Source organism: Carcharodon carcharias, chromosome 13 (genome assembly GCF_017639515.1).
Source record: "Carcharodon carcharias isolate sCarCar2 chromosome 13, sCarCar2.pri, whole genome shotgun sequence".
Taxonomy (NCBI): Eukaryota; Metazoa; Chordata; class Chondrichthyes; order Lamniformes; family Lamnidae; genus Carcharodon; species Carcharodon carcharias.
In genome coordinates, this window is record NC_054479.1 from 39,836,477 (window position 1) to 39,908,565 (window position 72,089).

The following is a 72,089-nucleotide window of genomic DNA, read 5'->3' on the forward strand; positions in this document are numbered from 1 at the left end:
TATTAATTCCCTAGATTCACTCTCTAGAGGACCAATGCTCACTTTACTTATTCTTTTTCTACCCGTAGAAACTCTTAATATCTATTTTTGTTGTTCTAGCTAGCTTTTTCTCATACTCTAATTTCTGTTTTTTTTTTAGTAATTCTTTGCTGATTTTTATATTCTGTCCAATCCTCTGACCTGCCATTCATCTTCTTACAGCACTAATCTGTGGTAATCTCCTGCCTAAATCAGTCCTGTTGTGTGCATCCTGTCTCTTTTCGGGGGGCGGGGGGGGTCACAATTTAGAAGTGAAGAAATGACAACCATAAGGTTATTCGCTGTCAGTAGGAGGGGGAAATGAGTTGCTCTGTAGGGTTTGCAAGACATTTGCGATTGCTTAGAAACCAAAACAGTCCACTGCCTGAAGAAGTCACCCAGGCTCCATTGCTGCAGGTACAGACAGGAAACCTTCATTCCGTCAGTCTCAGAGACGAAAATATCGGAGCCAGTTACGTGATAAAAATATGCTGTAGAAAAGTTTAAGTTTGATAATTATTTACAATTAGTAGTTTAGTTATGTATCGTAATCAAGCAATTGAGGTATATTAACCCAATATGATATCATATTGAATTGTGGGACACTAGCACATCACATGACTTGGTCTTCATCAGCATCCCATTCACATTTGACAAGCCAGTGATACAAGATGTGAAGGTTGAACAGTTCTAGTCTGGCACCATCAACCTCCCTAGCCATTAAAACTTATCAATTGCATTCCCTTAAGATTCAAGATCCTATTGTGTAAAAAAAAAATCAGGTGTTAAAACATTCAGCCTTGTGCCTTAAATTAGTTTAGTTTAACTTGTGATATTTTATCAGAAGAAGCAATTACTTTTCTTCACAATATTTAACCATCTTTGATTCTGCAAGTTTAGAATTATGGTCTGTAATTAGCTTTGTAGCTATGTAGTTCTTTTGACTTTTATTAATTAGGAATATGTATTAGTTGAATGTGTTGTTATATTTTTAAGTGAATTTTGCTGCCTTAACTTTAGTACACCAATCACTTTTACACACTGATTTTATATGTATTTTATATAGACTTTGTGCAATTTCTGTAGCTTTGTAATTTTTGTGAGGCTATGCACCACTCTGTTTTTAATTGACTTATATCAAACAATGGCAGATACAACAAAAACATACAATAGCAAAGTAGTCTTCTCATCCAAAATACATTGATAAACACCTGTTTTAATGAGCGTTATACAGGGCATGCAATATTGATACCTATAGATCAGTTAGACATCTATACTGATGAGTCTGGTGTCACTAAACATCACATGCTCTCTTATCTCAAATAAGCAGACATCGAAACCATCCTTAAGCCCCCAATATATCAGAAGAAAGTTGTAAAATTTAATGAAATGACAGAAAAGTCATAATGAGAGGGACGGTTCCGTGAGTAATTGACACTTCAGAGGGCCACTCAGGGGACAAAGGAAAATGACATAAATAGATGACCATCACTCTCGAGAAACAATCAGAAACTGATCATGCAGCCCTTAAACCAATCAGGGCCTGATCACACACTGCACGAGCCAGTCGGCAATCAGTAATATCACTGATCATGCTCATGGGTTGTGGTTTGGAAAGAGTTAAAAAGCACTAACTTTGAGCTGCCGTGTGCACTGAATTTGAAACTGAAGACTGCTTGTCAGCTGAAAGCAGAAGACCAAAGGACTCCAGAGAGAGAGAAGATGCCATGTCACCTCACACTGTAGGCTGAATCAAGAAGCAAGAACCCCATGGAGCTAGTAAAGTCGCTTGCCTAGCTTTGTTCAGTATCACTTTTATTGCTTAATAAATGTTTCCTGAGTTATATCACTAAATTGTCTCCTGTTGCCTGAATAGTTGAAGTCTCAAAAGGACAAATTAATATTGAATAAATGGATTTGGAGGTTAAATGCCCCCCCTAAAAAACTAACAATGCAGCAAGCTGCACTCACAAGAAATGCATCTTGAGCCAGTGGAGTGGGTGAGCGGCCCATGATTCTTCTTGGATAGAAAATCCAAGTGTATAATTTTCCACAATACACTCCCTGTGAGTTCAGCTTCCTGCTGGGAATACAAAGGAATTGTATACCGTGGAATTCAGCCTTACTGGGTCTTCATGAAGTATCCCTGGGATAACAGATTTTGTTCAAAGCTGACAGGCGAGTTCATTTAAAGCACTGTATATTATAAATCAGAGATGGCGAATTTGAAATTGAATTTGGAAGGGCAGGACAAAGCCAGATTTACATCTAGTCTAAGCAAGGTTTGAACTAGAAGTATTATGTTAACCAGGCAAGTTCCTTAAGCTAGGAGTTATTTGGTCTTATAATACATTTGTTTCATTGTCAAGCTAATCATTTATGGCAGACAGAATTGAAAGTGGAAGTATGCCAGAAGCAGCTATTCATTTGGAAATTTAATGGTATGACAAATCAGCCAAGAGATTATCGTTGGGTCACTATTTAAGAGTTCACTGAGCATTGCTTAAGAATTTTGGGATTTACAAGGCAAGCCCATTAACCGCTGAGATTGCTGGTTTTGGGTTTTAATAGTCAAACAAAAGACTGACCAATGGAGAAGCATAACCAATAACAAGGGCCAGGAGCTGTCAGCAGTGTTAATCTAAATTCCCACAATAGTGCGGGGTTGTTGTCGGGTGGCTGAGTTATACTATTAGGAATAGAGTAAACTTTCTAAGTAGAAACATTAAGTTTATTTACAATATACTCAGCGGCAACAACATGTATGCTTTCAACTCCACCTCTATCTCTATACTAAGGTAGCCCGCACTAATCCTATTGGTTACTACAGATCATATAATCTTTCCTCAAATATTATTCTTAAAGGTACATTACATACTAAATAAAACCATTATTACTACAAGGGTCCATTGTTATTGCAAAATATTCCGATGCAACGGAGGCTGAAAAGCAGAGAAAATGTAATGTTGATGATCAGGCACTGGAAGTTCTTCTACAGGGAGTGAGGGAAAGGGGCAAGTATATTTTTGGTAGAATTAGCCACTGTTCCTGTAAACACTGGATGTAATAGGAATGAGAAGAAATGGCATACAGGAGTGAATGCTACCTCGAGAATCCAGTAGATATAAAATTGTCCAATCCCTCTACACCTCCACTCCCCACCGGGATGGTCTGAGGGCTCTTCGCTTCTTCCTCGAACAGAGGCCTGAACAATCCCCATCCACCACTGCTCTCCTCCGACTGGCTGAACTTGTTCTCTCACTGAACAATTTCTCCTTAAACTCCTCTCGCTTCCTCCAAATAGAAGGTGTGGCTATGGGTACCCACATGGGCCCCAGTTATGCCTGTCACTTTATGGGGTATGTGGAACATTCCTTGTTCCTGTCCTACTCCGGCCCCCTCCCACAACTCTTTCTCCGGTACATCGATGACTGCTTCGGTGCTGCTTCGTGCTCTCATCTGGACCTGGTTAAATTTATTAATTTTGCTTCCGATTTCCACCCCTCCATCATTTTCACATGGTTCATCTCTGACATTTCCCTTCCCTTCCTTGACCTCTCAGTCTCAATTTCTGGTGATAGACTGTCCACCAATATTCATTACAAGCCTACCAACTCCCACAGTTACTTTGTTTACAGGTCCTCACACCCCGCTTCCTGTAAGGAATCCATCCCATTCTCTCAGTTCCTTCACTTCCATTGCATCTGTTCTGATGATGCCTCTTTCAAAAACAGTTGCTCTGACATGTCTTCCTTCTTCCTTAACCGAGGTTTTCCACCCACAGTGGTTGACAGGCCCCTCAACCGTGTCTGGCGCATCTCCTGCGCATCCACCCTCACACCTTCCTCTCCCTCCCAGAAACATGATAGGGTCCCCCTTGTCCTCACTTATCATCCCACCAGCCTCCGCATTGAAAGGATCATTCTCCGCCATTTCCGCCTACTCCAGCATGATGCCACCACCAAACACAACTTCCCTTCACCCACCCGGCAGCATTCCGCAGGGATAGTTCCCTCTGGGACAACCTGGTCCACTCCTCCATCACCCCCTACACCTCAACCCCCTCCCACAGCACCTTCCCATGCAACCGCAGAAGGTGCAACACCTGCCCCTTTACTTCCCCCCTCCTCACCGTCTAAGGGCCCAAACATTCCTTTAAAGTGAAGCAGCATTTCACTTGCACTTCCCTCAATTTAGTCTACTCCATTCGCTGCTCCCAATGCGGTTTCCTCTACATTGAAGAGACAAAACACAGACTGGGTGACCGCTTTGCAGTACACCTTCGGTCTGTCCGCAAGCATGACCCAGACCTCTCTGTCGCTTGCCATTTCAATACACGACCCTGCTCTCATGCCCACATGTCCGTCCTTGACCTGCTGCAATGTTCCAGTGAAGCTCAACACAAACTGGAGGAACAGCACCTCATCTTCTGACTAGGCACTTTACAGCCTTCTGGACTGAATATTGAGTTCAACAACTTTAGATCATGAACTCTCTCCTCCATTCCCACCCCCTTTCTGATCCCCCTTTTTCCAATAATTTATATAGATTTTTCTTTTCCCACCTATTCCATTATTTTTAAATGTATTTCCATCCATTGTTTTATCTCTACCTTTTAGCCTATTTCGATCCCTTCCCCCCACCCCACCCCCACTAGGGCTATCTGTTCTTTGCGCATCCTGCTTTCTACCCTTAATGTCACCATTAGCACATTTCTTAGATAATATCACCACTGTCAACACCTCTTTGTCCTTTTGTCTATGACATATTTTGGCTATCTCCACCTATCACTGGCCCTCTATCCGGCTCTACCTGTCCCACCCCTCCCAAAGCAACATATATTTCAACTCTTTTCTATATTTCCTTAGTTCTAGTGAAGAGTCATACGGACTTGAAACTTTATTCCTCTCCGCAGATGCTGTCAGACCTGCTGAGTTTTTCCAGGTATTTTTGTTTTTGTTTCGAATTTCCAGCCTCTGCAGTTTTTTGCTTTTGTCTAGATATAAAAGGATATCAGGGTGATGTCTGATCTGAAGAAATCAGCTAAGGTAAGTCGAAAGTACTGTTGTGAGTGTCAAAGACTTGCTACCAGTTGGCATGTTGAGAACATTAAATCTTTTTTCTGATAAACCATGCAATCAGGACACAAGAGTTTGACTGTATATTACCAGGAGCAAGGCACCAAATCCTTATCATAAAAACAATGACAGATGGGAAAAGATGCTCTGCTCCTTCCAAGATATATACTTTCCAACCCCACCCAAAAAAGATGTTACCGCCTGGGAGAGGCAAGAAACCTGATAAAAACTCGGACCAATTTGAAGAAAAAAATCAGCGACATTCCTCTCCTAACCATCTGGGTGATCGAAACTAGTCCTGGAGATTACGCTGTTCCTGAATTCCTTGCCGTGCCAACCTTTTTGTAAGATGTGATCTCTGCCCTAGCCAGAAACAGGTTCCACTCTCACATGAAGGAATTCAATAAATTCAATGTCCGCTGCACAAGCTGCCAGCCTGTTCCAGAGGTCCATGATTCTCTGGGAAAAGAACCTTCTCCTGATATCTAACCTGGTCCTGGCCTTACACAAATAATACTTGTGATATCTAGTCCTCCCTAACCTATTTAATTGGAACAAAGTATCATCTTGAAAAAAATCAATTCCCTTCATTATCCGATATTCCTCAATAAGATCATCCCTAAGTCTGTGTTTCTCTAAAGTGTAGAGTCCCAGCTCTTTTAGCCTACCTTTATATCCAAGATACATGAGCAAACACCTGCATGAATGAAATGTGATGAGCAAGTGCATATGTCATAAAGACATAAGCAATTCTGTTCTCATTATGCATTTTCATTCGATATCATACAGGCTGAGCTTGAATAAAAACAGAAAATGCTGGAAAAACTCAGCAGGCTTGGCAGCATCTGTTGAGAGAGGAACAGAGTTAATGTTTCGAGTCCATATGACTCTTCTTCAGAGCTCTGAAGAAGAGTCACACGGACTTGAAACATTAAATCTGTTTCTTGCTTCACAGATGGTGCTAGACCTGTTGGGTTTTTCCAGCATTATCTGTTTTTATTTCAGATTTCCAGCATCCGCAGTATTTTGCTTTTATCTAGGATAAGCTTGAAGATGGACAGCTATGTGACACTTATAATCCCTATCTCTGGACTACCTTGAGGCTATTTGCTGTCAAGATAGCATATAATGGACATAAGCAGATATGAACTGGAGGTGAACTGAAGCAGTGCGAGTCCTTGAGCTACTTGAGGGGGTTTAACCAGACATGATTGGGGTTGTGTTCATCAGATATTGGGAGAAGGTGAAGCTTGAAGCCAGAGGCTTCCCCAAATTCAGAGTTAGTAGCATATTGTTCATGTTGTGTACTCAGTCAGGAATATGTACTTCACTTAAGTGACACCACAAATAGCATATTTCATTATCTGAAGAGGAAAAATTTGTAGGGCTACGGAGAGAAGCGGGGGAGTAGCACTTGATGAGTTGCTCTTGCAGAGCCAGCACAGACCCCCCAGGCCAAATGATTTTTTTCTGTGCTGTAAACCATTCTATGATTCTATGAAAGGACTGCTTCCCTCTGCTGATTTGATGCCATTTGTTCCTCTCTTTAGGACAGGAATAATAGTGACACACTAGGTATTTTGATTTTAAAGTTATTTCCTTTAGGTGAGCATTGTTAGAGATTGTGGCATTGTTAGAGATGGGCAGTGAGGCACATGAACAGGAAGATGGAAAAACACAGCAGAATGAGCTGAAGAAAACATGCGAAAGATAGGTGGCACACTGCTACAGCCAAAGATAGGATAAAAGAGAGAGAAAGAAACATGCACACACAGGTATGCGCACACACACACATGCACACACACACAAGCACACATATGCACACACTAGCTGGAGGAGAGAAAGCCAGGGATGGGGCACAGAGACATTTGCCTGGATTTTGATTTGCAGACACACTGGGAGTGGAGACCAGCAACTTTTTAACTCAGGCACCTCATTATCGTTTTACTTCCGAGTTTCCTATTCAATTATTGTCAATGTGTGTCAGAATGACTTGCATGATGCAATCTCGGTTCAAGTATTTAAAGGGACATTCCAACATGCAAGTTGAAGCACTTTGTAGCTGGGAAGGAGAAATAAAAGTGTTGCTATGAAAAGTAGCCAGACAAAGGCTGTGCCCCATTTCACCAATGCCTCCCTTGACATGTTTCCTGGGGCTATAGGAACACAAAGGGAGATACTGTTCCCTAGGTACAGGAGAAAGAAGCCAGCTGGGGAAACCAAGAAGGCATGATTGAACGTGGCACAAGAGACCAGCAACAGGAGTGTGATGCCATGCTCCTGGATCCAGTGCAGGAAGTGATTCAGTGATCTCAGTATAGCAGGAATGGTGAGAGCAAAGGCATAATCACTTACATCTTGACATGTGTATCACCCCAACTCCCTCACTCTGCCTTCTCATCACATCCAGCACATCACTCCTCATGCGAATTTACCTTGCAGGCGAACCCATCCATCTCTGTCCATGCACTTCCTCACATCTTCATCTATCCATCCACCACTGACACTCACTCTCATTCTTATACAATGCCATGCCTCTCCCTCACAGTCACCATCAACAAATGCTCATCACTGAACAGGTGAACACATGACATTAGTCACTCATAGGTGTTTTCTTTCCCTTTGCAGCAGAGAGCACAGAATATCAGGGAACAGCAGAGAGCCAGAAGTGGCCCTCCAGCTGCAGAAGAGGAGGTGCTGGTGATCAGTGGAGAGTCCACGTGCTTGGTTGTTGGAAATGGGGGCGTCCAGCTAGCTGGTGACAGAATTTAAATATCATACAGCCGCATGACGTGCAACACTCAGTTATGTTGACTTAATGTCAATAGTGACTGAAATATGACCATGTGCATAACAATGACTCATTCACATCTTTTATCCATTCATGGGATATAGGTGTCACTGGAAAGACGAGGATTTATTGCCCATCACTATATAACTGAATGGTTTGCTAAGTTAAGAGTGCATCACATTGTTGAGGGACTGGAGTTGCATACAGGCCAGACTGGGTAATGAAGGGACATTAATGAACCAAATGATTATTTTTATGATGAAACCATAGTTTCATAGTCAGTTTTACTGATAACAGCTTTTCATTCCAGATTTTTGAACTAAGTTTAAATTCCATATTTCCCCTAGTGAGATTTGAACTCATGTCTTCAGCCTTAAGATTATTAGTCCAGTATCATAACCACTACACTACCATACCCAACAGGCTTACAACTTTTAATCCCCCCATTTGCACCCAAACACATTCTCCCTATTAAAATCTAGCCCACTGGCTTTGATACAGAGGAAGACAAGGATACACATACTGGAGGAAACATAGGACAATTATATGGAAAGAAACTAGAAACAGAGGGATGATGGAGGACATTGCTACAGACATAGGGAAAAGAAAGTAAAAGAGAGGAAGAGACACTGGAGAGCAGGTAAATCTACAGAAGAGATTAGGAGAGAAATATATTTGTGTTTGAGGTATTTGTTCAAGGCCTTTCAGTCACATTTCTTGGGGTCAAACAAAGAAATGGGGGAGTGTTGAGAGATGTCAAACAGAGAAGAAAGAGACACAGCGATCAAAAGTAACAGACAGCAAGATAGGAGAGGGTATTACTAAAGAAACAAAGAAATTTGTGATGATATGACTAAAAAGTCAGATACGGACAATGAAATGTGATCCAAACAAAGAATGAAGGGCATTGGAGTGATAAAGAGTCATTCCCCATGACTACCCTAATATTAAAAGATGGCCTCCTGTGTGTTTTCTAGTCTGAGCCAACCCCTTTCTTTTTCTCACTTGTCTTTTTTTATAATTGTCAGCTTATCAGGGCTAATGGTTATAGTAAGGCTTCTGAGTGCAGACAGGACAACTTGTAAAGAGGACAATGTCAGTACAAGAGGCTTGATACAGCAGACTAAAGCCTTGGTTTAGGTGCCTTGATAAATTTGCTGGAACTCTGCAATACAGACCAGTAAGAATCTCCAAAATCATTATAGCTTGAAACATGTTCCATCAAATTATGATCAAGGAAGGCTTGCTACTGCCAGAAGAGGGTAGTGCTTAGGATTGGAGACCAATAAAAGGCCCAGAATCCCCACAATAATGACAGGGAGGATATAGAACGGGACAGTCAGCAACCAGAAAACAATCTATAACCCAGTGCTTTATTGAATAAGTTGACACCTCACAGCGGTCTGTTCTCTTCCTGCACACACTGACAAAGTTCCTCTCAATCAAAAGACTTTTCTCTAGTTGCTTCATGAGATAGAGTCTGTATTTTCCCTGCCAACGCCAACATCCCAACATTGCAAGATTGCACAGAAATGAACTCATTACAGTATGTGTTTGCAGAAAAAAATCAACAAAAGGCACCCCAAAATCCATGATCCACAATTATTGCTTAAAAGTGTCTACCCCAGTGTGCCATTTTGACAAAGCATCTCACTAGAGCATCTTGTCTGCTCCTTCTACAAAGTGCTGATTTGCAAAGTCAGCAAGATCTTATAAACAGCACTGAGATAATGACTAGATGATCTTTTGTAAGGCTGTTGGATGAGCGATAAATATTGTCCATGACACCTGGAAGAAGTCTCCTGCTGTTTTTTGAATAGCGCTATGGGATGTTTTTACATCCACCCTGAGATTGCAGAAAGGATCTCAGTTCAACATCTCTTCTGAAAGACAGCATCTACAGTGTGCAATACTCCCTCAAAACTGTGCTGAAGTGTCAGTCTAGAATATATGGTCAAGGAGGAGAAACAGCTTGTCTATTGTCCCCTAGTCCCTACTGTGCTATTGGAACACTGTTGTACTCCAAACACTAAAACTACATTCACAAGGATTAGAAAAATAATCCTCTCATCTAAGAAAATATTGTTAGACATCAGAGTCAGCTAGAAGGGAGTATTCTTTACTTTTCCATAGGAGTAGGGAGTACAATACAGCAGTTGCTTGTCTGTATCAATGCCCTATATCCTCAAACCCTGGTCCTGAGTAATTTAAGAAAGCTACAATAAGTTAATTGAATTTAGAAAATGGAAAGCTTCCACAAGGTTTTGTAACCTTGTTTTGGGAACAAAGGAATGTGGACAAACAAATGAGAACATTGCAGTCTATCTAGCTGGTTCCAAAATTTGAAAAATACCACACACTACTGCATTAATGTGTCACAGTTTCAAGAACAGTGTAATCTGGCAGCAGCTTATTGGAGAATGATCTACAAATACAGCCAATTAACTGGAATCTCCAGCTTGGTATTCCATAGTGCCACTTGTTTTGCTGACAAATGCCAGAGGAAATCTTGACAAAGAAAATGAGCTTGTGGATTTTTTTTGCCATATTTTATTTACAGTTGATGTTTCTGATGTTGTGCTAAGTTGACCTTGGCTTATATTCCAATTATCTCAAGGGCATCTGTGCCACAGACTGTTTCTATTTATATTGATGGAACACAGACAGAAATAGAAACCAACTGAATTATTCCCTGAGGTAGAGAGGTTTATGTTAACGTCAGCTCTTGACTTCCGGATTCATTAGTAGTTCGGATCTTCCACTTTATTATGACTCATTATTTGGATAAAATAAAGAAAATATTTCCAGAGTATAAATCATGAGGAATATTTATTTAGGGATTAGCAGAGAGACACATGTTTTAGGAAAACTGACCTTGATTTTTAGATGACATTTATTTGCTGTATGTCTTCTAGCGATCCAAAGATGAGGTTCCCAGGCCTTTACCAATGGTGCTTCATAATGAAATTTAAAATCAGCATGACTGGGACTCAGTTACTTTCCTTCAGTATCTCTGACTTTACCTGTCCTTATCCTAACCTCTACTGATTACCTCCATAACAGCCAAACTGAGATTGGGAACTCACCATGTGGGAAACACCCTGACACTTCATTCAACCCCAAGTTTAGTATCAATAATTGCCGACTAGAATTAATTGCTTCTAACCTGGATATTGCATCAACTTAGAGAACAATGTAATCCTGTGTAGCCAGTAATCTGGTCACAGAGAAATGATTTTCATAGCTTTACAACATTCAATGAAATATGAGTTTATAACTGCACAAGAATAAAGCAGGTTTCACAAACTTAGCATCACAGTATGGGCATTGTGCCAGCTATTTAGGATCATTATACTGTGTACAGATGTTATAATTAACTGTTTGATGCACTGATCCTGGTTTTCAATTTTTATGTATCAGGCATACACTTAGAAATAAACATAATGCAAAGAACACTTTGGCAGTCTAATCCAGTACAAGATCAAACATATAAAGAAAACTGATTCCAGAAGGAAAGTGAAAATCTGAGATAAGAGAGGATTTTTTTCTTCTGGTGTTTGACCCATGCAAATTCAATGTCTGACAAATAGGTGAACACCACAGAAAGGGATAATTTTCTGAATATGTGCATTGATGGAGAGCCTGCGGGTGATGTAAACTGACCCAATATTGATATCCATTGTTGAAAAACAAAAAGCTTGTTATCCCTCACAAAATTTTCTATATGTGCAGGTATTCACAAAATCTCAAGTTTAACTCCAGGAACATTGCTGATATCTTAAAGAATTCATGAAAACTTTTAACAAAACTAGACCTGGCGGCCTCACAGACCCATGACTATCTTGAACTTTACCTCCTACTGTCATGACATGTACCCCATGGTTGTACTGCTAAACACACTGAGCTGACTCATATGCTTGATTCATCATGTAAGTTTGCATATATGAGCATGTATGATGCACTGAGGTGGCTCATCATGTTCCCAGGACTGCAACTTCAGTTTTAATTGGAAGAATTATTTCACAAATTGGAGGAATAGTATTCTAGATTCTGAGGAAGACTGTGACAAAATACAAGAAAATGCTAATGAACTTGTAGAATGGGTGTATAAAAGGCAAATGAGTTTCAATATAGATAAATGTGAGGTAAGGCCACACACTCCTTGGAAAATAAGAGTCTAAATGGGGTAAAGGAGCAAAGGTATATAGTCATAAATCATTAAAAGTAGTAACACAAGTTAACAAAGTCATAAAAATGCAAACAAAACATAGATTCATTTCTATGTGAATAGAACTTGGAAGCATGGAAGCTACATTAAACTTGTACAGAAAGCTGGTGATGCCACACTTGGAACACTGTGCACAATTCAGGCCTCCGTATTACAGTATTGATGCAGCAACATTTGAGAGTATTTACATATTGATACCTGAGCTGAGAGGTTATAACAATTGGGAAAGACCGAATAGGCTGGGGCTCTTTTCTCTAGAAAACAGAAGGCTAAAGAAGATCCAAGAGAGGTCTTTAAAATTACGAAGATGTTAGATAGGGTGGACATACGGAAAGGACCATAAATAGAGATCGATACTTATAAATCCGATAAAGAATTCAAGAGAGTCTTCTTTACCCAGGGAGGGTGAAAGGAATAGAAGGATATGAAGGGTTGATGAAGTCAGGTAAGAGGAGCCTCAAGTAGAACATAAGCACTGGCACAGAGCAGTTGGGCAGAATGACCTGTTTCTGTGCTGTTATAATTTAGAATGGAGAGAAGATATTTTTCAGCAGCTAATTCTCAGTCAAAGGCTCAAAGATAGATATTGTCAACAGTACAAGTTCCACAATAAATAGCAAAGAGGTTTTAAAAGATTCATCAATATTAGCTACTATAGTTCAAAAATATTGAAACATAAATAAATAAATGTAATACAGCTTATATAAAGAGACAAAGGGAGAAGAATATATTACAACAATATTGATATCACACTAAATAACAGTCAAATATCAAAATGGAACTAAACTACAAAACACTCTTGAATAAATAACTATAAAATGCCTATTGTACAAATGAGGACTATTTGGCCCATCAAGCCTATGCCAGGTCTCTGTGAGAGCAATTCAACTACTGCCAATCCCTGTCCTTTCCCTGTAACCCTGCATTGTTTTCCTGTCAGACACTTTAATCTATGCCCCTTTTGAAAGCCCCCATTGAATCTGCCTCCATCGTCCTTTCAGACGGTGCAATCCACATCATAGCCACTTGCTGTATAAATAAAACCCTTTTTCCTCAAGCCTGCTTCCTTTTTGCCAATCAGCTTGAATCTGCGTTCAGTGGTTCTCGGCTTTCCGCCAATGGGAACAGATTCTCTCTCTCTTTACACTGTCCGGAGCCCTCGTATTTTTTTTGAATATTATTTTCGAGTAACGGGCTGCCACCATTTGCATATTTTGTATTAAGTTGGTGCAGGCTTGAATGGGCAGATGCCAGGAAAGGCTGGACATTTCAGAGCCAACACTGCTTTCATTCAGCAAGTGCACAATAACTTGTGCCCAGACACTTGCATAAACTCACATCCAGTTCGAACCAGTATTTGATAACGTCCAGGGCACAGGACAGCTTGATAAAACCCTGGGAAAATGCCAATCTTCTATCTGCTAGGAAGTATGATGCACATAACCAGCAGCTAATGCTGGGGGAAAAAAGGTTTTAAAATTTACTGACTAGGCAAAGAATGATGGTGGTGGTGAAATTACAAAATATATCGTGGATACTGACTCAGCGATCAGTGTAAGTAGTTTTTTTTCCAGTATTTAGCCTGAACACTTTTAAGAACTCCCCTCAACCTTCTCTAGCATCACTTTTCATAAACAAAAATCGCCGAAGTCAGTTTAATCCCTGGGGCGGCTGTGAGGCAAGCGACAGGCTTGGGCCAATGGCCCGGGGTGCTGGTGAGGGAGCTGGGTGTCTGCATGGTGCTTGTCCCGGGTGAGCGGGGAGCACCTCACGGGCGCTCACTCTGGCCGCAAGCTGGCCTGAAATATGCCCAGGTCAGGAGAGGGGAGAGGTCGGGACTGGGGCGGGGGGTGGTTTTTGGAGCTACGGTTTCGCCCGTTAACTCAATCAGTTTAATCTTGATGGCGAACTCAGTCAGCCTTTAACCAAGCCTCCGGCTTAATCTCTCTCCATTCCAAAGGTTCCTCAGATTTCAGCGAGGTTAGAAGAGGCCGGACCTCCATCGGATAAATCCCCAAACTGGAGGTAGATATTTTACTGAAACCACATTTACTTTGATCCAGAGAGAAAAAAAAAACTAATGTGAAACCTAGCGCTGAACTGCAAATAGATTACATTCAGACAGTTTACTGAATGTGTGGTATCAGAGGTGAGGGGAATGTTTGTGGATTTAGCGAAATCCGAGTAACCAGCCCCTGTGAAGTTTGAAATGGAGCGATTGGGATATTCCGTGGCTGAAGCCCCCAGCCACCAGAGAGAAGCCCAACCGTTTTCTAATGTCCATTTGTGCCAATGGATCGCCCTTTGGCGACGCAGAGGGACTCAACATCCCGGGTGTACAGCACGATGTGGGACAGACTCCGAGTGCTGCAGGCTAACAGAAACCTAGTCTGTTTTAAAACCAAAAAAACTGCGGATGCTGGAAATCCAAGACAAAAACAGAATTACCTGGAAAAACTCAGCAGGTCTGGCAGCATCGGCGGAGAAGAAAAGAGTTGACGTTTCGAGTCCTCATGACCTTCAGTTCTGTTGAAGGGTCATGAGGACTCGAAACGTCAACTCTTATCTTCTCCGCCGATGCTGCCAGACCTAGTCTGTTCTACTGTGGGACCGACATCTCAACCAAACTTGCATCCTCACCTTTGCACTTTCAGTGCCTACAACTGACTTTCAAATCATTGAGGAAGGAAACAGGACAAGAAATCCAAGTGTAGAATAATTAGGGTCCCTGTGACCACTTGACACTCCAAAGTGACTACATGCATCATTACTGCAGTCCTGGGGCATATTTTGCATCAGTGAAGTTTACACATGAACTTTGCATGCAACCTTCTTCTGTATTGAAAACTAACCTGTGTAAAAACAATACACAGAGAATTGAGAAACTGGTGTGCTGTGTCCATACACTAACTTTGCTGTCAAGTTCAAAAGGGTTTGAAGTTTTTTAAAAAAATAGTATCATTAATGGAGTATTTTTTTCTCCCCTACGTTATGTCAAATTTCTCCCTCCACCCCTGCTCACATGATACAGCCTGGGTAAGAGGGTAGGAAGGTAATGTTTTCTCGATAATTAGAAGTGTATTGGAAGAACCCAGTGTGTCATATTATTTTACAACTTGAAAACCCTTGGCGCTACCTGCTAGCCGCATGAGATTGGAAACTTTCTGCAAAGTCATAAAACCATCTCTTAACCATTGCAAGTTTGAGAACAGGAGCACTACGAATTGGTACCTCTGAGTTATGACATTGTGCGTTCAAGCCCCACTCCAGAGACTGGAGCACAAAGTCTGCCCTCTCAGGTGGATATGAAAGACCCCATGACACTCCTTCAGAGAAGGGCAGGGGAGTTTTCCCTGGGGTCCTGACCAAAACTTATCCCTCAACCAACACCTAAACCAGGTGATCTGGTCATTATCACATTGCCGTTTGTGAGGCCTTGGTATGCACAAATTGGCTGCCACATTTCCTACTTTGCAATGCTGACCACAGTTCAAATATATTTAATTGGCTGATACTATAGTGATGTGTTTAGGGAGAATGGCACTGTTGAAGGGATTGTATATTGGATAAAGTGTTTAATAAGATTTCATCTCTCTCGTGAGATGGAGGTAAAAAATGGCATGGCTGCTTTTGAGGAACATCAGGAAATTCTCCTTGTGTCCTGGGCACTATTCATCCCTCAATGTCAACTGTGGCTCAGTTGATAGCACTGTCACCTCTGCATTAGTGTGCTGTGGGTTCAAGTCCCACTTCAGAACTTGAGCGCAAAAATTAAAGCTGATGCTCTACTGCACAACAGCTGCACTATTCGTAGCACTTTGAATGAGTCATTGAAGTGAGTCCCTGTCTGCTCTTACAGATGGAGAAAAGATTCCTTGGTACTATTTCAAAGAAGAGCAGGGGAATAATCCTCAGTGATCTGGCCAATCAACATCATTAAAACAGATTACCTGGCACATTACTGTTTGTGGGAGCTTGCTGTGTGGCTGCAGTATTACCTACATTACAATAATGGCTACATTTCAAAAGTATTTTATCGGTTGTAAAATGCTTTCAGATGTCCAGCCGTTATGAAAGGTGCTATATAAATGCATGTTTTTCTTCTTTCTTAATGAACATCACCAAAAGCAGATTATATGGCCTATTGAACAGGAAATCTTATTTGTGTGATTTTAAAATTATTTCAGAGTGACTGTAAATGGCTTTTACACTGCCTCCAAGATGTGTAGCATCTGAAATAATAGAACACAGTTTGATGGCTCTAGATGCCCAGTGTGTGTTGTATTTTCCCTTGACCACTTCTTCAACAGCAATCATGATAATGATGGGGGTAGGGGGATCTTGCATGTACTTTGTTGCAACAATATTAATAATATATACTATACTGTTAAATATAATTAGCAAATTGAGAAACATTTACTCTTCACTTTAGGTTTTATCTGGTCACCTAATATGAAGTTAATGTGAAGCATGTATGGCCAAGATGAGCAATATGAAATTCTCAGTGTAGCAATACTGTAGCTATTTGAATTTAACCTATCAATCAGCCATTCTCACTTTGTGATTGCTTTATTTGAAATGTCTGTCATAGTTTGTAATTATGTTATTTATTGCAACTGCATTACCTTATTGCTCATTTATTTGTTCTTAATTGTTCATTTTTGTAAAATAAAATGGAGAATTGATTTGTTCACCATTGTTGAATTGTCTCGCCCGGTGTACAGTACATGGACTACAGCCATGGATGTTTATGAGGCTGTACATGGACTACAGCCATGTACCTTTATGAGAATGCCCAGTCCAATTCCTGTGCCAGGTATTGGGGAGGAATATGTAAGTCTTTCTCTTACCCTCGCAGCTGCAGCTGAAAGAAGATATGTAAAAAAAAACACAAGACTAAGATTGAATTAGAGAGGTGGAAAAATAAAAAATCCAATTGGGCACATTTTTTAAGGAAATCAAACTGATTCACTCATTTTCATCTTTAATTGATAGACAATGGCAATGACAGATCAAAAAAGCTTCCATATCTGCACACCACTTCACAAAAGTCTGCCACTCTCTAAGGTGGCAGGAACAACAGTCTACATCAAGCTTGACAATGTGCAGCCAACTGGCTCCTATAAGATAAGAGGGATAGGGCATTTCTGTCAAAAGGTAAGCAGCAAGAAAATATGCAAATTCATTTTTGCTTCATATTAAAAGTACTTGGAATTTATATTTATATCTGGCATGCAAAAATAAAAAAAACTACATTACTTTTTCAGGCTGCAGAGAAAGACTGCAAACATTTTGTATGCTCTTCAGGTAAGTAATAACTTACTGGTGAGTACTTCACTCTGTGTAATTGCACCAAGGCCTGTTAATATGATCAAAGCTAGATTGAGTATATTCTGATTTAAGAATTTATTTAAAATATGTTGTGTAGATGTTGTTGATTAGAGGGATTCAAACTGAATACCGATGAGCTTGTTTAGTATCTGTTTTGGTTTCGTGACTCTATAGAAGTCACAGCTTGGAATCGGCCTGAGAGAATTGGAAGCATAAAACAAAAGCAATTTACCAATTCTGCAGTACATGGCATGTATTATGTAATGGTGACAAGCATATGAATTAATATACTCAAACCAGACACTAGCTGAAATCCTTATCTCCCCAAGTTTGCACTGCAAATGTGGGTGAGGAGGACATTGAATTGAAATGAGTTAATCCAGAATCAAATTTACAATGGAATTCTGAATGGGGTTAATAGGTAATCTACATTGATTATCACTGGGGAAATCCTGATGGAGAAACATTCATGATGGAGTAAATTTGAGATCACCCAAAACTCGGCTGCCTGTACTCTAACTTGCACCAAGCCCTGTTCACCCATCATGCCTTGCTGACCTACACTGACTTCAGGTTAAGCATTGCCTTGATTTTAAAATTCCCATTCTTGTTTTCAAATTCCTTTATGGGTCTTGTTCCTCTCTATCTCTGTAATCTCCTGCACCTTCATAGTCCTCCGAGATATCTGTGCTTTTCTAACCCTGACCTTTTGAGCATCCCTGATTTTAATCAACCCACTATTGGGAGCTGTATCTTTAGCTGTCTAGGCCCTAAGCTCTGGAATTCCCTCCCTAAACCTCTGCCCCTCCTGGGGAGATGGTGGCATAGTGGTAATGTCTCTGGACTAGTAATCCAGAGGCCCAGGTTTATGTACTAGGGGAAAGCAAAATACTGCAGATCCTAGAAATCTGAAACAAAAATAAAAATAGCTGGAAAACTTCAGGTCTGACAGCATCTGTGGAGAGGAGTATAGTTAAGGTTTCAAGTTTGTGTGACTCTTCATCAAAACTGAGGAAATATAGAAATGAGGTGAAATATAAACTGGTTATGGCAGATGAGACAGGTAGAGCTGGATAGAGGGCCAGTCATAGGTGGAGGCAAAGAAGAGATTGCCAAAGATGTCATAGACGAAAGGACAAAGGGTTGTTGACGGTGGTGATATTATCTAAAGAATGTGCTAATGGTGACATTAAGGGTAGAAAGCACGAAGAGCAAGTGACAGATAGCCTAGTGGGGTTGGGGTGGGGGGAAGGGATCAAAATAGGCTATAAGGTGGAGATGAAACAATGGATGGAGATACATTTAAAAATAATGGAAATAGGTGGGAAAAGAAAAATATATATTTTTTAAAAATATAAATTATTGGAAAAAGAGGGATCGGAAAGAGGTTGGGGATGGAGGAGAGAGTTCATGATCTGAAGTTGTTGAACTCAATGTTAAGTCCGGCAGGCTGTAAAGTGCCTAGTTGGAAGATGAGGTGCTGTTCCTCCAGTTTGTGTTCAACTGGAATCACTTGACTGTGACTTGCAGTGAAAACCCAGAGCATTTTTTTCTCCCTCCTCCCTAAACGAGTGGGACAAATTAGGTGCTGAGAGGCTGTTTTCCCTGGCTGGAAAGTCTTGAACTCAGGGTCATATTCTCTAAATTGGTCATTTAGAAATGAGAAGAGGAGACATTTTTTCACTCAGAGGCTTTTGAATCTTTGAAGTTCTCTACTTCGTAAGGCTATCAATGCTCAGTCAGTGAATATATTCAAAACTCAGATTGATGGAATTTTGAGTATTCAGGAAATTAAGGAATAGAATGAGAAAGTAGAGTTGATATGAAAGATCTGTCATGACTTTATTGAATGGCAAAGCAGTCTTGAAAGCCCTGATTCCTGCTCCTATTTCTTATGTGCAACACTCCACAGCTGCCTAACTGTCATCACAAAGATTACAAAAAGTGAGGGTGAAGGAGACCATCTGCTCATATTAGAGTATAAGAAATAGGAGCAGGAGTAGGCATATGGCCTGTTGAGACTGCTTGGTCATTCAATGAAATTCTGGATGATCTTCAACCTCAACTCTGCTTTCCCTTTCTATATTCCCATGTCCCTTGATTTCCTTAGAGTTCAAAACTCAATTGATCAATCTCGGGCAGGAATATATTCAATGACTCTGGTGTTGAGAATTGCAAACATTCTCAATCACCTGAGTGAAGAAATTTTGCCCCTTTGCAGTCCTAACTGGCCAGTTTCTTATCCTGAGACAATGCCCCCTAGCTATAGACTCTTTGGCCAGTGAAACAACCTCTCAGAATTCTATATGTTTCAATGACATCATCCTATTCTTCTGAACACCAGAGAATAAAGGCCCATTCTATTTGGCCTCTCCTTATAGAACAGCAGTCTCATCCCAGGAATCAATCTAGTGAACCTTTGTCATGCCTTCTCTGAGGCAAGTATATTCTTCTTGAGGTACAGAGACCAAAACTTTGCTTCAGATGTGGTCTTGCCAAGGCCCTGTACAATTGCAGCAAGGCTTCCACATTCTTGAACTCCTACCCCCTTGCAATAAAGGCCAACATACCATTTGACTTTCCAATTGCTTACTGTATGTTACATATTCTGCGTTTTGTGTACGAGGGCATCCAAATCCCTCTGAACACTAACATTTAGTAGTTCCTCAACATTTAAAAACATCTGTTTTTCTAGTCCTCCTACCAAAGTGAAAAACCTCACATGTGCGCACATTATTCTCCATCTGCCATCTTGTTGCCCAGTCGCTTAGCCAGTCTATATCCTTTTGTAGGCTCTTTGTGATTGCCTCACAGCTTACTTTCCCACTAACTCTTACTTTAAGAACACCATAGTTTCCTCTCTGATTTTGTTCAGTGCCTGTTAATTTGAACTATGTTCTATTTTGTTGTTAATCTCTTGGTTTTCAGTCTCTACACCCAGGTTATCACCTAGAGTTCCCCAAATCCAATGCCCAGTCAACACATGATTCACATTTTTTTATTCTTTCATGGGATGTGAGCATTACTGGCTGGGCCAGCATTTGTTGCCCACCTCCACTTGTTCTTGAGGAGGTGGTGGTGAGCAGTAGAAAATCTTACGCTGGTTCCAGGAATTTGGTGCTCCTGCAGACACTTGAATGCTTCATGATTTCATGGAATAGAATAACCTTTTTAATAGTTTAATGAACAAAAAATGAGAAATAGTGCAGAGTTCATGCCAACTACAAGGAAATTTGTCAATGCTTTTAAGAGATGGTGACAATTTTCTTTCCTCTCCTGAAGGCACTGATTCTTGCTGGGCAATAATATATGTAATATAATAGAAGTGAACTATAGCCATTTTTTTTTAAACTTGGATGTGAGTGCTGGCACTGCTGCATTTATAACCCATCTTTAGTTGCACTGTCTTAAGCTGCTGCACTCCCTTGGGAATAGTGGTCCCATGATGTTGTTGGATAGGGAATTCCAGTCATGATGAAGGCGTGGTGACAACATAAGTCCAAGCCAGGGTGTTGTGTGACTCAGAGGGGAACTTGAAGGCAATACATTGTTGTTCCTTCCCGTCTTGCTGGTGGAGGTATGTTGGGGTAACTTTAGCATCGTTATTGCAACCCAGCTAGCCAAGTATACACAGGGGGTGTTGTGGGTGGGGGGAGGGAGTTTCAAACCTGATCTTTATGGTTTAGTTCCACAGTGGCCAAGAACATGTAGCAGCTGAGCCATCAAGGAATCCAAATCACTTTTTTCCCTGATGATCACATCCCATTGATCTGTTGAGCTTCAACAAATAAAGTTCATAGTGAAAAACTTTTTTGAACTCTATGCATAAAAAGCCAAACTCATCATTTGCCAATATTGTTCTAATAGCTGGAGGTGTTTTGATCTTACAGGAGGGAATGCTGGCCTGGCTGCTGCCTTTGCCGCTCAGAAGCTCCAGATTCCTGCCACCATTCTGGTTCCCAGTAGCACACCAGTGTTTACCATTCAGAAATTGAAAGAACACGGGGCTTTTGTGGAAGTGGTTGGTAAGGTATGTCCTTGTCAGAACATTTTGTGAGGCTCCATCCATTTGAAGAGCCCTGCAGGTGGCAGTCATGGTGCGGTTGGGTGTTGGGGAAACAATGAGTCACCTCGGAGAAGGTGTTTTATTTCCAATCAATTTTTGCCATTTTCACAAAATCAGGGCAAGTGTGTAAATATTATACATGGTGTAATGCTGCTATGTTAGGCATGGCCTAGTTGGTAGCACTTTTGCCTCTGAGTCAGAAGGTTGTGGGTTCAATTTCAACTTCAGAACTTGAAAACAAAAATCAAGGCTGACCTTTCAGTGATGTACTGAGGGTGTGTTGCACTGTCTGAGGTGCCGTCTTTAAGGTGAGATGTTAAACCAAGACCCTGTCTGCCCTCTCCCATGGCACTATTTCAAAGAAGTGTAGGGGAGTTATCCCCAGTGGCTAATATTTATTCCTCAATCAACATCTCAAGATTATCACATTGCTGTTTGTGGGAGCTTGCTTTGTGCAAATTGGCTGCCACGTTTCCTACGTTATAATAGTGACTACACTGCAAAAATATAATTCATTGACTGAAAACCCTTTAGGGTATCCTGAGTCTGTGAAAAGTGATATGTAAGTGTTAGTCTTTCTTTATTGATCCAGCAATTTCAAACAACACAAGTCCTAGAAGCCAGAAACATTCAACTTGTTGCATAAGTAAAATGATGTGTGCAGAGTCGAATACCAAAATTGCAGTAGGCAATATTGTGTTGAATCCAGAGCAAATACCTCTTGATGTGTGTCAAAAATATTTGGCTCAGTAAAGTAGATTGGGTATTCATGAAAATATCTCCGAGTGTGGCCCTGTACCATTTGTTTTCTGAGTAATAAGAGCACTTCAGAATATCTGAATGTAAAAGTAACTTACTGAAAGATGAATGAAATGAATATGTAATTTGCTAATTCTCTGCAGACGCTGGAACAAACAGTGTTGTTTTTCTTGTTCCGTATATTGCTCTTGGTAGTTTAGCTTAACAGCTGTGCCAGCAGTCTGAGGCATTTCAAAAGCACTCTAAAGTTAGTGGCTTGAAACAGCCAGCTCGGATTCAATGAGTCTGCTGTTAAATCTGCTGAGACCTGCTGTTAGTCACAATTCCAATTCAGACGCTGCTCAGCATTGATTCACAGGAGCCCTGCCCACTGTATTCACTGGGTTTTTCTGTCTTTGCCTATCCATTTGGTTAACTTTGAATTTTCCAGCTCATTGAACTGAATGAACCTTACATGTCACTCAAAGTTTTGCCTGATTGAGGCAGATATTAACCATGTACAGTTTCTTTTCCCAAGATATTATACAAGAGAAATGTTATGCGAGTGAGAGTTGCTACAGTAGAATAAAAATAAATGTTTAAGTGACATTTATGTAGAAATGGACATGGGGAAAGTGTTGGCAAAAAGAAAAAGGCTTGCTAAAAAGCAAATGAGAACATATTGACTGTCACTCTTTCATTTGCTTCAATTTATTTTTAGTAAAGCCTGCGAGGACTCAGTACTGAGTTGTCTCTGTCCATCTGCTTGTCATTGTGTTTGAAATAGGTTCAAATAACTTGCCTATTTAGTAAAGAATTGGCTTACAGCTTGCCTCGGTGGGAAATGCAGAGTCCCTGCCTGTCTTGATTTTGGCTGTTCTCTGTCATTGTTAGCACAGTAGCTGTAAGAGCAGTGAGTAGAGGTTTTTGTGACATCCCAGTACTGTTTGGGTTAATAAGCAGATTTATAGGTCACCAGGACAGGCCTGATTGAGCGGGAAGGGAGTGAGAATGAAGGGAAGAAGGGAGCATCACCTCGAGCAAAGCAGAGTTAGACATTGAAGTTTTTCCTTCCAAACCTGAAAAACTAAGAAAGCACATAGAAACTGTCACCTGCCTTATAAATATAATCAATTGCAGCCCAGTAAGTGGCAAAATAAGAAAAAATTGAATAACACAAACTGGTGGATTTTATGAGTCCTTGTGTGGTAAGGCACCACAAATGCCCCAGTGTCCATCGCGAAATTTCGAACCAGCTGCTTATGTTTTGTTAGTGCAAGTACACTACGTGTGAGGATCAGAAAATCCACCCTAAAATATCATCTGTAGTTTTAAAAAGTTAAACACCTTCAGGAAAACATCAACGTATCTACATTCTCGCATCCAAAACACAAAGAAAATGCTGGAAAAACTCAGCAGGTCTGGCAGCATCTGTGGAGAGAGAAACAGTGTTAACATTCCAAGTCCAATATGACTCTTCTTCAGAACTACATCGCTGATTTGAGTGAAGCTTCAAGTTCAAGGTCAAGGCCAAGGCCAAGGCCTACCCTACTGAGTTTTTCCAGCACTTACTGATTTTATTTCACATCTCCAGCACCTGCAGTATTTTGCTTTTATCAAAATACATAGACGTTAATGGTCAAATAATATTAGTTTTGAAGTGCTTCTTTGCTCCTGGTGCTACTCCATTTGCAAATCACAGCTTTGACTTTCATTTCTGGTTGCCAGACCATCCCTGAGGGATTGAAAAGGCCCATGGAGTATGAAATTCCATTAGTAGCCTGAATACAGGTAGTAAGGTACATACCTCGCTGCCATGGTTCTGTTGTTTTTCCAATTGCAAGCCTCTCAACCAGACTGCCCTTTCAACCTTGGTCCCTCTTCGACCTTACACTCAGTGCCACTAGAGGCGGCTACTCCACCTCATTTAATCTCCAGTCCTGCCACTGACTTTGGTAGTAGTGCTGTGAAGTAAATATATCGGTGATTTCAGCTGATATGAGTGAAGCTTCAAGTTCAAGGTCAGGTTTTAACCCTTTCATTGTGACTCCATCTAGTTCCTAAAGCACAACGATCTGTGGCTTTTCTCCACGCTGCAGACGTGTCATCACTTTGAATGTTGAGACCAACATGACAGGCCTCATATTTGCATATCAATGCACGTAATTTCCATGACAACGGATCTTATTTACATAAAGGGCTTCTCATTTATTTGCAAACTGGCACATTTTGTTGCATGTGAATTATATCTTAAGTAATGACAGCATTAAAGTACATAATAAATCATGGACTAAACCTAACTTTTATTGCATGTAGGATATAATTTTTTGAGTGTTTAATATTGTTAGCAGCAATCATTTTAGTTACACATTATCATTGACAAACATAGGTATCATCTGTGCAACTATTACTTGATAAAAATTTGGAGAGGAGATAGAGAGCAGCAGGGAACAAAGCCAACCTGTTTGAGCTGTGTTTATCTGTGCTAAAATTATGTTTGAGAAAGGACAAAGAATCCATTTGTCCCTGAGCTATTGCTTCTGAGGCAGGGAGACACTTTCTTCATAATTATCAGAGCTGAAGAGGCCACAGAGCAATTGATTATTGGGCTATGCATTGCTGGAATCTGCCCATGTATGTCAATGTTTATAAGACCTTCCAGTCTCAATTTGGGCTGGACAGTATAGGGAGACAGCAATGTTTATTTAGCTTGTCAAAGAAGGATAATTCTGCTCGTCAGGTTTTGCAACCAAGGCCTGCTTCTGAAAAAGTTGAATGGCTGGCAGCATGTTAAAGGTTCCAGTTAATGTGCATGCACTGATGTTGTTTATATTTTTTTCTCCCCACCTTTCTTAAAAATCCTTCCCTCTGCTGGGTTACAGTTGCATGATCATTAGCAGCTCTTTGTTATGCTGACCTAGCAGATATTTTTTATAGATTAATTTGGCAAGTGATCATCAGCACTTACCTTCCCTTGTGGGCAACAAAGCTGAGCCCGATTTCATTCGCGCTTGAAAACATGGTAAAATGAGAAAAGCCCTCGTGGCCAGCAGGCCATGTTGGAACCTGTCTCTTATTATGGTTCTCAGCTGTTTTCCTTTAAAGTGACAGGAAAGCAGAACCCTAGTTGAAATAAAGCAAACACTGACATGGCTGCAAAGTGCATCATTTACTGAGATAAAGGCAAAATACTGTGGATGCTGGAAATCTGAAACAAAAACAAAAAATGCTGGAAAAACTCAGCAGGTCTGACAGCATCCGTGAAGAGAAAGACATAGTTAATGTTTTGAGTCCGTATGACTTGCTCTGAAGAAGAGTCATACGGACTCGAAACGTTAACTCTGCCTTTCTCTCCACAGATGTTGTCAGACCTGCTGAGTTTTTCCAGCATATTTTGTTTTTGCATCATTTACTGGTTGCTTTTAAGGAATAGCGTTCATCCCTTTCACTACAGTAGCTGAAGAAGAAAAAGTTAACTTGTGTACAGTCACTGCTTGTTTGTCTAACAAGGAATTTGGAACACCAGGGGATTTTTATCTGAACCGCAGTTGTAATTCAGAAGTAGAGGAGTTTTCCGTTAGGAATTATTTTTAAAATCAAAAGCACTGAATGAACTGATGTTTACTGAAACTTCATTTTGGTCCAGAGTTGATACTATGATGGAGAACTTATTGAAGAATGTAGGTCACACACAACTTTCACTTCTGGGACCTTGGGTTCACATCAGGATAAACTGATGAGACAAAAATCGCTGATAATGCTGAAGGGCCAGTGTAAAATGTAGTTGGAGATAGCAACTGAATTCCACATGAGCAGGGCATAAAAATGTTTGTAATTTGGCAGTCTCACTGTGAATTATTGCTTAGTGTAAAAAATGGAAGACTTGATGCTGGAGCAACCCTGTCAGGTTGAGGTTAGGGTAGATTTTGGACCAGAACAGAGGGATTGCTGTCAAAGTGGAAATGATGTTTAAAAATATTGAATTTCTTATTGAAAACGATTTAAAAAATTCTCAATACAAATTAATTTTAGAAAGCTTGAGTTTATAACTACAGTTAGCTGGCATCAGCTTAAGTTTGGTTTTGGGACTGAACATGTCATTGGGACAAAATTGTTATTAGGACAGCTCTAGATCAAGAATTCTCCAATCTCAGATAGAATGTCATGGGATAAGCGAGATTGAGAGGCTTCCCATGGTGAACAACTTGACATAAATACTCAGGTGCTCTTACTTGATCATTATTGGCAGATGGATGGGAGCAGATCTTGTCTCTTTTGGCCAGTTTGGTTGATAGAAAGCATAAGGCTAATTTTAAGCATCAGCAGAGAGTGTGCCCGCATCTTCTTGCTTCATTGATGGTAGGCCATTGAAAAATCTAGACCTCATTTTCGTTCAACTGGTGAGCTATAGAGACAGCTTTCTGGTGGTGAGTAGGATTAGTGCAGGAATGGGAGGAAAAAGTGCAATGCCTCATTAAGGTAAAAGCAAAAAACTGTGGATGTTGGAAATCTGAAAGCAAAACAGAAAATGCTAGAAATACTCAGCAGGTCTGGCAGCATCTGTGGAGAGAGAAACAGAGTTAATGTTTCAAGTCCGTATGACTCATAGATGTCTACAGCACAGAAAAATGCCCTATGGCCCATCGAGTCTGCGCCAGTCAAACAAGTACCTAACTATTCTAATCCCATTTTCCAGCACTAGGCCCATAGCCTTGTATGCCATGGCATCGCAAGTGCACACCCAAATACTTCTTAAATGTTATGAGGGTTTCTGCATCTATCACCCTTACAGTCATGAGTTCCAGATTCCCACCACCCTCTGGGTGAAAAAAATTCTTCCTCACATCCACTCTAAACCTCCTGCCCCTTACCTTAAATCTATGCCCCCTGGTTATTGATTCCTCCACCAAGGGGAAATATTCCTTCCTGTCTACCCTATCTGCCCCTCATAATTTTATACACCTCAATCTCCTCTGCTCCAGGGAAAATAACCCCAGTCTATCCAATCTCTCCTCATAACTAAAACTCTTCAGTCCAGGCAACATCCTGATAAATCTCCTCTGCAGTCTCTCTAGTTCAATCACATCCTTCTTATAATGCGGATTCCAGAACTGCACGCAATACTCTAGCTGTGGCCTAACGAGCATTTTATACAGTTCCAGTATAACCACCCTGCTCTTATATTCTATGCCTCGGCTAATAAAGGCAAGTGTCCCATATGCCTTCTTAACCACCTTATCTACCTGTCCCACTATCTTAAAGGACCGGTGGACATGTACACCAAGGTCCATCTGATCTTCGGTTCTTCCCACGGTCCTACCATTCATCGTGTATTCCCATGCCTTATTTGTCCTGCCCAAGTGTATCACCTCACACTTATCCTGATTAAATTCCATTTGCCACTGATCAGCCCATCTGACAAGCCTGTCTATATCCTTCTGTAATCTAAGGCTATCCTCCTCATTATTTACCACCCCACCAATTTTCGTGTCATCCATGAACTTACTGATCAACCCTCCTACATTCAAGTCTAAATCATTTATATATACCACAAACAGCAAGGGACCCAACACCGGTCCCTGTGGAATCCCACTGGACACAGGCATCCAGTCTCAAAAACACCCCTCGACCATCACCCTCTGCTTGCTGCCATTCAGCCAATTCTGGATCCAATTTGCCAAATTGCCTTGGATCCCATGGGCTCTTACCTTGATTATCAGTGTCCCATGCGGGGCCTTATCAAAAGCCTTGCTGAAGTCCAAGTAGACTACGTCAAATGCATTGCACTCATCTACACACCTGGTCACCTCTTCGAAAAATTCAATCAAATTGGTCAGACATGACCTCCCCTTAACAAAACCACGCTGACTGTCCTTGATTAATTCCTGCCTCTCCAAGTATAAGACCATAAGACATAGGAGCAGAAATTAGGCCAATCAGCCCATCGAATCTGCTCCACCATTCAATCATGGCTGAGAAGTTTCTCAACCCCATTCTCCCGCCTTCTCTCCGTAACCTTTGATCCCCTTACCAATTAAGAACCTATCTATCTCGGTCTTAAATACACTCAATGACCTGGCCTCCACAGCCTTCTGTGGCAATGAATTCCATAGATTCACCGCTTTCTGGCTAAAGAAATTTCTCCTCATCTCTGTTCTAAAAGGTCTTCCCTTTACTCTGAGGCTGTGCCCTCGGGTCCTAGTCTCCTACTAATGGAAACGTCTTCCCCACGTCCACTCTATCCAGGTCTTTCAGTATTCTGTAAGTTTCAATCAGATCCCCCCTCATCCTTCTAAACTCCATCGAGTATAGACCCAGAGTCCTCAAACGTTCCTCATATAGGTTCTTGGTTGTTAAAGGGATCAAAGTTTACGATGAGAAGGAGGGAGAATGTGGTTGAGAAACTTATCAGCCATGATTGAGTGGCGGAGCAGACTCGATGGGCCGAATGGCCTAATTTCTGCTCCTATGTCTTGTGGTCTTGTATGTTAAGCCTTTCATTCCTGGGATCATTCTCATGTAGATTAATTCTGTCCTTCAGAATTGCTTCCAATGGTTTCCCCACCACTGAGGTTAGACTGACTGGCCTGTAGTTCCCTGGTTTATCCCTTCCTCCTTTTTTGAATAATGGTACCACATTGGCTGTCCTCTGGCATTCTCCTGTGGCCAGAGAGGTATTGAAAATTATTGCCGGCGCCCCTGCTATCTCCTCCCTTGCCTCACTCAACATCCTGGGTTACATTTCATCCAGGCCTAGAGATTTATCTACTTTTAAGCCTGCTAGACCACTTAGAATCTCCTCCCTTTCTACACTAATTTCTCTATTATATCACAGTCCATCTGCCTGATTTCCATACCTATGCCGTCTCTGTCACTTGTGAACACCGACACAAAGTATTAATTTAGAACCCTACTTATGTCTTTTGGCTCCACACACAAATTACCACTATGGTCCTTAATGGGCCCTACTCTTTCCCTAGTTATCCTCTTACCCTCTTACTCTTAATGTACTTGTAAAATAACTTTGGATTTTCCTTTATTTTACCTGCCCATATTTTTTCATTCCCCTTTTTTGCTCTCCCTAATTTCCTTTTTAAGTTCTCCACACATCTCCCCCCCCCCCCCCCCCCCCCCCCCCCCCGCCGCAAACCCCACACACACATTCTGTACTCCTCCAGGGCTTCTGCTGTTTTGAGCCCTCGTTATCTGCCATAAGCATCCCTTTTTCTCTTTATCCAATCCTGTATATCTCTCGACATCCAGAGTTCCCTGGATTTGTTGGTCCCACCATTTGTCTTTACTGGACAAGTCCCACTGCTCTGATGCAGATTTACCTAAAAGTAGCTGCTCTCAGTCCACTCTCGCCAAATCATATCTGATCTTATTAAAATCGGTCTTCCCCCAATTTAGAACTCTGATTTCTGGCCCATCCTTGTCCTTTTCCATAACAACCTTGAATCTAATGGAGTTATGATCACTATCTGAAAAATGCTACCCCACTGATACCTCTATCACTTGCCCGGATCCATTCCTTAAAATTAAGCCCAGGACCACCCTTTCTCTTGTAGGACCTTCTACGTACTGGCTTAAAAAACTCTTCTGTATGCATTTTAAGAATTCTGCTCCCTCTAAACCTGTCAAACTATGACTACCCCTGTTAATGTTGGGGAAGTTGAAATCCCCCCACTATTGCTACCCTATTATTTTTACGCTTCTCTGAATTTGCCTACATATCTGCTCTTCTATTTCTCTCTGACTGTTTGGGGGCCTCCTCACTGCTGTAATTGATTCCTTGATCAATATTGTGATTCCCCCTCCTCTTTTACCTCCTTCCCTGTCTCGCCTGAATACCCTATATCTTGCAATATTGAGCTGCCAATCCTGCCTCTCTCTCAACCATGTCTCTGTGACAGCAATGACATCATACTTCCATGTGTTAATTTGTGCCCTCAACTCATCTGCCTTATTCGCCAAATCCTTGCATTAAAATAAATACCATCCAACCTTGCCAAATTCCCTGACTCTTCTTCAGAGCTCTGAGCTCCACATAAACCCCCTCCCATCCTACTTCACCTAACCCTATAAACATTTCCTCTATTTCTTTCTCCCTTGTGTGTTTATTAAGCATCCCTTTAAATGCATCTATACTATCAACAAAGCTTGTGATAGTGCGTTCCACATTCTGACACGCTGGGTAAAGAAGCTTCTCCCGAATTCCCTACAGAATTTATTAATGACTGCCTTATATTTATGACTCTTTGTTTTTTTGTCCTCCTACACATGTGGAAACTAATGGTCAGTGAAAAAAACTGGTCCTGATGACCCTTGCTTGCGCTTTTCAACTCCTGTCATTGGTTCACATGGACAAGCTCCTATCCCAGGGAAAAAAAGATGATTGTTTTTCTTGTGATGTTGAAGGTGAATTGATAAGTTGACTATCTGCTTAAAATGCTGATTGTGGTGTCTGTGATGACAGAATGATAGATGTTACTATAGTTTGAAAGTAATTCATTGCATGAAATGCTTTGAAGCTTTTCAATGTGATAATTGACCTTTCTGGCGTATGCCAACATTGAGTAAGAAAGTTCAAAATGCACTTTTAGCTGCTAACCACTATTGAGAAAGAGACCCTACTTCTCGACAGGCTTTATGCTGTTACCTACAATTCAAAGCTGTTTTTCAATCTATGAAAGCTTTAGAGAAATGCAGTGATAAAACATGGGCCAGAATTTTTAGCTCGGTAGTTGGGCGTGCACCCAACCCAACTGCGCGTCATTTCATGCTCAATGTGGCTGGCCGAGTGTGCCAACGTCAGTGTGCAGTTACGCGATAGTTTGGCTGGCAGGTGCATGCCGTAGCCTGCAACGTGCCTGCCGACAATTAAAAGGCCCTTTAAGGCTATTAATTTGTTGATTAGAGTTTAAATTTTCACAGCCTGTTCAACCTAAAGATTGGCGGGCAGGCGAAGAGGCCAAGTGGCCTTTGCATTTTTTTGGAAACCTCATCCACGGGTGGGATGAGGTTTCCCAAAGCACGTACAAATAAAATAAAAACATTATTTTTTAATTAAAAACATGTCCCTGCTCATGTGACTCTGTCACATAAGGAGACATGTTTTATTAAATTTTTCCAATGTTCAATAATTTTGTTCAATATATTCTTCATCTCCCTGAGGCAGCTCTGTGCCCCAGGGAGATTATTCTGCACTCACTCCCTGCCACCCCCCCCCATCCAGCACAGGGAGCACACAGCGGCACTGCCGCTCACGTATTATGATGGGCTGGCCTTAACTGGCCCACCCGTGTAAAACACTGAGCGCTGCTGATTGTAGGCAGCAGTCAGCTTCCCGGCTGCCCCTGCCAATCCCGCAGGCCAAGGACAAAATTCTGCCCATTAAGTTAATCTCAGAGAAAGGTGAGAAGTATTGACAAGTTTTCCAAACACTTAGTGTCTATGAGGGCAACTATATTTTAAACTAAGGACCTTGTGACATTATAAATCACACCTTATGCTAAAAATAACACTCTTTCCCCTTGGCAATTTGGGGGCGGAGCCCGTTCGCCGATGGGAAAGTGACGTCGGGAGGAACCCCCGACGTCATCCTGGTCCATTTAAATCTTCAGGAAGGCAGGTGTACAGCGAAATCAGCTGTCCGTCCGCTGACCTGTTAACGGCCAATTAAGGGCATTAACAGCCTAATTAACCTTGTTAAAGACCCTGCCCAGCCAACCTTAAGGCTGGTGGGCAGGCTCCAGTTTATTCATGAAACTTCATCCACTGGCGGGATGAAGTTTCATGTCAGTTTTATTAAAAATTTAATAAACTTCATGTGTTTCTTATTAACATGTCCCATCTCATGTGACATTGCCACATGAGGGGGACATGTTAATAATTTTAATATTTCTCTATTTTTTGACTTTCGTTACCTGTCAGTAAACTCCCTGAGACAGTACTTTGCCTCGTGCATGTGAAAGAGTGCACTTTAACAATTGGGGATTCCCATAGTGCTTCCTGTCTGGCAGGCCGCTGGGGGGTCCTTAATTGGCCCGCCTACTCAAAATGGCAGCGGTCCCCGTTTCGGCGGCGGGGGTTGGCTGCCCGCTCGCCCACCAAAGGCAAAATTCTGCCCAACTGTTTGAAGTTCAACATTGAAAAAGGACCATAGCTCTGATTTTGTGATTCTAGTAAAATCTGTGCCAGGAATGGCTAGCTGGTAATGCAAAGCTAGCTGAAAATGGATTGAGCTCATTGTCCATAATTTCGTGGGTTCAAGTCATTGAATAATAAATATTTGCTAAGTTATGAAGGATGTTATATAAATGTAAGTTCTTTCTGTAAGAAAACTGCTTGTTATTGAGACACATTGAAAATGTAAAAACATGAATATTATAAAGCAAGCAAATAATTCGGGACAAAAAATGTTCATCAATGAATTACAAAAGGACAATTGAATCAGCAACAACTTTCACTGATATTGTGATTTTAGGAACAATGTGGATTTCATGTGCTGTGTGAAGCTTCAAAACTCAGATTTAATTCATGTCTTCAACATAGCACTAGATGTTTATTGTTCGATTGTTAGGACCACAGCCAATGTTATTCGCTGGGCAAGCCAAATCCCAGTGGGAAACTTTCTTTACTGATCTTAACCTTTTTTTTGTATTTTGAAAATGAGGAGGGAAACTACTGATCCCAGAAGCATAGAATCCCAGTAACACTTTTAGGAGTTTAAAATTAAAAGAATTATTAACAAGAAGAAAAAAAACCCCTGAAGCGTACAGGATTAAAATTGCACAGTTAAAATAGTCTTACAAAACATTCCCCAAAAAAACCCACTTGATCAAAGCACACAAGTAAACTACTTGGCAACAATCCCTTATAGATTTTTACCTAAAAATCCAGTAATATTACCCAAGGGAAAAACTGTTGTCGCTTTAGTAAAGGTATATACACGACTTCTCACTCTCTTCCACTCTGCTGTAGAAATCCAAAAGAAGTTCAGAAACAGGCTGCTTTCAGAAAACAAAGACTTTTCTGGCTTGAAACTGAATGGCTGCTTCAAATACACAACTTTTCTCAGCACAGAGCTGGTCTGAGAACATCTCCCCCACACAGCCACCTATAACTCATCTCAACATCGTTCCTTAAATATACTTTTTTCCCTTTCATCTTAGACTCCATTGCTCTCAGCCCTTCTTTGAACTCAACTTTTCCAAAATATAAAAATCTTTCATGTCTTTCTATTCCCTCCACTTTTGGGTCAAATAAAATTTAATAACCTTCCCTTGTTTACTTATGAAACCTTTGGAAGTTGTAAAAGTCCCTTAAACTCCCTTTGAAATTTAGCAGCTGAAAAGTCAAGTCCCTACCCCTCTCCTAATGCAAATTTTAAAACCCAACCTATTTACTCATACATTTAACTTCACCTTTACCTTTCATCTCTCAGTTTCCACAGCCAAGTTGTCTTTATTAACTTTCCCTTCAATTTAATTAATCATGAACACACATACACACACACACACATATCTTTACAGAATACCACCATATTCCCAAAAATATTTAAAAAAATAACATCCATCTTCACATCTATTAATATGTACTCGATTTTTTTTTTAGCTTGGACAGTATGTGTGGGCAGGTTGTTCAACTAGGGAACATGGCAGCTGACCTAATCCTGGCCTTACCTGACATCACATTTTATAACAGGTGTTATTAGATAATAATACATTAAAACTACCAAAAAATCTTGAAGCACTTCAACCCAAGTGCGTTGAATGTTCTGAGCAAGAGCCCTAGTTCAGTTTCTTAATTCCCCTTCCTTAGCCTGAGGGCACTGAAGCCAATTATGGCGCTTTGGTTATGATCAAGGTTTGAACATTGAATATTATTGGTTTATATGGTACAGTGCCACACCGTGTAAAGCCGCTGAGCCATTGGGTAGTTCAGCTGTTTTCCTTTTAACTTCCTTTATAACTTCAATAATTTACTTTTCAAGAGTGCTTGATAAAAGGTTATCAGCATGTATATAATCACCTTGAAGCTCGACAGTTTAAATGTTTTAGCGCAACATCCAAGTATTTGCCTCTGCTTTGAGACTGTTTGCTCAGGACGTCCTTTGATACCATGGAATGGTGGGTATCAGCTGTTCATTCTATCATGTGCAGTGGATGTTAGATGCGCTCCACAAGGAGCAAACATTGTTACTGCTTTGACTAAAGCAAGATGTAACAATAGAGAACTCTTTTTAATAAATAATACCCAACTAATAGATCTTCTCAAAATGTTTTGATAGGTTTGGGATGATGCTAATGAGCAAGCATTAAAACTATCTGAAAATGATGGCTGGGTGTATGTTTCTCCCTTCAACCATCCCTTGATTTGGTAAGGATTCATCAGAGAATCAGAAAATTCCATGCAGTTAATTGATAAGAAATATAATTGATATGTCAAAATATTGTTAGTTCATTTCTGTATATTGCCCTCTTAAATGATACATTAAGACTGAAATAGTTCAAAAGATATTGAAGAATATGTACTTGCAGTTGAAGATATGATTTATTTTGACAACATTTTTCTAATTGTGAAGTAAAAGATACATATATTAATTTTTTTTCAGTTTTGAACCCTTGTAATCGGGTGTTTTGGAAAGATTCTGTGATTGATCGTGTCAGATAGTGCTATAGAAGCAACACACTAGGGAATCAAATGCAGTGTCAATTGCAGGGAATCTTATATAGTGAGAGACACATGGTCAAGAATTGGTTGTAGAGAGAGTAACACAAAATGTTAGAATTAATGTAACATATAGTCAAGAGTCAGTTACAATAATCATGAAGCGTTTAAAGTGAATTATGCACAGTCAGAAAATATCTACAGGGAGTGATATACAGTCAAACTGCTTCCAAGTTTGTGCTTTTCTAGAGTATACAGATCCAGCTTTTTAAACTGAGTATTAATCTAGGAATTGTTCTTGTGGCCCTCCTCTGTAAAACCTCAATAACCCCCATCATATGAAGAGACCAGAACTGGGCTCTACATATTAACTGAGACCTAGAACGGAATTTTATAGCCCTGTTTCGGCGGGGATGGGGCCGTAAACCGTGGCGAGCTGTTGGAAAGTCCATTGACTTCGGCGGGACGGTAAAATCCCATTGGCATAAAATTCAACCCCTAAGCAAGCCCTTGACACTCAGAGTAACATATATGGTCACAGTCAGTTACAGGGAGTGACACTTAGTCAGGAATTGTTTACGGGAAGTGACATGCAGTCAGAAATGAGCCACAAGGAGTAATACGCAGTCAAAATCTTCAACAGGAAATTATACTGCTTTTTATTGCTCTGCGTCATAAACATTCTATTTTCTTTCCTCCTGATTTAAATTGTGCATGTGATTGACAGATTACACATCAACTCAGACAATACACTATCAAATTATGCTATGGCCTTCATCCAAAGGCATTATGTTTATCACTGTATTGTAGCCCTCTATGGATTAACACAAAAAAGAGTAATTTATTGATGCAAACCAAACTGTTTAATTTGTATGGTATTAAAATGTTATCCTATATAGAGTAAGTTTTGGAAGAGGAGATATATTTCTGCACTAAACACTATCTGGTTGTTTTAATTTAAAGGACAATTTTTTGCCGGAGCCGGACATGATTTTGGTAACAGGTTAAAACACTGATCCTTCCCCCACCTCTTGTTTAAGTGGTGCTAGTGAATCTGGTATGGACACAGAATGCAAGCTCATTTTAAAGGGTTAATAATTTCATCTTCATAAATAAGCTGCTAGGTGCAAATGGTGCTCTTTAAGTACCTCAAATTGCAATGCTAAAAAAAAATTGGTGGATTTATGATCTGTCATTGTTGGTCACTACTGATCCTGCAGGTTAGTTAATTCCTGCATTTCTTGTTTGAAAGTCCGAAGCTTAAAACAACAAAACACTTTTAACCCCATTCAGTGTATTTGGCTGCAAAATGACACAGCTGCGATTTTAGCAAGGAATCTGCACATATTGGTTTCTCCTAACATTTCTCTCAATATTTTTATGCTGTGTAAGGTGCCCTGCTGCAACTCCTGCTGTTTGATGTAATCAATCATCCACTTGGCAGATCTTGGTCTCCAGTATTTGCTTACTCACCCAGCAAAGACAAACACCATTGGTGATCGATGGTGGTACACAAACTGACTGCAGTCCATTAACTTCTCTTTCCATTCAGGGTTTGATCAATTACTACCATGGTCTGCTTTGCTGTTGAATTGCAGCCATGTAGACTCCTAAGTAAACATGACAAATTCAACCTAATTGAGACCCCTCCTTTCTTAATTATTGTTATACCCAGCGTGACAGCCACCTCACCTGATTTAATGCTTGTTATTGCTGATCTTCCTTGGGAAACCTACTGGGTGGCACATCTGTGCATTTGGCACCAACACCTGTTCTGATTCAGAAGTGTTCTTTCACCATTTTATTCTCTGATTATAAATGCAGAGAAATTATAGCTAAAAATCTTTTAGTGTTAATTCCAGAATGAAAAATTAGAGTTCAACCAAAGGTTTGCACAATGAAGCTGGTAAGATAGTTCTAAATTTTAAAAAGTTAAAAGAAAATTGTAAATTGAATTGACAAGTTTTCAATTTTGAAATTCTGCTATTGCTGGATTTTAGCAGCTCTTGCTGTGAGATACATGCCAGTGACTTCATCTTTAAGTCATGTGCAGGAAGGTGCAACTCCTGTCCTCTTCATGCCAGACTGACACCAGAATGTTATTTAGGTCAGAAATGCCCTGGAGGAGGTAGGTGGAGCAGTCAATTGTACCATCCATTTAACTCTGGGTTATGGGTTGGGTTCAGGCCAGACAGATAGAATAAAGTCTCGCTAAATTATTTGAGTTAGATTGTCTCAACCTAGTTTCAATTAGCAGAAACAGAGTGACAAAACCTCTGAAAGCTATTAAAAAGACTTATAAGGCATCTGAGCTGATTCACAGACAAAACTGAACCATGGGGAAAATCCCAAATGCAGACATGAATCTGCAGACAAGTGCTGGAGCAGCGTGGCATTGGACTCCAGGCTTTTTGACTGCTCTATTGGAGACGGTAATGTATGAGGTGGAGGGTCACACTGCGTATCACTATGCCCATGCCCACATTGTAGCTTATCTAGGTGGATGAGGAGATAGCCTTGTGGCCAAAGCTGACCAGTACTGTCATTGGCTATGATGTATGCTAAATTGGACAACTGGTATTAATAGTTACAGATTAAGAATATCCCTTGTAAGTCGTTCAAGAGAATAATGAGCCATTTGGGCTAGCTGTTGACTCGCATGTTGCTATCAACTTTATGGACTGCACAGTTTCAGATAGTTTACCAGAAAGATGCAGGAGGTAGGATTGCTGGCAACATTGGAAGCTGGGAACTGGAATCTCGGATCTTGAATAAATTCTGGATCTACATCCATATAATTCAATTGATCTAATACATATATAAATGAATCAAATAAGTATGGTGATTCAAATTATTAACTGCTTAACAAAAATTGCTATTTTTATTGACAGTTAGTCTGCTAATTGTAATCAATGGATCTGGGTTCAACTCCAGCTCACACTAATGACTGTCTCTGTCCTTTTGTTCTTGCATGCCTTGAATTTGGGAAGCCTAACACTGATCCCTCTGTTTAAAACTATCCTTACTTGACATAATTGAAATATGATTTGAGTGAGGTCACAGGCTGAGTGGAATGGAAAATAAAAAATGTCACATTAGGACATAAGGACTTATTCTGAGTTTAGGGTATGTGTGCTGATTTTATGAACCTTGATCATATTGTGCAATTTATAATCTTATGTGCTCCATGCACCAGAATACTTACCAAAAACATGCAAGGTTCTGCTGTGAGGTGCTTAAGGTGCCTTGCTGCTTATAAACCTGACACATCAAGTGAGCTGACATCTTCAATAAGGAAGTTTAAAGCATGATTTATAAAGTGATAAGTGGAAACAAACAATTCGAAGGTTCAAAACTTCCAGCTTGTAGAAGAGATCTAGAAATGAATATAGATTCAGGGCTGATGGAATTCATGTTAATTTTATTTGTACAATTACTTGATACATTTCTGCAAAGCCACCTTTTACAGTAACTGATCTGATTATTCAAATCTTACCCAATTGGAGCATTTATATTTTATTGACTGGCCCATCTGTTCTTTTTCATCTCTTTGCCATGGACGTTGTGACCTGTGCTTCTTACAGAAGCTGCAGAAAATGTAGAAAGCACACGGTGCAGGTAAATTGGCGCCAAGATGCGTGCATGAGAAATAACCCGATTTGGACTTTAACACCACACATGCCTCTCTTTAAGACCCATAGAAAAGTTTCAGCTATACCAAGGGACATGGGTAACAGTTTCCACTGCTGCAATCTCCACCAGATGGATGTAGTTCTAATACGATCTTAAAATTTTACTCAAAGCTTGGCAGATCAATGTCAACAATGTAGCTGATGGGTTTTGCCGCATATTGAAGCGGTATTACATTTTGTAATGACTTGGTTAAAATCCTCAGTGCACTTGGTGGGAAATAATTGTAAGCATGTACTATAGATAAACCTTCCCCCAGAGTTAGCATTAATGGAGAGATTTATTTCACCTCGGTATTTTCTGTACATGCGAAGAGCCTTGATCAGAAAGTTACAGACCCTCAGCACATAATTTACCATCCGCTAATTCCCAAGTGCATGCCAAGGAAAATCTCTCCTTAATACTTTCAGCTTTTTCTTTAGATTTCAATCAGTGGTTGTACAAGGTTCAGGAAATAACAGATCCCTTAGCTTTGTATCTCTCTGCGCACCATTGCATTACAGCACAAAGTCGTTGTTTCTTTCAGAACTTGGAAGTCTGTCGGATATGAGAGCTAAGATATTTTTTCTTCAAAATTAAATCCTAAGGGAAGGACATGCCAGTGTTGTGAAGGAACTTTGGGAGTCACTGCAAAGCAAACCTGGGGCTATTATTCTGTCAGTTGGAGGTGGTGGCCTTCTCTGTGGAGTGGTAGAAGGACTGAAGAAAGTGGGTTGGTGTGACGTGCCTATAATTGCCATGGAGACGAAAGGTGCTGAAAGTCTGAATGCAGCAGTGAAGGCTGGGAAGTTAGTCACACTCCCTGATATCACAAGGTATGGTGAAAACATTGATTCATAAAATTTCAAACATCTATATTTTAGTGTTTTGCTAAGAGGATAGAGATATAATGGTAAATTTGCCTATTGGTTTGGGGGCTGGGGTGCTGTGGAGGTGGCAGTGGCATACACACTCAAAGGGGATGCAGTTTCAATGAAGAGTGCAGGAGGGCATGCCAGGAGCAGCACCAGGCATTCCTAAAATTGAGGTGTCAACCTGATGAAGCTACAACAAAGGACTACTTGTGTGCCAAACAGCATAAGCTAGTGATAGATGGAGCTAAGCGATTCCACAACCAACGGATCAGATTTAAACTTTGCAGTTCTGCCACATCCAGTCATGAATGGCGGTGAAAATTAAATAACTCATTGGAGGAGGAGGCTCCACAAATATCCCCATCCTCAATGATGGAGGAGCCCAGCACATCAGTGCAAAAGATAAGGCTGAAGCATTTTGTTGCCGAGTGGTTGATCCATCTTGGCCTCCTCTGGAGGTCTTCAGCATCATAGTTGCCAGTCTTCAGCCAATTCAGTTCCCTCCACGTGATATCAAGAAACAACTGAAGGCATTGGATACTGCATAGGCTATGGGCCCTGATAATATAATATTCTGGCAATAGTACTGAAGACTTGTGCTTCAGAGCTTGCCGTGCTCCTAGCTAAGCTGTTCCAGCACAGCTATAATGCTGGCATCTACCCAGCAATGTGGAAAATCGCCCAGGTATGTCCCATATACAAAAAGCAGGACAAATCCAATCCAGCCAGTTACCGTCCCATCAGTCTATTCTTGATCATCAGTAAAGTAATGGAAGAGGTCATCAACAGTGCTATCAAGCGGCACTTGCCTAGTAGTAACCTGCTCACTGACACTCCGTTTGGGTTTTGCCAGGGCCACTCAGTGCCTGACCTCATTACAGCCTTGATTCAAATATGGAAAAAAGAGCTGAACTCGAGGTGAGGTGAGAGTGGCTGCCCTTGACATCAAGGCAGCATTTGATCAAGTGTCGCATCAAGGAACCCTAGTAAAGGAGCTCAGGGTAGTGTCCCAGGCCCAACCACCTTCAGCTGCTTCATCATTGACCTTTCTTCCATCATAAGGTCAGAAGTGTTTGCTGAAGATTGCACAATGTTCAGTACCATTTGTGATTCCTTAGATACTGAAGTAGTCCATGTCCATGTCCAAATGTATCAAGACCTGGACAATATCCAGGCTTGGGTTGACAAATGGCAAGTAAAATTTGCACCACACAAGTGCAAGGCAATGACCATCTCCAGCAAGAGAGAATCTAACCATCGCCACTTGACTTTCAATGGCTTTACCATTGCTGAATCCCCCCTAATATCATTCTGGGGGTTACCCCTGACCAGAAACTGAACTGGATTGGACTAGCCATATCAATACTGTGGCTTCAAGAGCAGGTCAGAAGCTAGGAATCCTGTGGTGAGTAACTCACCTCCTGAGGCAGAAACCTAGTGGAAAAATTATCTCCTGGCAACTGGTAGCAGAGTCATATTGGTGGAACCTGGTCCTACTTTTCAGGATTATTCCCCCGGAAGGGACTTCTTGATAGAACTCAGTGGACTGATTGGTATTTCAGGTCAATGAAAATACTCTACTACACGGGAGCTCCTTAATCTCCTTATTTACAAACCAATTATGAGTTGTTTAACAGCTTGTACTGTTAAATTGTACTTGTATTGTTCAACAGAAAAACTCTGTGTAGGCTGCTACAAAAATAAAAAAGGTGATTCCCAATCAATTTGTAGCTGTTCAGACTGTTAGAAAAGCTTTGCAGATAAATACTTCCCTGGACAGTCTCCTTACCTTTGGTCCACCAACTGTTGAAATTAATTCTGTTAGTTCCTGTACATTCAAGATAGATACATTAACTATCAAAATCCTTTGTGACCTGGATAAAAAGTGGTCCATAGGGCACATGCCTTCAGAAGCACAACCCATACTGCAGTATAATCACAGTATTGTACTGTTAGCGTTATGAAGGAGAGTAAATGGGATAAAATATCATTGTTATCTGCTATTGTGTATTTTAACAAAATGTTAGCAGACATGCATTAGGTGGCACCTTATGATTTATATAGTCACTGTTAGCTAAAAGCAAGAAATTCTGTTTGCATGACATTCCCAGTAACTGAAGGCTCATTATTCCTATATGCTGCAACTGTCACCTTACCTTGCAACATGCTTGGCCTAAATAGCCAAGTGGTTATGGTACTGGGTTTGTAACCCCAAGATTAAGAGTTCAAATCTCACAATGGTAAACTATGAAACAATGTAACTTCATCTGAATAGGAACAGATGGAAACGTGTTTGTACTCGAAAGAGTTACCTTGCAACATGTGCTAATTGTGTGGGGTAGATTTCCAACATGGGGTGGAATTTTATGGCCCTGTCACGATAGGGGGGCTATAAAATACAGCAAACCATTCAAAGCTCCATTATGTCCCTGGGACTGGAAAATCCCGCTGGCGGGAGGGACTGTAAAATTCCAAACCATACTGCCTGGCATAAATCCACCACTGCAGTGCACTGCTCTTATAGAAATCAGCTGATTTTCTTTTCTCAGTGCTGTCTGTTTGATCAAAAAAGCACTTTTTGAATTACAAAGTTCATGGTTTTGGATCCCTTGCCCTTAACCTGCATTTGTTGCAGACAGTCTTTCTGGTCTGGTGCTCACAGCTGAAGCAGAATTAACACCTTGTTAGTAAATGTCCTTAGTGGTCTTAAGACTGTAAGAACTCAACTGACTATGACTGACTGGATCAGAATTATACCTTTTGTGATGAAGCTCAGTGTTTCATGATGTAGCCACTTGCAAACCTAGCTTGGTAATCGGTAATTTATAATAATATGACACCATTGGATGTCAATAATTCTTCAGAATAAGTGAGAAAGCAAATGGACTTCATACGGAGAGATTTAATACCTTCAGGTTAACCAATACTGAGGAGACATATTGTGACCAGTTTTCAAGGGATAGGTGCCAGTAACCCTTAAGTTCTGAGTGTATTGCCACTCAGTGATAATACAGGATTTGAGAGAAACGTTTATGCAATTTGCATTTGCTATAACCTTCTCATGACTTTAATGACCTTAAATTTCTTTAACATGAAGTCAGGGGAAATGAATACTATTAAAAGTATTCAGTTGGGTAACTGCTAACTTAAAGTTAGAATAAGAAATGCTGAACATGGAATAGACTAACTTTTGGGTGGATACCCTTCATTGAAACCCATGAATTCTGATAAATGTGTGATTAAAGTGGAATTTTAGGTTTGAATATCTAAATGTATTTTAAAAACAGCAGGACCACAGTTTGCCACAGAGTAAACACATTCAACTTGTGACAAATTTAATCTGCTTAAGCAAACTGTGATCAGGCCATAAGAAAAAAAATATTCAAGAAAGCTTGAACCATAATGGCAGGGTACCCATCAGAATGGCAACCTGGATTTTATTTCTAATGCTTGCTGTGTGTTTCTAGCATTTTCAGTTTTTATTTCAGATTTCCAGTGTTCAGTTTTTCTTTTCATTATTGCTGAATTTGGACACTTGAGTGGTGTGTTCAATTGCTTTTTATTGGAGGTTCTGAGAAGAATTAAATAGTTTGCTTATTTGTTGACAAAGTTGGACACTCTGCTCATCATGACTTGTGTTTATAGTGTGTGTGTGCGTGTTTGGTATGTGTGTGTACCTTGTGTAACCCCACTTCTTTTGTCCTACCATTGGAAACTGTGCCTTGAACTGTTTAGGCCCAAAGTTCAGGAATTTCATCCACCAACCTCTCGACTTCACTCTTTTCCTTTTAATACCCTTTTTAAATCCTACCTCTTTGATGAACTTTTGGTCGCATCTGTTAACACCTGCTCCTTTGGCGTGGTATCTGTGTGTATCGCTATGTGTAGTTGTGTGTGTGTGTGTGTGTGTGTGTGTAGGATGAGCTGTTTCTTCTAACCTACTGTTCTCTTTATAATAGTGTAGCTAAAACCCTGGGAGCTAAAACTGTGTGTGAGAAGGCACTTCAGAATGCACTCGAGCACAATGTTCTCTCTGAGGTAATCAGTGACCAAGAGGCTGTGCAAGCAGTAGAGAAATTCCTAGGTGAGACTTTTTATTTTCACATACACACATTGTTGAGAATCAGGCTTTGTTCCAAATGCACACAAAGCTACTTAATATTATGTTTTGTTTTAATTTGTAAAATAAGAATTCTGCTCTGCAGTGCAATCAATAATCGATTAAAATTTGAATTGTCTCCTTATACGTCCCATTTCGGAGCAGAAACCTTCTGTAGTACATTCTGATTAAATGAAGGGATCAAATGCAAAATGAAATCAGTTTTTCTTCCAGCAGAACCTGGTGAACTAGTTCTGAGAGTTTGTTATTGCAATAATGAGAGTTGCTTTTTATACTGATGTGGGAATTTGGTGCAATTTCATTTAAACAAAATCCTGTTATTGTTATAACATTAAAAATATCTATGTTCTGGCTTCTTTGGGGAATGTTAAACAGAAATAATATTTGACAGCCAATCTGAATTAGCGCTTACGCCGGGTTTTATACTTCAGTTAAATTAAATTATTTTTACAGTGTTTTATTGTAGAATAGGGACACCCCAAAATCTCATGAGCTGTGTGCTGCTCCTCTGTGAATAAAATGTTTCCTTTATCATCCAGCTGTGCATTCACTCCCAATGTAGAAATAGAATAATAAAGGGCACAGTTGAGAAAACAGATGTTCCTTTGTTAATTCTGACCTCGCTAATCTGAAAGTTTTGAATGAGTTGCAATATTATAACTATTTATTCCTGGACGCACAGCAAGAACCAGAGTCTTTCTCAGTTACACAGTTATCACAAATGAGAAGCAGGTTCCCAAAATTAAGATTTCACCATTCTGAAAAATAAAGCCTTTCTTCTTTTCAATGGTGAATTTGAAGGAAGTGCTTCCAATTTTCTTTCACCCCCAAATGATACTGTTGGTTTATTTCTTTGAAAATCAAATCTTTCAATAATTTTCTTTCAAAGGCAGGTGGCTATCTTTTTGGTTTTGGTAAGGTTATATGAGTTGGTTGTAGGGGAAACATTAATCAATAATACTTCTTATACTATCCATTGGGGCTCTATTAAACTTCAATGCTCAATGATGAGTGTAGCCTTTGATTCTGTTTTCTAAACACAGAACACCCAAGATTCACTGATCTATCGCCGCAGACTTTTTTGTGTGTGTTTTGCTATAACCACCAACCAAAACAATGAGAAAAACCAGGGTCAGGAAAGAGAATAAGAAAGAGGTATGAAAGAAAAAGGGATGGTGATAATGAGAGAGTCAGAGGCAATAAGAGAGTGAGAGCAGATGAGAGATAGAGAATGAATATTAGGGAGCAAGGGAATAAAGACAGAGAGTGAAAGAATTAAAGATTCTGAGGAAAGGAATAATGGGGATAATCGGTTGAGTGAGGGTAAGTGAAAGAGAGGGGAAATTAGCAGGGCTCTAATGGAAAGGAAGAATTAGAAAATACAGTCTAGATTTTAAGTAAAAGAAACAAAGCATAGCAAAAGTCATAGCGATAGATCACATTTCATAATTTCATATATAAAATGCTCGTTAATTGGAAATATCAGTGAGCATACCAGTACACTTCTGGCTGTCTTGTCAGTATACAATATCTCTATTTGCATTTTGAACTTGAATAAATTGGTCACCCCCATTTTAAATATAGTTGTGTGCTCTTTCGATTCCAGTAGGGTTGCTACCTTCTGCCAAGTCCACAATCAGACAAGAGACTAAATAAGAGCAGCGGGTGGGAACACAGTTTGAATTTTAATGCCTGTTTGCTGAGGCTGCAAGTTCTTTGACAGCTTATGAAACTCGAGGAGCTAATGCCTCGTGCTCTATGCCAGAACTAAATGGAAGAAATGGATTTTTGGTTTAAAAAACAGTTTTGGTATTGGTTTATATTTTAGAAAATTCTGGATGTTACTTAATAGCCAGAAGGTCCACATTGAATGCAATGCTGTCTTTGAGGCTTAGTCTCACATTAGGCCAGTGGCCTGAGTTGATTGTTAAATCAGAGCTTGTGACCTTATTGTGGACAATTGGTTCTTTTTGCAGATGATGAAAGGTTTTTGGTTGAACCAGCCTGTGGTGCATCACTAGCTGCCATTTACAGTGGAATAATCCAGCGACTGCAGAAAGAGAGACGGTTGGCCCAGGACCTACAGTCAATAGTAGTCATTGTCTGTGGTGGAAGCAGCATCACAATGGCACAGCTTAATGAATATAAAATACAACTGGGGGAAAGCTAAATAAGCAGTTTTTCTGAATGTGACACTTTTCTTATAAACTATTTATGTCTGCCAGACAGTAATCACATGAAATCATATGACTGGAATTGTTGGCGTGCTAGGTACTTGGTGAATTGACTGCATGGCAAGGTTCCCGTATCCTATTTTTTGTCCAGTCTCTTCTCATTTACATTTGTGATGCTTTCAACACTCTTCACCACTTGAACAATTTCCAGTTTCCTGGCCCTGTCTCCTTTTCACTGTGAATATTTAGTCTCTCTACACTTCCATCTCCCTCCAGGATTGTCTCCACTTCTTCCTTGAACGGAAGCCCAACCATTCTCCAACCACCATCACCATAATCCACCTGGCTGAACTTATTCTTACTTTTCCTTTGACTCCACTCACTTCCTCCAAATAACAGGTGTCACTATGGGAATCTGTATGGGTCCTAGCTATGCCTGCATTTTGTGGGCTATGTGGAAAATTCTTTGTTCCAGTCCTCCTCCATCACCTCTTTTTCTGGTACATTGACTGTATTGGTGCCATTTTCTGCTGTTGTCTCGAAATGGAAAATTTCATTGACTTTGCTTCCTATTTCCACACTTCCCTCGCCTTTACATGAGCTATCACTGGCCCTTCCCTTTCCTTCCTCAACATCTCTGTTCTGGTTCTGGAGATAGGTTATCGACCAATATTCACCATAAGCCCACTGACTCTCACAGTTACCTTGACTGCACTTGCTCCCACCTCTCTTCCTGTAGGAACATTACTCCATTCTCCTAGTTTTTCCATTGTATCGCTTCTGATGATGACATGTTCCATACCAGTGCTTCCTATATGTCTGCCTTTCTCATCAACTGAAGATTCCCATCCGCTATGGTTGTCAGGGCTCTTGACCATGTCTATTCCGTCTCCCACACTTCTGGTCTCACCCCTGTCCCCTCCCTTCCAGGACCAGAATAGGGTTACCATTGTCCTCACTTCCATCCTATCAGCCTCCATGTTCAACAGATCATCGTCCCCAATTTTGAACACCTCCAGCATATTTTCCCCACCAATAACAGCATTCCAATGTGACCAATCTGTCCTTTACAATCTGGTCCTCTCCTCAATCACTCCCAACACCCCCCCATGCATCTAAAGATTCGTTCCTCTGCAAGAGCAAGAGATGCTACAGCTGCACTTTTACCTCCTCTCTTCCTATTGTTCAAGCTCCAACCATTTCTTCCAGGTGAAATAGTGATTTACTTGTACTTCTTTCAATTAGTACCCTGCATTTTCTGTTCACGTGTCGTCTACTCTACATTGCTGAGATCAAAAGCAGACGGGTGACCACTTTGTGGAACACCCCCATTCAGTCTGCTGTCATTACCCTGAGCTTCTGGTTGCCTGCCATTTTAATTCTCTGCTCCGCACCCACTTTGACCTCTCTATCCTTGACCTCCTGTATTGTTCCAATGAAGCTCAATGTCAGCTCAGGGAACAGCAACTCACCTTTTGATTAGGCACTATAATCAGCCTTCCGACCTCCACACTGAATACAACAATTTCACATCATAAGCTCTGCCTCAATTTTTCAGACAGCAGCTGTTGGTAATGATTCTGCTTGATCCATTTGCAGTTGTCGAGAGCCATCTTTTTTCTTTACTTGTTCCATTACCATCTCCTTTAACTTTTCACCATCGTCCCTTTTTAGTTTCTCAGCTTCTATCCTATCATTGACCTTCCCTCTTGTTCTTTTCTCTCTTACCTCTTTCCCTGCATTTGTACTTGCCAAAACCTGATGCATCCCTAAAGATATTGACTTGAAATGTTAACTATTTCTCTCTCTCTCCACAGATGCTGCCTGACTTGTTGATGAGTATTTCCAGCATTTTCTGTTTTTATCCCATATACTAATTGGGCCTTTACTGCATTATTCCTCAGTGCTACTATGGAGCTTTTAAAGATTTCAAGTATTATCAAACCCATCCTAGACAAAGTGCAGTTTCATGGTGAAGTTGCTCTGATTTTTCTCATCACTACCTGGCCCCCTCTCTCTTTCTCACTGTGATTCTATTTCATCTTCTGCCCACTTTCCTCCAACTATGTCCTGATCTAGACTATCTGTTTTGGGGTGGACAAGGGGAGATGGTGGTATGGTGGTAATGTCACTGCATTAGTCCAGAGGCCCAGATTAATGCTCTGGGGACATATATTGAAGACCCACCATGGCAGCTGGTGAAATTTAAGCTCAAATATTTTTTTAAAACCTGGAATTGGTAATGGTATTTATGTCATAAAAACCCGTCTAGTTCAGTAATATCTTTCAGGAAAGGAATTCTGGCCTACATGCACTCCAGTCCCACAGTAATGTGGTTGACTCTTAACTGCCTTTTGAAATGACCTAGCAAGCACTCAGTTCAAAGGGAATTGGGTATGAACAAGTTGTCAATGACACCCACATCCCATGAAAGAATTTAAAAAAATGTATCATGTTCTCTTTTTAAAAAAATGAAACTAATCATAAAAGGAAGACATTTTTGTTTTGGCTCTACAGCCTTTTTTGAATGAAATAAGTACCAACATATACACATGTGATAAGTTGTACATAAAATGCCTTCTGTCGTGTCCCTACTCTTTTTCTCTGTTTCTGATTAATGCTTCATGAAGGCCTGGTCTCCTGTTTTCTTAGCCATAGAGTCATTGTTCAGTGCCAGATGGAGCTCTGATGGCACTACTATCACTGTACCTTATAGTGAGAAGGAGTGTAATATTAGGATTATGGCTAGTTAAGGCTTTAATGGAATAATTTGGATTGGGATGAAGAGGGACAGGAGGGAGTGTGGAAACCATTCATAAAGTTATTGCATGGGTGAATGAGAAGGAAAAGTCAGAAATGTTATGTGGGTAGAAAGGAAAGGACAGATGGTAGAGGTAAAGGCTTGGGAAGGGTCAAATTAAGGCTTCAATGAGCCAATTGCTAATAAATGAAAATTTATGCAACCACTGTATTGGGAAAAAAACATTAACAAATTAATATAAAAAGAATTCTAATTACATTTTTCTTTGGGAAATTTGATGGTTTGTTTCTGTCTGATATTCCACTTGTTGTGGGAGCCTGAGCATTGCAGTTGAATCCATTGAGCACCAAAAGCTGTTAATTACTTTGTAATTAAGGTGAAGTAAATGGGGTCTAGTTGATTGTATTACTGACAATGAAAACATCTGAAAATGCTGTTTTTATACTTTAATGAAACATTTTGAAGTTCTGCTTTGTCCCTGCACTAGGTGATAGTGATTTAAATCCCTTTGCTCTGGTTCCAAGGCTGGGTTCTAATCTAATCCAATTCAACCCAGGTAGATGAAAGCTGCTTCATCCTGATGGTTGCAAAGAGAAATAAATATTTGCATTTCCTGTCATGGTACTCCTGAAACAAAGTTGGTTAAGAATCAACAACTTTTTTCTGTCTTTTGAAATCACTATCAGACAAAATGTTATCTAATTTTCTTTTACAGAACAATGGCCTTCACAAGAACATATGTTTGGCAATTTTTTTAGGGAGGAGAAAACAGAAAAGATGTATCATATATTTATAATATACACACAATGCATTGTCTGTATTCATGTCATTGCTTCAAGCAGATGAAGGAAACATTTGCCAATGCTTTTGCATCAGGATTGTATCTAAACTCCTACACTGAAGCTGGAGGAAATGTTTTTGATTCCAGATAAGGAGAGAAAGTCACTAAGTTTTTTTGTTTGGATAAACAGAGTTCTGAAGACAATTTAGAGAATTGGTGATAATGTAAGGTGTCTTGTGTTAATGTACAGATCACTGTTGACATGTTAAAACTGTGACGCACATTGGGTTAAAGATTGATGTTATTGTAACCGCTTTATTCTGTCTAGCACTGTGACTCCTTTCAGCCTGTTCATGTGAAAGATGATCTGTACTTAAATATCCCAGTTGCACTGAAATAAGTGGTCATCTCTCAGGAGTATTTCTAAAGGTTGTTTTATATTGTTTTATTCTATCAATACTATACAGTCAGTGATCCCCAAAAACAAAGCTGGTGACCACCAGTGACTTGACTGCACCCCAGGCTCACATTATTGTGTCTCTTACAAGCTGCTCTCAAGTTGCCACTTACCTAATAATGCCAAGAGTTTCTGATGAACATCAACTCGAGTACAGAAACATGGGAGAATAGCACATGGAGAGCATGAGAACCTGGCTCCTGGAGCAACATATTTAGTACCAGATAAATCATGAATTCTCAGCTCTTTGTCACAGGCTTTCTCGAATTGGAGAAGGCAAAGCAGCATGCATACAAACATAAATGTGCAGATCTCTGTTCACCAGCCAGTGACTGCTAGTGAAATTTCTAAAGTTACAAAAGAGATGATGGGACAGGCAACTGCTTTCAGTCTACAGTCGGTACAGCTAGCTAAATGCTGTATTATTGGTGGATATGCAACATTTAGGTGTTGGTATGCCATTAAAGGACACTAATGCTAAACATGCAGCACAATTTGGGAAAATGTTAATGTCTGAAATATATTTTCACCATTGACATTAATAGTTTTTTATGTACAAAAATTATTTTCAATTTACTTTCTTTCCTTACATTGAATTATGCACATTTCCTGCATGATTGACTGGGGGAGGGCATGGGAGGAAATTCAGAAAGATTACATAGAAATTGTAGGGGAGACAATCTGTGTGATGTGTCTCAGCAATTGCTTTTTAAATGATTGCATAGTAATTCTATGACTTTATTATTCCCTAGGGCTGTAATTGCTCTAATGTATGACAGTGGAAGTAGGTGAAGAATGAACATAGAATGGTTCTATTAATGAAATACATTCCCAAATGTAAGGGGACATAAAACAACAAGAAGGGCACTTGGTGATTTTTAAAAATGTTGCTAATTTACTAATATTTTGTGTACAATGTTAAAAGTGCTCAGGAACAATATTAAACATTGTAACACTATTAATTATCAAATGAAAATCTGTTATAAACATATTAATAGATAATTTACAATATCATTATTGCAATGATACAAAATACATTCCTTGCAGCATTTCCTGATTCTTAATTATAATTTACTGCGTACTCCTTTAAGCAGTGCAACTTGTAGTTGGATCCGGTATGTACTCAATATGTTGGAGAATTTTAGTTTTGATGCAATATGTGTCATTACAAATCTTGTGTTATTTTAAAAATTGCTTTTTATGTTTGCTTCTGTATGGATACAATAGTACAGAACCAAACTATTATTTTGATAAACTAACACAGTTACTGACTCTAATAGTTCTGTGTAGGTTCTAAATAAATTAACTAGCAGGCTATTTGTACCTACTTTGCATTACGTTTTCATTGTATGATTTATTGATCAAATGCTTTTCTTCATGTGACCACTACAATTGCCTTTATTCGTTGAACTTCACCTGTGCATGTGCAGAACAGAATTAGAGTTCAAAGCTTAATCCATAGTTGTTTAGAACATAGTTGGTCAGCAAAGTTGTAGAGCCCAAAACTTTATGGGTTCTGCTCAGCTGGTGGAAGAATGGCAAGAATGGAGCTCTTGCCCATCTACATGTTCCACCAACCCAAAACCCCCACCCCACCCACCAACCACTGCCCAAATTATGAGAATGTCGTATTTCCCTATTCAGAGCTAAGCACAAGTAACTGAAAGGATGTTGGTTTCCCCAGTCCATCCAGACCAAACATAAATATTCAGCTGTCTTCAAGTCCAAAAGGGATCATTTTGCTTGAATCAAGATATGATCATTAATCTTCTATGAGATTAATCATTTCAGTTTGGTTAAGGTTTGCAATACTTTCAAAGACCTCCATTCCACGGAGCCCTTTTCAGGACACTAAGGGTTGCCTGGGAACTCCCTCTGTCAAATCCCCTTGACATGGGAGGTGGGTGGAAAATCTTCCCACAACCCTTCCAAACAGAAATTGACTGGAACAAAAAAGCTCAGGATAGAATCCAAAACCAACCCCATTCAGCTCTGTTTTTCAGTTCTCTGGCCAGAATTTCAGGCTTATAACGTGTATCAGCTTGTTGCCAAATTGCATTATTCCTCACAGTGCCTCATTACAAATCACATGATCAAATATTCTGCAGCAAAGTTGCTCTAGTGAAATGTTAACCAAACCAATTCACTCACTTTTCCCTCACTCTTGGTCAGTAATGAGAAGTTTAAAACCGAGAAAAACCAAAATTAGGAATACTGACCTGACAGCCTTTTATAAGGTTATAAAAGAACAGGGGACTGATGGTGTAGTGTGTCTCATCAGTTGACTGGCTACTACATTAAATTAATTTTTGAAGTTAGATTTAGACAGTCTCAAGCTGGTTCTTAGTATAAATAGACCTACAGCACAAAAGTGCCAAAACTGCCATTATATTGGCATTCTCACATGGAGAAGCAACACAATGGTTGGTGCCGGAAATAAAGAAATGCAGCAGTTGTGCAGCAGAGGGTGTGCTTCTGAGTTGGAGCTGAGCCAGACTGTTGGGAGGTGAGAGGGAGCTTTACTTACTAGCTACTCACCCAACCTGGGTGTACTTGATAGTGATATTGGCTGCCTAAAATAGAAGGTTTTATATTTCCCACCAATAACCTTGATGAGTGTAAACAAACATGAACAAAACCAAAGGGTGAGAGTTAGAATCTGTGATAACATCACAAACCAGATGACTGTAAACATCCCAAACCATCCTCCACTGGTTTGTGAAATCATGTAAACAGTTTAACAGGCTTTCTGGGCAATGATTTCACCACTCACCCACTCTTTCCCCAGGCTAATAAGATTCCAAAAAAGGCCGGGCTTATACTTTACATATCGGGTTGTCATTGATCAATAACCCTAGTCATTGGAAAATACATTGGAAAGAAGATACATATTTTCCATCTTTTGATTGTTCCTGTTTCTTATGACAGGAAGGGACAGAGAGTACAAGTCTAAGAGTAAACCAATAGGTAAGGCTAGAGGCTACAAAAATAAAAAGGAAAAAACTTAAGGCTCTGTATCTGAATGCACATAGCAGTCAAAACAAGATATATGAACTTACAGTGCAAATGGAGATAAATAAGTACGATCTAATAGCCATTACAGAGACATGGCTACAGGATTGGATAGATTGGGACCTGAAAATAGAAGGGTATGTGACTTTTAGGAAGGTTAGGAAAAGGTGGAGAGATGGCTCTGTTAATTAAAGATGACATTTACACGATAGAGATGGATAGGCTAAGTGCAGGAAACTATGATGTAGAAGCGGTTTGGGTAGAGATGAGGAATGATAAAGGCAAGAAGTCGCTTGTGGGAGTGGTGTACAAGCCCTCTAACAGTGATCGTGCAGTAGGACAGGGTATCGAAGAAGAAATAGTGGAAGCTTGTCAGAGAGGTACAATGATAATCATGGGAAATTTTAATCTACATATAGACTGGATCAACCTGATGGGCAAAAGTAGCATAGATGATGAATTCATAGGATGTTATTGAGGTAATTTCTTAGATCACTAAGCTCTGGAGTCACCCAGGGAGCAAGTTACACTGAACCTGGTTTTGCACAATGAGATAGGATTAAGGCACCCCTAGGTAACAGGGATCATAATATAATTGAATTTTACATTGTTTGAGGGTGAGAAGACTGTGTCTAACACTAGTATTTTAAATTTAAATAAGGGAAATTATGAGAGCATGAAAGCAGAGCTAGCAAAAATGAACTGGCAATTTAGGTTAAGGGATAGGTCAATAGAAATCCAGTGGCAGAATATATGCATTCCAACAAGAAAGAAAAATTCCAAGGGGAGGATCCACCATCTGTGGTTAACTAAAGGAGTTAAAGAAAGTGTCAAACTTAAAGAAAAAGCATATAATTGTGCAAAGATGGGTGGCAGGTCAGAAGATTAGTTAGAATATAAAAAACAGCAAAGAATGACTAAAAGATTAATAAGGAGGGGAAAATTAGAGTATGAGAGAAAGCTAGCTAGATATATAAATATAGACAGTAGAGTTTATATAGATATTTTAAAAAAAAGAGTTAACAAAATGAACGCTGGTCCTATAGAAAGTAAGTCTGGGGAGCTAATAAAGGAAAACAAGCAGATAGCAGATGAATTGAACAGGCATTTTGCATCGGTCTTCACTATAGACGATACAAGTAACATCCCGAAATAGCTGTAAATCAGGAATTGGAAGGGATAGAAGAACTCAAGGAAATTACAATCACCGGGGAAGTGGTACTTAGCAAATTGTTGGAACTATGGGCCAACAAGTCCCAGGGTCCTGATGAATTTCATCCTAGGGTTTTAAAAGAAGTGGCTAGTGAGATAGTTGATGTGTTGGTTTTAATTTTCCAAAATTCACTAGATTCAGGGAAGGTTCCATTAGATTGTAAAATAGCACTTTTTTTTAGGGCAACACTGGCTATGCCAACATTTATTGCTGATCCCTAATTGCCCTTGTTTAGAGGGCATTTAAGAACCAAGCACATTGCTGTGGGTCTGGAGTCACATGTAGGCCAAACCAGGTAAGGACAGCAGATTTCATTCCATAAAGGACATTAGCAAACCAGATGGGCTTTTACAACAATTGACAATGGTTTCATTAATTCCAGATTTTTATTGGATTCAAATTCCACCATCTGCCATGGTAGGATTTAAACTCAGGTCCCCAGATTACTAGTCTAGTGACAAAACCACTACACCATCACCTCCTTTATTCAAAGGGGTAGGGAGACAGAAAGCAGAAAACTATAGGCCAGTTAGCTTATCATCTATTATAGGAAGATGTTAGAAGCTATTATTATTAAATATATTATAAGAGGGCACTTAAATAAATTCAAGGCAATCGGGCAGAGTCAACGTGGCTTTGTGAAAGGGAAATAATGTTTAACCAATTTATTGGTGTTTTTTGAAGAAGTAACAGGTGCTGTGAATAAAGGAGAACCAGTGGATGTGCTGTACTTAGATTTCAGAAGGCATTTGATAAGGTGCAAAGCAAAGGTTATTGCAGAAAATAAAAACTCATGGTATAGGGGGTAATGTAATGGCATGGATACAAGATTGGCTAGCTAACAGGAAACAGAGAGTTGGCATAAATTGCTCATCTTCTGGTTGGCAGCAAGTGCCAAATGGTGTGCCACAGGTATCAGTGTTGGGGCCTCAACTCTTTACAATTTATATAAATTATTTGGTGAAGGGATATGGTTGTTAAATTTGCTGATGACACAAAGGTAGCTAGGAAAGTACATTGTCAAGAGGACTTAAGAAGACTACAAAAGGATATAGATTGGTTAGGTGAGTGGGCAAAGATCTGGCAAATGGAGAATAATGTAGGAAAATGTGAGGACAAATAAAAAAGCATATTATCTGAGAGGTGAGAGATTTCAGAGCTCTGAGGTACAGAGGGATCTGGGTGACCTAGTGCATGAATGGCAAAAAGTTAGTATGCAGGTGCAGCAAGTAATTAACAAAGCTAATAGAATGTTATCAATTATTGCAAGGGGAATTGAATACAAAAGTAGGAAGGTTATGCTTCAGTTATACAGGGCATTGATGAAACCACATCTGTGTACAGTATTGGTCTCCTTACTTAAAAGATGTAAATGCATTAGAAGCAGTTCAGAGGAGGCTTATTAGATTAATACCTCAAATGGATGGGTTATCTTATGAGGAAAGGCTGGCCAGGCTAGGCTTGAATCCGCTAGAGTTTAGAAGAGTAAGAGGTGATTTGATTGAAACATACAAGATCCTGGGGGGACTTGATAGGGTGAATGTGGAAAGGATATTTCCTCTTGTAGGAGAATTTAGAACTCAGGGTCACTGTTTCAAAATAAGGGGCCACCCATTTAAGACAGAGATGAGGAAATTTATTTTCTCTCACAGGGCTGTGAGACTTTAGAATTCTCTTCCTCAAAAGGTGGTTGAAGCAGAGTCCTCGAATATCTTTAAGGCAGAGGTAGATAGATTCTTGATAAGCAAGGGGTGAAAGGCTATCAGGGTTAGGCAGGAATATCAGGTTAAAGTCAGATCAGCCATGATCTTATGGAATGGCTGAGCAGGCTTGAGGGGCTGAGCGGCCTACTGCTGCTCCTAATTCGTATCTTTGTATGTTCGTATGTTCAGTATTTATGTTTTCCCGTGACTGAGTGCCATTTCAAAGTATTGGTAGTTATATATGTGTAGTCAGAATGTTTTTCATTTTCTGTATTATCACATGGGATTAATTTTAAACACAAAAGCTGTATAATCCATAAGGATTTTCAGTTTTTCATGATGAGGGTAATTTTCGCCACTGAAGTGGTGATATGAGGTAGCAAAAAGTAATTCTATTTTCAATAGCCTGCTCCAGAGTGACCACGTTAATGTAAAGCTAATGATTGACCAGTGGATTATTGCAAATGACAACACTGAATAATGGAAATATTGGGCTTTTCCCTTATCATGTTGTGATGCTCAGAAAATTCCATTAAATAGAAACCAGCCATTTATCACTATTGGAGCATTAGTTTTCCATATCTGTGTTATGCCTACAAAGAATACGTTTTCCTCTTGTGAAAGGAATGACTATTTTAAAAAATCTGAGTTTCAATGCATGGTCTCCTGAAAATTTTTCTTAGCTTTAACATGGTCACATACATCAATTGTAAATAAAGCTCCAGGCACAATATAGAAGTCAAAAATGGCACCATTTAGTAAGGAACGACCTAGTCTAATTCTGAGGCACAGTTCTTCTGCGTACCATCTATCATTTTTAAATATTAAATTAAAATATTTATTAACAAAATAAAAGATTTCAGGCACATACATAAAACTACATTACTTACTAATATAACAACTCTGAAAATTCCTAATTAAACTGACTCCCAGTTACACCTCCCCCCCCTCCCTCTTTAAGGCAACAGTTCAAAATAGATTTTAGGTTTAAAACAAAACTAGCAAGTTAACACAGTACCCACTGGAGAATGGAATTCCAAATGGCTTCCTCAACTTCAGTTACTTTACATAGCAGACTTATGCACAAATGGCTGGAGGCTTCTTGAAGGCTGTTTCATACAATCCTGTTAGATCTTACATAGCCCTCACCTCACATAGCCTTTCATTCTTCTTTATATATGTTTCTCTCTCTTTAATATGTAAATTCTATTGTTCCATATGTCTTTGAAACTGTATCTTTCTCATAAGACAAAAACTTTCATGTTGCCAATATTGTCAATAACCTCTGGGAAAAATAAACACACTCTGTAGCCTTGCTTATCTGGCTAGTTGTAAACAGACAAACACCCCTTTGAAATCCAAACAATCCCTTCATTTATTTAAAAATGCAAATTCCCTTCACACCTTACATGCTAACCCAGCATCAATGCTTACTCATTAGCATTTCAAGCACATTTCTACACCTAGCTTCTTTTGATAATTCCAAGCTTGCAGTCTACCTGACTTCAAATGTAATTAAATAACACAGACAGGACCAACTATACTCATGCCCATAAACTTACTTTACAATAAACCAGAAAAATATAATGAAAATGATTATACTTTTATAACAGTATTAGCACATTTTATTACAATTTAGTAAAAACCCATAATCCTGTGTGTAAACTTTTAAAAATTAATTCATGGGATGTGAGCTTTGCTGGCTGGGCCAGCATTTATTGCCTATCCCTGGTTATTCTTGAGAATGTGGTGGCGAGCTGCCTTCTTGAACCGCTGCAGTCCATGTTTCATATAACCAAGTATTCTATTTGTATTTTTTGATTTTTCTATCAATCTGAACACAAAATTCCATCTTTGAATTTTCCAAATCATTTTGTTTCAATGATTAAAAGCTATTAATTTCTGGGGATTGATTCAACAAGTATTGTTCAATACTATAAAAAATTGAGTTGGTCTTTGTAAGGCTGAGTCTTCAGTACCATTGACAGCTTTATTTGGTACAGTGTTGCTCAGACTTTGATTACTGTTTGAGTTGCCATCTGCTGAAACAATGATGCCACCTATAGGTATGACGTCTGAAGGGCAGCTTCTAAATCAGTTCATGATCCATAAGCAACCTTTTAACATGATTTAGTTTTAATGAAGCTTAGGGCCATGATTGAACTTGATCCTGAAACTGTCTTTTAGAACCTACCTGGCCATCACTATGAATGACTTCTATACTAAATTAAACCTGTTTTCTTTCACAACAATAACAAAGCCACACGTTGTGGGGGTGGTGGTCACATCCCCTTCTCATTACTTGTGAGCAGGAATAAACCATTCAGTCCCTCAAGTATGTTCAACCATTTATTGCAGTCATATATATCTTTATGTTATCTTGGATTTAAAACTACATCCATTTACTCCCTTTTAAATCGTAGCTGAAGTTTGTTGCTTCTGTGCTTCTCATCCTGTGATTTTCAGGTCATTAAACAGATTGGGCAGAAGAATCACAGGCTGGCGAGCACAGAAACTTCAGCCTATAGCTCTGACATTTTAAAAATTCACTAATGGGATGTGACCGTCGTTGACAAGGCCAACATATATTGCCATCCCTAATTGCTTTGGAGAAGGTGGTGGTGAGCTGCATTCCTGAATCATTGCTGTCCATGCTATGTAGGTACACACACACTGCTATTAGGGAGGGAGTTCCAGAACACTCTTTAAAAGCTCAAGCCTCAGTATCATTTTCAACTGCGATGCTTTATGCCATAAATGTGAGGTGAAGTTTCCCTTTAACTTTTCCAGTCCATTGTTACCTATTCATCAGATCAGCCCTTTTATATTGCTTACGATTTAGTTCGAGATTTTGAAATTTCATCATCTGCTTTTTAACATAAAATAATTGATTTGTGCCATCCTCGGTCTTTTTTCTGAATGGAACAATCTGTGCTCCAGGTACTTAAGAAAATATATATACACATAAATGTATGCACACACACACACCTCTATTGTTATTACTCATGGATCCATGCTACTGGGATATAAAATGACAGGTTCCTCCTTTTCCCTCTGCAGAACAGAAGCAATACTTTTCTGGTACCCTGCAATTTGCAGAAGTGTAACACCCAAGGATTAACAATTAAATTTCCTTGTACTATTCAGGTTCACATAATCTTGTGCTATAGTATTGCACTCACTTCAGATTGGCAGATATTAACCAAAGGTCAGAATTTAGCTTTTTTAAAAAAAAAAATATTGTAATAGGTAAAATATTAATTAAAAATTAACTGTTTGGCAAACACTAGAGTTGACAATACCTAACATAAAAGTAGAAAAGATCCATAATGGATAAATTGCCTGTGATAGGGAAATGTCTTTAAATATAAAAAGAAAGCCTCTTTAGCCTTCAAAAAGAAAGCTCAGATTACTTGAGAAACAAATTCAATCAGCTTGTGTCACTCTTGATATTAGTAAACATCTCCCTCAAACAGTAAATTTAAAATAAGCCTTGCATCTGACCTATCATCAAATGTGGCAAGAGTTCCAATTTTTTTCATTTAAGTATCCTGTTTTAACAGCTTACTTAATTCGAAGTCAGGTTACGAAACAAATTTAATGATGCAACACACAAATTATATAATGGTGCAGACTTCACATAAATATTCAAATATCTACAATATAGAGAGAGAAGCTGGAGAGAGCAATTTCTGATCAATTGATCAGTAAAATGAACAAGTTTTAAACTGTCAGTCAAAAGACATTGGGTGGAATTATCCGTGCCTGCTAGTGCGGGCGAGTTTGGTGGCATGAGCGATCAATATGGCAAGAAGGCCACAAATCGATTTCATGACATTGTGAAAACAGTTTGCAATCATCTGCTCAGCCCGTCGAAAGCGGGTCATGTTCCCTGCCATAGGACGTCAGGAACGTCAATGTAATACAGCAGCATATCATTATAAGTCCAGCCCACCGGACTCCCCCCACAGCCCCACCACCCTCCACCCCCACCCCCACCGCTGGATCGTCTGCCCACGTCGGTGGGAAAACACACCGGTGCAGAACACGTTTTGACAACTGTGACATGCAGAAGTCGGGACTCACTTTCTTTGTTACATCACAGACATCTGAGGAGCAAAAGATACTGGAGCCTGACAGCAACAGGATCCTGGAGGAACCTCCATGGCATGCTGGTTGGATTCTCATGGACGTGACTCTACTGTGAAGCAACTCATGGAAGTTGGAAAGTCACTGTTGATGCTCACAATGGATGATGGTTGAGGAGGTGGGAGAGGAAGCTCTAAGATCGATTAGGAGAGGAAGAGGTGTCGAGAGGGTGAGGAATGAAGATATTGGGGGTTGAGGTTGGGGGGGGGGCGGGAAATGAAGGTATTGGGGTGAGATAAAAACAGAAAATGCTGGAAAAACTCAGCAGGTCTGACAGCACCTGTGTTCAGACACAGTGAGTTTTTCCAGCATTTTCTGTTTTTATTTCAGATTTCCAGCATCCGCAGTATTTTGCTTTTATGTCAGGGAATGAGGTTTGGAGGGGGGAATGAAGGTATTGGGGTGGTGAGGTTGGGGGGGTGGAGGGAGTATAGGTGAGGAGGGGGTAACGGGGGAGAAGATAGCAGTTGGGGAGGTAGGTATAAGGGAAGGAGTTTGGAGGGTGGAAGAAGTGTGGACAGGGGAAAGAATCCAGAGAAGGGAGGGAGTAAGGGTAGGGGAAAGAGTCGGGAAGGGGGAAGAAGTAAAGCTGGAGGAAGAAGTGAGGATGTCTGAGGGAAGGAGGAAGGAGAAAGGCTGGAGGAAGAAGTGAGGCTGGAGGGAGAGGTAAGGCTGGAGGATGGAGTCGGGAGGGTGGCAGAAAAAGTAAGGGTGTCTGAGGGAATCAGGAAGGGGGAGGGACTAAGCGGGGTCGGGGAAGTCCGGGATGAGATGAGAGGAATAAGTGGGGGGAGGGATTCTGGGTGAGAAGGGATCCGGAGGGGTTAGGGGTTCTCGGGAGGGAAGGGGTCCGGAGGGGGGGTGCAATGTCCAGGTAAACATGAAAGGGAGGGCTCTGATGGGTCTATGACAGCCTCCTGGGGAGCGAACTGAGGGTGACCATGGTATGAGGGAATGGTGAGAATGACCAAGGGCAGAGTGAGGTTGTGAGGTGGGAGGGTGAATGTTCAACAGTAGCGGTAGAAGGTACAGCGAGGGTGGTTGGTGCGGACTTGGAGGCAAACATGGACCCTGGGGTTACGAAGGACGAGGTTGGGGAGGTGAATGTGGATGGGGGTGGGATTTTCGGGAAGGGAGGGAACATGAACATCCCAAAGGAAAAAGGTTGTGGCTGGTAGGTCATGATGGGGAGGCGGACGATAATGCCGGGGTGGTCAGCTGTGATGGGGGAAAGGAAATGGGTGAGTGGGGGAGAGGAAAAGATAGAGAAACTTACAAAAAAGCAAATCAAGACCATGCTGTCCAAATCAAAAGTGTAACGAGAGTCGTGGTGGGCGAGATCAGGTGCTGCATGGGGAGTGTGATCAGTGGATAGGCGGAGATGCAGGTCAGCTCAGATGGACAACTGAAAGTGAACCCCAGCAGGCACCATTGAAAATGCTCAGGATATTGAGGTGTGTGATGGGGGAAGGATCCACGTGCATGGGAGAGTGCTTGCATGAGGTTCCGAAAGGCCCTACCACATACAAACACACTTCTCCCCCAAGAATACTCATGGGCCAGCTGCTCCCTCTGCAGTGACAGAGCAAGAGGTTGAAGGGCTCACAGGCAAAGGGGACTCAGAGTGAGAGAACAGCCTCTGAGAATCCTGAATGGATGACCCAGGGGTGTCCAGCTGCTGCTCCTCCTCCCTTCAGGTGTCTGGGGGTCCCGGCCTGACTCCTTGAGGGGAAGGAGCACTTGGAGGGATGTTGAGGTGCCAAGTTTCCCTCCTGTATTGCCATTGCAGCAACTCACTCATGGCTTCCGCGATGGAGTGTAGGTCTGCACACATCTCTGCGTTCTGCTGGATCAGGGTCTCCATGGCGTCCGCAATCTTCCCCATGGAGACCTCCACACGCACATGTGGGCTCCATTTCATCAGAGAGCAGGTGGACGCACTCCTCTGAATCGTGTGCCACCTTGTTGGGGGCTTCCAACAGCTCTACGTGATGTTCCCACACCTTCTGCTGACTACCCAGGATGAGTGGAAAGGCCAAATCCAGAGGCTCCTCATCTGACTCGGACCTCACAGATGCCTCTTCCCCAGCAATCCTCTGAGTGCCAGGGAGCTCAGCCAAACCTGCCTCTTCCTGCTGTGGACATGTGTCTGTGCAGTGACCACCAGGTTGTGAACCTGAGCCTACTCTAAATCTAAGTCCCACCGAGGTGTGTGTCTCTGCGCTGGTGCAGGGTGTGGGTAAGCTCTGTGACAGATATTCCAGGCTGCTTATTTTCAGCTCTTCAATGGAGGAGGTGTCTTCTTGGCTGGAGGTGAGGACATGGATGGAGCTGAGGGACTGGCTGGCTGAGGGTGTTGATCGCTTGGCAAATCTCCCTGTGAACCAAAGTTGAGATAAGCAGTGCATGGTAGCAGAGTCAAAAACAGAGAGAGAGCACTCACAGTTGCATTGAGAGGGGGATGACATGGTGCAGGATCCTTACAAGGGTGTTCGCCACTGACATCACCATCACCGGAGGCATGGTCCATGTCCTCACCAGTCAGTGCGATGGCACACTCTTCAAAGTGAAAGAGGGGCCTAATGTGGGCTAATCCACCCACCCCCCACCCCCACCCCAATCGGGGACCTCTCCCTACTGATGCGAGCAGGCTTCTCCTGCAATAGAAACAGATGGAGAGTTTGTGAGCAGGACGCATGGCTCTGCGTGGAATGTTTGTGTGGTAAATGGTGCCATGGATAGGATAAGGACGTGAGCTCAAGAGGATATGAGCCTGATGGAGATGTGAGGGCGTGTGTGAGAGTTAGTGGTGTCATCCCTTGAGGTGTGAGATCCCCGTGGATGTACAGTAGGTTTGTGAGTGTGTGAGCTGAGAGTGATGAGAAGAGTGACTTACCTTTATGGAACGGATGAGATCATTCATCCTGTAGCGGCACTGGGTGGCTGTCCTCTTTTGCAGGGCATTGGCGCTGACCACTGCTGCCACTGCCTCCCATGCTAGATTGGTGATGCCGCTGCCCCTCCTGCAGCCAGAGTGGGGGTAGAGGACATCATGGTGGTCCTCCACGACGTTCAAATGGCGCTTGAGGGATGCGTCACTAAACCTGGGGACTGGAGTCTTTTTGCCTGTTGGGGCCGTCCTGTCTTCTGTGCAGCAGTCATGGGCTGTAAGCACTATGATGTGTGTGTGCAGCTGGACTTTAAATATGGCACCTGGCGTGATGAGGCAGTGAGGTGACAGCGTGGTGGGTGAATGAGAGCCCACCCGCCATGGAAATGGCATGTTTTCCGGGAATGCATAATCAATGCGGTCGGCTTGGGAGGATATGGTGTGAAAAGCCACCATTGTGGCTGGCAGGTAAGGTGTCATTTTACCTGCCCGCTATCACACTCGATGTGAATCTGGGACAATTCCACCCATTGTTTGATTCTTTGATTAAAAAAGAAATGAAAAACATTTATTATGATCCTTCCTGTTCTTACACCTCTGTATGCAACTAAGTTATGAACTGACATTGATAGAGCCCTGGAAATAAGTTTGGGAAACAAAACTTAAAGCGGGGGGGAGAGGAATAAATAACCAAACCTGACCATATAAAATGCATGAGCAAAATTAAGAGCAGTGGTGGTCAGTAACTGGAAGCTGATAACATAATTCATTTTTGGACTACAGGGTAATTGAACTTCCTTATCCTGAATTGCTCTTGCTATGCAGAGTAGTATATCCAGACCACTGCGGTCCTTTGTCAGTTTTGATCCTAAGATACAAATTATGTTAGAAAAGCTCATCTTGCTATGGTCACTACTTCACTATGCAGCCAATTAATAAATAATAGTGAAAACAATTAGCCAAAGAGCATTTGTGACATTTCCCTCTCATTAATACTTATACAAATCTTTGAATGACTGGAATTATCTCCATCACTGGTTTGATTTAGCTTAGCTGAACAATTCTGTACTTATTTACAAATAGTATATAATTCGGTAAGATATCATGCATAAATCTACAACTCAATGAACATTATTTTTTCAAGTGCTCTAACAAACAAGGGTGGCCATCTTATTTATTTTTTAACAGCACACCAAGACTGCTTTTCCTGTACATTGGCAGATGTTACATTTATTGAGTGAATTAGCATAAAATTTCTAATTAATTAATATTGATGTTCAGCATAGTAATGACTGGAGCAGCATGAATCATATCACAGTTTTCAATTAGTAGCCTCTGTATTAAAAATAAATTTCCACCTGCTGTGCGGATAATATTGGGGTCTCTGAAGGTCACATGAACTAGCAATCATATGTGCTCAATGTGTATAAGTTCCAACTTTTCAGTTGAACATCATAATTTAGGCCAAGAAGGAAAGACAATTAAGTTTAGGATGAAATTATATTATCACTTTTACTGTGATGGGGAATGGTTTTCAGCGCATGTCTGAGTGAAAATGGGTTCAGATTTGGTCACAATGATGTGATGAAAGCTTTTCCCTGCTGGATATAAGGACTCCACAGTGAAGTGTGTTTGGATAGCCTCAACCCTGTTCACTAAATTGTACATAGCTGAGTGAAAATTGACACCAAAGTATCAAACCTGAAGTGAGAAATGGCAAAATTCACTCTGGCACTGGGAGGATGTTCTTTAGAGCCTGAAGAGAAGCAGCTTTTTAGTTGGCAGAGTAGAAGGAGCTTTACATTTTTTGTTTATTTATTCGTGGAATGTGACCAAGGCCAGCATTCATTCTTATCCCTAATTACCTTTGAGAAGGTGTGGAGAGCTACCTTCTTGAATACAACTGAGTGGCTTGCTAGGCCTTTTCAGAAGGCAATTAAGAGTCAACCACATTACTGTGCACCAGGAGTCACATATAGGCCTGACCGAGTAAGGACAGCAGACTTCCTTCCCTAAAGACATTCTGGAACTAGGCGGGTTTTTTGCTACAACTCGGTGGTTTCATGGTCGCCATCAATGTTCCTGCTAAACTGTGTGGATAGGCGGCTGCGCAGCCTGACAAGCTCTGTGCAGACCTTCTGTGATCAGTTATGGGTGGAATTTAATGTTTCCGACGGGGATCGCGCCCGGTAGCTGAAAAAGCAGTGGGAGCCCCACGTTGCCTCTGTAAGGTGTTGGGCCTTACCCTGGATTAAGGAGCCTTGGGGTGGAAATCAATCAGAGGCCGGCAGTTCTCCATTGCCATCAGTGCCTCTGAGAGTCATTGCACCCACCATAGGCTTAGGATCAATGAGGGTCGCCAGGACAAAGGTGAGAGAGGGTGGGATGGTGGTCGTGGGAGAAGGCAGCAATTCAGGGACAAGGGCAGGGTTGTGGCTTTCAGCAGGACCCTGTTTTCTGGGTGCTGGGTCCCTCAAGCAGAGTCTGAGTGCCTTTGAATAAGAGACATCTCTCTGAAAGCCCACAAGAAAATTCGGCAGCGTTTGCTTTTCAGGTTCCCATGCCTGCTGCTGGCTCAATATCAGCAATGGCAGGATGAGGCCCTTAAGTGGGCATTAGTTGTTCACTTAAGGGCTTCAGTTAGTGTCCGTGTGGGAAGGCCATCTTCGAGCCCTGGACTTAATCAGGCAGGGGCAAGAATGCAGCGGGATCCCCGTCCTGCACCCTCCTGCCTGATTAAATGTCCCCTGCCTCCAACCTCATTGCTGGGTGTTGCATTAAATTGCAACCTCTGTGCACATGTGGTTGTGCAAAACAATTAAATGTGCCTGCGTGAAGAGAAAAAGGGCGGGACACAACTAAATTTTAACTTGGTCATCATAGCTTTTTCTCCAGATTTTCTTTTGGTTAATTGAATTTAAACTCCCATCTCCTATGGTAGGATTTGAATTCATGCCTCTAGGCCATTAGTCCTCTATTTAGTCCAGAAACATAACCACTATATGCTACTGTATCCCGAAGTGTGCTAATGCTTGATGCTAACACGGAGAATAAGAGTTCAAGAGTTTTTCTTGCTAGTATTGATATCAGTCACATTGAAGAAGAATTCACCAAAGTATTAACTGGGAAATGTCATTTTTAAATTAGTTGGCATAACTCAGTGCACTTCGATGTAAAGCAATCTTGCACAAAAAACTGAAAGCTAGAAATTATTGACATGAGCAGATGAATATTTTAGCACACTAGTTTCTCTGCTATTTTAATGGTGGCATTTAATGCAGGATTAAGGAATCTTAAAATAGCAAAATGATGTAATTTGAATGTGTTGAGTGTTTATCTGTAAATAGCTCTATCTTCTACATTTGATTCCAAACCTGTGCCAAATTTGCATCGACCCTGCCCATCAACACCAACCCCCCCTCCACCTCACCACCACCACTCCCCATCTTTATTTACACATGAACTTTCTGCACATGAATTTACTAACAATACCACAGATTTTTGGATTAGTAACAATCATTCAGAGTCTAGATTTCATGAGCCTAAATCTGCCAAATGTGGATTGGGGGAGCACCAGGGGTTAGTTTGCTATGTATTCTTTGACTTATTGTAAAAAGCCAAACAGGAATACTTTTATCATTGATTTAAAACAAAAGACCAGAGAAAAATAGACCTGTTGACAAGTCTTGTCAAGGCTGCCAAATAAAGTCTAAATTAACATGAAAATGTAAAATGATTCTATTTTGCTTCTTTGAAATCTTGACAGGGCTGCAACAATTATTTCAGTTTACTAAAACCTCTAGCCAGGAGATGGCAGCAAAATCTGTCTCTAAGCAGCACTGAGGTCTTTATCATCTATTGAAAGAGCATTTATTCTCTTTGCTGCCATATGAAGAAAGGTATTGTTGCAGACTTTGCCTAAGAGAGGAAAAACATTAGACATTCCTCTATTCTGGAATACTTAAAGTGACTGATCCTTCACATTAACAATAGGCAAACTTATGGATATTGTTTTAATTTCCATAATCATTGCTGAAATCTTGCTACCAAATGTTGCATTGACTTTGAGGTTTAGTAACAGTCCTGATGCTTCAACTTATTGTGATTGTGTACTGCTGGTGTCATTAATTCTGTTGTCTATGCTTGTTTTGCAATCATTATTGGAATATATGTTCCATGTTTTGTTGTTAATCGCAAATGAGAGTTGATATCAGATCACTGATGAGACAGTACTCCAATCATCAACACAGTATTACAAACCACCCAGAACACAAGCAGATGTTCATTTCAATTCTAATTGTTTCTTATAACTGTTTTTCTACTTCTATTTAGAAATCACTAATAAGATGTTTTTCAGACTTTTGCAAATATAACACTATTTCTATAGCCTTTTTCTATATAACATGAATCATCTTTTCATGTTTAACAAATGTGTTTCATACACAAGCCAATAAACTTTATCTACTATCAAGGGTTAATCTAAGATGTATATATATATATATATATATATATATCAAAGTGTCACTCACCTTAATCATGTTTTAAAGTAGTTCTTGCCTGATAATGCCCCTGGTATACATTAATTTTATCTAATCATTCATCAATAACATTCCTCACATTATTGGTTACTAATAAGTGAATCTTAGACCTGAATTTTTGTGAAGATGGGGAGCCTTTCTGTCGTTACAAAAATGGCAGTGGAGGCTCAAATCCGGAAGTCCCGGCCTAAAAATAGCATCTACCATTTTCATGGGTGGGGAAGGGTTGAGGGTGGGGAAATGGGGGCAGAATCTAATGTGCACATCCGTGAGGCACCAACATATGTTAAAGTGCAGCTGCCTTAGGTTGATCTGATTTTCGCTACTGGGATATCCAAAATATGACATATGTATTTTAGATCTGGTAGGAGAAGATCTAAAACTGCTGGGGTTCTTTGAAGATGTAAGGTACCCTTTTAGATATAGTCCACGGATACCTTTGGGGAAGATCGGGTGCCCTTTGGGATTGTTAAAATTAGACGTAAATGTGTAAAAAGTGCTTAACCTAATTGGAACTGTCAAAAGGAGCAATCAACAGGAGCTGTCTGCAGTGTTTAAAAAGATCAGTGCTTGCTAAGTCATTCTGTCTGCTGACATAAAACTGAGGTTATTATTACACCGCTGGTGCTACATGATTGATTTCACAGCCTTTCATTATCACAGTGGGGTGATTTACATTTCACAACTTGACTGACAGCTCCAAGTGGTTGTAAACTCTTTGAAGTATGAATTCCAATGCTTATTTTTCTAAGGGCTTAACGGAAATTAAATTTAGTGAATAGGTTTTTAATCAATGAGAGTGTTTTTTTAAAAAAAGCTAATTCTTCAATGGTCACTTAAGAACTTTATTTTATCTCATCTCAGCATGCATCCTGAGGTCTGTCTATGCTGGATACTGGGTGAGTTGGCAAGATAGGTGTAAGGGTAAAGGGTGTGGGGCCATGGGCTGGAATTCAGTTTGCATAGAGATTATAAAGGCTTATGGGGGCATAGGTTGGCATGGAAGTTATGTGGAGTCATGGGGACGGATGGGGTGTATGAGGTGGCATGGGTTGGCATGAATGGGCATGGGGAGTGAGGAGGTGTGAGGGGTGGGGGCTGTTTTATGCTTAATTGCTTTTTTAAAAACATTGACACAGTTACGGTGCACCGAGAAACACCTTTCACTCAAGACCTCCTCCGCACTCCAGGGTCACATGTCACGACTCTCATTTTCATCTGCCACCCCCACCCCCACCCAGACTGAAAATCAGAACTTCCGGGGAACCTTCTCTTGGGTCAGGTTTGGGGAGCTGGGAATTATCCCGACTCTGCGCTCCCGACCCAGGAACTAAAATTCAGGCCTTAATAGATTATCACTAAAGATGGCAAACTATATGCTAGATATTAGTGGGCATGCTGAAAATGCAGTGAAAATATATTGTTATACTTTCACATGTACAGTTACTTATCATTTAGGTTGAAATATATCCTAATAACGTGATATCAGTTATCATTTTTCTATAGCTGTTGGTAGAGGAGTGCTTCTATTCACCGTTTCATTGGGTTTTTTTACTAGTTTGACTCAATGCCATCTAGTGGGGAAAGTTCAAAGCTATTGAGGGTCTAGTCATGAGTTTCATTCATTCAACATCAACAGGACAATTTTTCCAAAACTGATTTCAAAATTGCTATACTCTGGATGTGGATGATCTGAAAGATCAATTACAATGATGCCATATTATTATTAAACTATTATTAAATTATTATTAAATTATTAAACTACAAGCAGCGACCTTACCTTTATTATACGTTGTAATGGAGGGTTGGAGGCAGGCTGGGGTGAGTGGTGATGATTGCTTTCTTGACAGGTGTGTTCAAAGTTGCATCACTTCCTGCTTTTCAAAAAAACATAGGACTAGGATTTTCTTTCTAAATGTTGCAACTTTTTTAGGCATTAATGCATGAGTAAATTTGAAGGTCCAAAAGTGGGTCACTGCAGTAAGTTATAAATGGTGGAGAACAGCTTTACTTTCAACATACCAAAAAATGAGAAAATGTAATTTAAATGTGTCACAAGTTTTGAAATCATCTCACTAATACTGCTACTGCAAATGCCCCCTAATTGAAATTATTTTATTTATGGGTGGTAATTTTAACTTTAGACAATGGTGTAAGATGGGTGCTATCGAATTGGGCACCCATTGACTTTAATACAAAGGAAAATTTGGGTATGGTATTTAATGCCAGCTAATTTGATAGTGCAACTTTATGCCATTGTCCAAAGTTAAAATTAGCACCACTCTATTTATATACTTACAACATCAGAATAGTGAACCATTACAAAATTTCAGGTATAATAATGGCACCTGAATTTCAATAGAAGCCCTGAGCTAATGTTGGCATTGCTATGAATAAATGTTCACTTTGTTATGATGCAAGTATTGGTGCATTGAGCAGTGGTTGGCACAAATGGTTTCAACCTGGTTAGCACTCAGCTGCTGATGTCAAACTTTGTGCTCTCAGATTTGCAGCTTTGAGTTACACACGCAAAGCGCACATTCCAAATGTGACATAAATACTATCTAGTTTGGGTTCAGTAAACCCACAGCAGAATAAGGGCACTAGGACTTTCTCAACAAGGCAAGATTTCTTTTTGATTTTGCATTAATTTCCAATTAGATTTTCCTGCTAGGGATAATTTCTGAACTATTTTTCACTGTTGGCAAACCTGACAAACTGTCATGTACACATGCAATCTGTTCAGCATCAGCCAGGTCATAATAATGTTAACGCTTCAGACCGATTCAGAACCCAGAGTTATAGAAACACAATTTAGAAGACCCCATGTAAATTGAATCTTCAACACAAAGCAAACTAGAATGACTTTTTTTTATTCATTCACAGGATTTGGGCTTCGCTGGCTGGAGCAGCATTTATTGCCCATCCCTAGTTGCCCTTGAGAAAGTGGTGGTGAGCTGCCTTCTTGAACTGCTGCATTCCATGTGGTGTAGATACACCCACAGTACTGTTAGGAAGGGAGTTCCAGGATTTTGACCCAGCGACATTGAAGGAATGGTGTTATATTTCCAAGTCAGAATGGTGAGTGACTTAGAGGGGAACTTCCAGGTGGTGGTGTTCTCATTCTATCTGCAGGCCCTGTCCATACTAGATGGTAGTGTTCATTGGTTTGAAAGGTGCTGTAAGTGACCTTGGTGAATTCCTGCAGTGCATCTTGTAAATGGTACACACTGCTGCTACTGTGCGTCAGTGGTGGAGGGAGTGAATATTTGTGGTTGGGGTGCCAATCAAGGGGGCTGCTTTGGCTTGATGGTGTTGAGATTTCAGTGTTATGGGAGTTCCACTCATCCAGGCAAGTGGGGAGTATTCCATCACAGTCCTGACTTGTGCCTTGTAGGTGGTGGACAGGCTTTGGGGAGTCAGGAGGTGGGTTAGTTGTCATATGATTTCTAGCTTCTGACCTGCTTTTGTAGCCACTGTATTTATATGGCTAGTCCAGTTCAGTTTCTGGTCAATGGTAACCCCCAGGATGTTGATATTGGGAGATTCAGTGACGGTAATGCCATTGAACATCAAGTAGCAATTGTTAGATTCGCACTTATTGGAGATGGTCATTGCCTGACACTTGTATGGTGCAAATAAGACCATAAGACATAAGAGCAGAAGTTAGGCCATTTGGCCCATCGAATCTGCTCCACCATTCAATCATGGCTGATAAGTTTCTCAAACTCATTCTCCTGCCTTCTCCCTGTAACCTTTGATCCCTTTACCAATCAAGAACTTATCTATCTCGGTCTTAAATACACTCAATGACCTGGACTCCACAGCCTTCTGTGGCAATGAATTCCATAGATTCAACACTCTCTGGCTAAAGAAGTTTCTCCTCATCTCTGTTCTAAAAGGTCATCCCTTTACTCTGAGGCTGTGCCCTTGAGTCCTAGTTTCTCCCACTAATGGAAACATCTTCCCCACATCCACTCTATCCAGGCCTTTCAGTATTCTGTAAGTTTCAATCAGATCCCCCCTCATCCTTCTAAACTCCATCGAGTATAGACCCAGAGTCCTCAAACATTCCTCATTACTTGCCACTTGTCAGCCCAAGCCTGGATAATGTCTTGGTCTTGCTGCATTTGGACATGGACTGCTTCAATATCTGAGGAGTCGCGAATGGTGCTGAACATTGTGTAATCATCAGCGAACATCCCCACTTCTGACCTTATGATGGAAGGAAGGTCATTGATGAAACAGTTGAAGATGGTCGGGCCAAGGACACACCCTGAGGAACTCCTGCAGTGATGTCCTGGAGCTGAGATGACTGCCTTCCAACAGTCACAACCATCTTCCTTTGTGCAAGGTATGACTCCAACCAGCAGAGAGTTTTCCCTCTGATTCCCTTTAACTCCTAGGGCTCCTTGAAGTCACACTTAGTCAAATGCGGGTACTCTTAGTCTGCTTGATGCAGCATAACTGCTCCAACTTAGTGATGTCCTGGCCTCAGATCTTAGTGTTAATACCTTCACCTTTGGACACAGCTAGATTTTTAATGCCACAGAATTTCTTAGACAAAGGGTTCCACTTGTCAATGTGGTCTCCTCTACATTGGAGAGACCAAACGTAAACTGGGTGACCGCTTTGCAGAACACCTGCGGTCTGTCCGCAAGAATGACCCAAACCTCCCTGTCGCTTGCCATTTTAACACTCCACCCTGCTCTCTTGCCCACATGTCTGTCCTTGGCTTGCTGCATTGTTCCAGTGAAGCCCAACATAAACTGGAGGAACAACACCTCATCTTCCGACTAGGGACTTTACAGCCTTCCGGACTGAA

General features: G+C 40.6%; 1 protein-coding gene across 1 annotated transcript; it reads left to right on the top strand.

Moving 5' to 3' along the window:
• Nucleotides 1-13,553: 13,553 nt before the first annotated feature.
• On the top strand, nucleotides 13,554-46,400 carry sdsl (serine dehydratase-like). The gene is made up of 8 exons (XM_041201900.1): nucleotides 13,554-13,669; nucleotides 17,111-17,272; nucleotides 17,383-17,422; nucleotides 21,337-21,476; nucleotides 34,543-34,631; nucleotides 39,200-39,427; nucleotides 43,426-43,550; nucleotides 45,563-46,400. Exons 2-8 carry the CDS (start codon nucleotides 17,114-17,116, stop codon nucleotides 45,754-45,756), a joined length of 975 nt encoding a protein of 324 aa, XP_041057834.1. The 5' UTR covers nucleotides 13,554-13,669; nucleotides 17,111-17,113; the 3' UTR covers nucleotides 45,757-46,400.
• Nucleotides 46,401-72,089: the final 25,689 nt, after the last annotated feature.

Bases quoted from the DNA above. Each gene is read 5' to 3' on its own strand.
- sdsl (XM_041201900.1), top strand. From the start codon at position 17,114: ATGGCAATGACAGATCAAAAAAGCTTCCATATCTGCACACCACTTCAC. The intron at 21,477-34,542 runs GTATGTCCTTGT...ATGTTTTGATAG, and splicing joins TTGTGGAAGTGGTTGGTAAG to GTTTGGGATGATGCTAATGA. The intron at 43,551-45,562 runs GTGAGACTTTTT...TTCTTTTTGCAG, and splicing joins AGCAGTAGAGAAATTCCTAG to ATGATGAAAGGTTTTTGGTT.